Here is a 72,089-nt window from a genome sequence, read left to right as displayed (position 1 = left end):
CCAATCAGAGAGCACTACAGAGGGAGCATCTTGCAGGAGCATCTTGCAGGAGCATCTTGCAGGAGCATCTTGCAGGAGCAGCTTGCGGAAGCATCTTGCAGGAGCAGCTTGCAGGAGCATCTTGCGGGAGCAGCTTGCAGGAGCAGCTTGCAGGAGCAGCTTGCAGGAGCAGCTTGCAGGAGCATCTTGCAGGAGCATCTTGCAGGAGCATCTTGCAGAAGCAGCTTGCAGGAGCATCTTGCAGGAGCATCTTGCAGGAGCAGCTTGCAGGAGAGACGAAGGCTGAAGGAGGGAGTGACTTTGCACCCAAGTCTGGATCTAACCTCGTCGATGTAGGATCCTCTACCTCTTGTACCTCCTACGTCTAGTCGATGTAGGATCCTCTGACCTTGTCCCCTGGGCTCAGCTACTGCATAGATATGTGTCTTAGGATGTGACCACTGCTTCTGTGACAGGAAGGCACAGACACCAGTCTGTTTAGTTGATGTAAGATCCTCTACCTCTTGTAAACACCTATGTCTAGTCGATGTAGGATCCTCTACCTCTTGTAACCTCCTATGTCTAGTCGATGTAGGATCCTCTACCTCTTGTAAACACCTATGTCTAGTTGACATAGGATCCTCTATCTCTTGTAACCTCCTATGTCTAGTCGATGTAGGATCATCTACCTCTTGTAAACACCTATGTCTAGTCGATGTAGGATCCTCTACCTCTTGTAACCTCCTATGCCTAGTCGATGTAGGATCCCTCTACCTCTTGTAACCTCCTACGTCTAGTTGACGTAGGATCCTCTGCCCTTGTCCCCTGGGCTCAGCTACTGCATAGATATGTGTCTCAGGATGTGACCACTGCTTCTGTGACAGGAAGGCACAGACACCAGTATGAGCACTCGTCTGTATGTCCACTATCTATTTAGCCATGTATTTAACCATTCTCCCATACCGGTAACAGATCACCCATCTGTTTTAACGTGGGTGCTGCTTCTATGGTGGGCTTAAGCTATGTGGCAGTTGAGAGAAGTTTGCCAAGTGACTCAACAGCAAGACAGAAACACCAACATAAATACATTTGATTATCTTTAAAAAAATGTGTATTAAAGGTAAGCGAATGGCATAGCACACTATTCAAAATAGTAATGTTTCCATGGTATTGTAAAGAAACAGCAGGGAGCAGGTCTCGAACCCTCGACCTTCGAGCCCGAGGTCCGGCCGCGCTATCGACTTGTGCCGCAAAAAAGCAGCCTCGTGTCCTCCTCAGAGTTGTTAGACTCCAAAACATCCACACAGTATTGTTTTCCCTCTGGAATGGTGTTAAATGCGCATAGTAGGTTTGACTCGTACAATAAATGTGGCTCAATTCACAGTTGTTTCAGAGTCCCGTAATAAGAGCTACGACGCTAATGTTCTCTGGGTGTCACTGAGGAGACTGATACCCCATGTCATTGATCCACAATCCATAGGTAAGGTCGTACAGTCAAATAAGGATGCCCCACAATGCAACTCTAAAGTCTAATACATCCAGTGTGATTTCAACAGATTTGTGAAATAAACAAATTATTGTCATTTGTTGATTTTATACAACATGTCAATCTCGTTTAGCATGATCCATTAAATTATTATTACATTAATTATAATATTTCTATTAATTTGCATCTCTGTCAATTACATACCTTTATTTTGAAGGCTAGACGCAAATTCCACTATTGTGGCTAAGCCTTATTGTGTCTAGCTTCACATAGATGGGTCCCGACCTCCATTAATTAAATAAGAACTGTCTTATAAATTAGGGGTTATTTTAGATGATGACACCTAGCTAGATAGCTGTAGCTACTGAAACAGACTTATCGTTAGCTATGTTTTTGGGTTAGATTAATCGTTGTGACGTATGAAATACGAGTGATAGTTAATTACACATTGATTACACTAAGTTGAAATGTATGAACGCGTTACATTATTATCTGACGTGCAGTCATTTAGGTCCTGATTGGTCAACAAGCTTATTTGAACACTTCAAAATGTGTCATTTTACTTTTCTTTTTTTGACACGCAAAGACCCAAACCGCGTTCATTACCATAATGACAAAGCGAAAACAGGTTTAGATTTTTTGTGTGCAAATGTATAAAATAATAATAATAAACAGAAATACCTTATTTACATAAATATTCAGACCCATTGCTATGAGACTAGAGGTGCATCATGTTTCCATTGATCATCCTTGATGTTTCTACAACTTGATTGGAGTCCACCTGTGGTAAATTCAATTAATTGGACATGATTTGGAAAGGCAAACACCTGTCTATAGAAGGTCCCACAGCTGACAGTGTATGTCAGAGCAAAAACCAAGCCGTGAGGTCAAAGGAATTGTCCGTAGAGCTCAGAGACAGGATTGTGTCGAGGCACAAATCTGGGGAAAGGTACCAAAACATTTCTGCAGTATTGAAGGTCCCCAAGAACACAGTGGCCTCCATCTTTATTAAGTGGAAGAAGTTTGGAACCACCAAGACTCTTAGAGCAGAACCAAACTGAGCACTCGGGGGAGAAGATGATCACTCTGGGCCTTGACCAAGAACCTGATGATCTCTGACAGAGCTCCAGAGTTCCTCTGTGGAGATGGGAGAACCTTCCAGAAGGACAACCATCTCTGCAGCACTCCACCAATCAGGCCTTTATGGTAGAGTGGCCAGACGGAAGCCACTCCTCAGTAAAAGGCACATGACAGCTCGCTTGGAGTTTGCCAAAGGGCACCTGTGTATTTTATTTGTAGTTATTGAATCTGTATTTAACTAGGAAAGTCAGTTAAGAACAAATTCTTATTTACAATGACGGCCTACCAAAAGGCCTCCTGCGGGGACAGAGGCTGGGATAGAAAATAATCAAAATAAAAGATTCTCATACCATGAGAAACAAGATTCTCTGGTCTGATGAAACCAAGATTGAACTTTTTGACCTGAATGCCAACTGTCACATCTGGAGGAATCTTGGTGGTGGCAGCATCATGCTGTGGGGATGTTTTTCAGCGGCAGGGACTGGGAGACTAGTCAGGATTGAGGGATAGATGAACGGAGCAAAGTACAGAGAGATCCTTGAGGAAAACCTGCTCCAGAGCCCTCAGGACCTCAGACTGGGGGTGAATGTTCACCTTCCAACAGGACAACGACCCTAAGCACACACCCAAGACAACGCAGGAGTGGCTTCGGGACAAATCACTGAATGTCCTTGAGTGGCCCACCCAGAGCCCGGACTTCAACCAGATCGACCATCTCCGGAGAGACCTGAAAATAGCGTCGCTCCCCATCCAACCTGACAGAGCTTGAGAGGATCTGCAGAGAAGAATGGGAGAAACTCCCAAAATACAGTTGTGCCAAGCTTGTAGCATCATACCCAAGAAGACTGGAGGCTGTAATCGCTGCCAAAGGTGCTTCAACAAAGTACTGAGTAAAGGGTCTGAATACTTGTGTAAATGTGTTTATTAAATTTTTTCTAATACATTTGCTGAAATGTATAAAAACCTGTTTTTGCTTTGTCATTATGGGGTTTTGTGTGTAGATTGATGAATTAAAACGTTTTTATTTTATTTTAAATAAGGCTGTAACGTAACAAAATGTGGAAAAAGTCAAGGGGTCTGAATATTTTCTAATTGAATACCATTTAGGAATGTGCCACCTGTCCCTCCAGCATGTAGGAGGTGTTACTATCCAGGAGTACCTAGCTGGATACCGTGGTTGAACAGGTACCATCACGCCCGCGGCCTGGTCGGCACAGAGCAGGGTGAGCTGTACCCAGGTCTGCCTCCATGACAGTAACAGATAGGGTCTGGTCGGCACAGAGCAGGGTGAGCTGTACCCAGGTCTGCCTCCATGACAGAAACAGATAGGGCCTGGTCGGCACAGAGCAGGGTGAGCTTTACCCAGGTCTGCCTCCATGACAGAAACAGATAGGGCCTGGTCGGCACAGAGCAGGGTGAGCTGATCAGGTCTGCCATGACAGTAACAGATAGGGCCTGGTCGGCACAGAGCAGGGTGAGCTGTACCCAGGTCTGCCTCCATGACAGAAACAGATAGGGCCTGGTCGGCACAGAGCAGGGTGAGCTGTACCCAGGTCTGCCTCCATGACAGTAACAGATAGGGCCTGGTCGGCACAGAGCAGGGTGAGCTGTACCCAGGTCTGCCTCCATGACAGTAACAGATAGGGCCTGGTCGGCACAGAGCAGGGTGAGCTGTACCCAGGTCTGCCTCCATGACCATGACAGTAACAGATAGGGCCTGGTCGGCACAGAGCAGGGTGAGCTGTACCCAGGTCTGCCTCCATGACAGAAACAGATAGGGCCTGGTCGGCACAGAGCAGGGTGAGCTGTACCCAGGTCTGCCTCCATGACAGAAACAGATAGGGCCTGGTCGGCACAGAGCAGGGTGAGCTGTACCCAGGTCTGCCTCCATGACAGAAACAGATAGGGCCTGGTCGGCACAGAGCAGGGTGAGCTGTACCCAGGTCTGCCTCCATGACAGAAACAGATAGGGCCTGGTCGGCACAGAGCAGGGTGAGCTGTACCCAGGTCTGCCTCCATGACAGAAACAGATAGGGCCTGGTCGGCACAGAGCAGGGTGAGCTGTACCCAGGTCTGCCTCCATGACAGAAACAGATAGGGCCTGGTCGGCACAGAGCAGGGTGAGCTGTCGGCACAGAGCAGGTGAGCTGCCTCCATGACAGAAACAGATAGGGCCTGGTCGGCACAGAGCAGGGTGAGCTGTACCCAGGTCTGCCTCCATGACAGAAACAGATAGGGCCTGGTCGGCACAGAGCAGGGTGAGCTGTACCCAGGTCTGCCTCCATGACAGAAACAGAGGGCCTGGTCGGCACAGAGCAGGGTGAGCTGTACCCAGGTCTGCCTCCATGACAGAAACAGATAGGGCCTGGTCGGCACAGAGCAGGGTGAGCTGTACCCAGGTCTGCCTCCATGACAGAAACAGATAGGGCCTGGTCGGCACAGAGCAGGGTGAGCTGTACCCAGGTCTGCCTCCATGACAGACAGATAGGGCCTGGTCGGCACAGAGCAGGGTGAGCTGTACCCAGGTCTGCCTCCATGACAGAAACAGATAGGGCCTGGTCGGCACAGAGCAGGGTGAGCTGTACCCAGGTCTGCCTCCATGACAGAAACAGATAGGGCCTGGTCGGCACAGAGCAGGGTGAGCTGTACCCAGGTCTGCCTCCATGACAGAAACATATAAAGAGTGCCTTTGTCCTCCTTGGTCGTGGTCCTCCCTCCAGTTTAACAATAAAAGGCTGGAGATAAACTAATAACACATTTAAGATAAGGAATGTCACAGGCAGACAGTAGGGGGGTATTGAATCACAGGCAGACAGTAGGGGGGTATTAAATCACAGGCAGACAGTAGGGGGGTATTGAATCACAGGCAGACAGTAGGGGGTATTGAATCACAGGCAGACAGTAGGGGGGTATTGAATCACAGGCAGACAGTAGGGGGGGTATTGAATCATAGGCAGACAGTAGGGGGGGTATTGAATCACAGGCAGACAGTAGGGGGGTATTGAATCACAGGCAGACAGTAGGGGGGGTATTGAAATATAAAGTACTGCTAGTTTTCTTGTAGAAAACAGAAGGGGAGGGTACAAAATAGTAGATCTTTATAGATAGAAGGTACTCCAAGACGAAGGCCTATGCTGAAGCGCGTCTGAATTAATAAATAAATAATATTTGTTCCATTGAACATACCGTAACAAAAGTCCTTTTAAATATATGAAGAGTGCCTTTGTCCTCCTTGGTCGTGGTCCTCCCTCCCGTTTAACAATAAAAGTCATTTTAAATATATCAAGAGTGCCTTGGTCCGCCCTGTTTTTCTGGTCTATCTGGCCAGCTCCCTCATGGGCGTCTCAGAGCTGAACGTGTCCTGATTGGAGGGGACATATGGAAATCAGCGGTAGGACTGGTTTTGAGTTCCAGATTTGAATTGACCCATAATCCTCCTGCTTATCCAATAACATCAGGAGAAAAACAAAAAGAACCAGAACGAATGAGTCAACCCCTTTTAATTGACATATTAAGTCAAAACAAATGTTCAGTATGCACAAAATTACACACATTAATTGACTAAATTAAACAACTGTTAAAATGTCCTTTATATCAGTAATTTAGTCCCATTAGCACTCAGTGCTGCCTAGCACTGGTACTGAGGAGGTTCATGACCATAAATATTATTCAACAACTGTAGATCAACCATGGCAAAGTCCACACACAGTCATACGGGCTGGAATGAAACCTATCCTGTTTCTCCACCTGTCCAGTACAGCAGATATCCTGTTTCTGCACCTGTCCAGTACAGCAGATGGACCCCTATCCTGTTTCCTCACCTGTCCAGTACAGCAGATATCCTGTTTCTGCACCTGTCCAGTACAGCAGATGGACCCCTATCCTGTTTCCTCACCTGTCCAGTACAGCAGATATCCTGTTTCTCCACCTGTCCAGTACAGCAGATGGACCCCTATCCTAATTAACTAGAACTACAGAGCACTTGGAAAGTATCCAGACCTTTTCCACACTTTTTTATTTATTTACCAAAACATTCTAAAAACCTGTTTTGGCTTTAGTCATTATGGAGTATTGTGTGGAGATGGATGAGGATTTGTTTTTATCTCATCCATTTTTACAAAAAAGGCTGTTATAGATAAGAAGTTATATTATAATTATATTAATTATTACACTGTTATACGTAACAACATGTGGGAAAAGGAAAGGGGTCTGAATACTTTCAGAATACACTGAATGTCCAGCGTGAGTCTGTGTGTGTGTGTGTCTGTGTCCTGTTGTCCTTTCAGTCCTCCCTGCAGTAAGTCCAGTTCTCCCTGCAGTAAGTCCAGTCCTATTTCCCCCTCTGCAGTAAGTCCAGTCCTCCCTGCAGTAAGTCCAGTCCTATTTCCCCCTCTGCAGTAAGTCCAGTCCTCCCTGCAGTAAGTCCAGTCCTATTTCCCCCTCTGCAGTAAGTCCAGTCCTATTTCCCCCCTGCAGTAAGTCCAGTCCTCCCTGCAGTAAGTCCAGTCCTCCCTGCAGTAAGTCCAGTCCTATTTCCCCCTCTGCAGTAAGTCCAGTCCTCCCTGCAGTAAATCCAGTTCTATTTCCCCCTCTGCAGCAAGTCCAGTCCTCCCTGCAGTAAGTCCAGTCCTCCCTGCAGTAAGTCCATTCCTCCCTGCAGTAAGTCAAGTCCTCCCTGCAGTAAGTCAAGTCCTCCCTGCAGTAAGTCCAGTCCTCCCTGCAGTAAGTCCAGTCCTCCTATTTCCCCCTCTGCAGTAAGTCCAGTACTCCCTGCAGTAAGTCCAGTCCTCCCTGCAGTAAGTCCAGTCCTCCCCGCAGTAAGTCCAGTCCTTACCCTGTTTCCCCCTGTAAGGGATTTCTGCCCTCAGTTCATACAAGAGACCACAGAAAACTTCTTTGATCAGAGGTTAGTTTGTTTAATAAGGATTGCAACTCCGGAGTAAACACACTCAGTTTTCAAGATGGCGTCTTCCCTTTTTAACCCCTACCGAGGTTCACCCCGCCCAGGATGATGTCCTTTAACCTGATTACAAAGATGTCTCTGTCTCTGTTGAGCTTTTTGTGTTATTGGCAGTTCGTCTCCCAATCCTTCTTCCCCTTATTGCTATCATGTGCTGGCAGAAGTAAGACTGGACATTGTATCAACAGGAACTGAAAGTAGAGTTTCAACAAAACGGGCATCTTTTGTACCTCTTCGTGCACTTATAAATGTCTCTACCACTGATTCTTAATCTCAAGCTAAAGTAAAACATTAATCATTGTACTTTTGTAAATACAGGTGTTCCCATAATGTACAGATATTATAACATTACTTTCCCCCCTGCAGGAGGTTCTGCCCTCTTCCTATTTACCCCCTGCAGTAAGTCTAGTCCTCCTATTTCCTCCCCTGCAGTAAGTCCAGTCCTCCTATTTCTCCCCTGCAGTAAGTCCAGTCCTCCTATTTCCTCCCCTGCAGTAAGTCTAGTCCTCCTATTTCCTCCCTGCAGTAAGTCCTCCTATTTCCTCCCCTGCAGTAAGTCTAGTCCTCCCATTTCCTCCCCTGCAGTAAGTCCTCCTATTTCCCCCCTGCAGTAAGTCCTCCTATTTCCTCCCCTGCAGTAAGTCCTCCTATTTCCTCCCCTGCAGTAAGTCCTCCTATTTCCTCCCCTGCAGTAAGTCCTCCTATTTCCTCCCCTGCAGTAAGTCCTCCTATTTCCTCCCCTGCAGTAAGTCCTCCTATTTCCTCCCCTGCAGTAAAGTCCCCAGTCCTCCTATTTCCTCCCTGCAGTAAGTCCTCCTATTTCCTCCCCTGCAGTAAGTCCTCCTATTTCCTCCCCTGCAGTAAGTCTAGTCCTCCTATTTCCTCCCTGCAGTAAGTCCTCCTATTTCCTCCCCTGCAGTAAGTCCTCCTATTTCCTCCCCTGCAGTAAGTCCTCCTATTTCCTCCCCTGCAGTAAGTCCTCCTATTTCCTCCCCTGCAGTAAGTCCTCCTATTTCCTCCCCTGCAGTAAGTCCAGTCCTCCTATTTCCTCCCTGCAGTAAGTCCTCCTATTTCCTCCCCTGCAGTAAGTCCTCCTATTTCCTCCCCTGCAGTAAGTCTAGTCCTCCTATTTCCTCCCTGCAGTAAGTCCTCCTATTCCCCCCTCCCTGCAGTAAGTCCAGTCCTTCTATTCCCCCCCTCCCTGCAGTAAGTCCAGTCCTCCTATTTCCTCCCTGCAGTAAGTCCTCCTATTTCCTCCCCTGCAGTAAGTCCAGTCCTCGTATTTCCCCCCCCTGCAGTAAGTCCTCCTATTTCCTCCCCTGCAGTAAGCTCAGTCCTCCTATTTCATCCCCTCCAGTCCAGTCCTCCTATTTCCCCTCTGCAGTAAGTCGTGTCCTCCTATTTCACCCCCTCCAGTCCAGTCCTCCTATTTCCTCCCCTGCAGTAAGTCGAGTCCTCCTATTTCCTCCCCTGCATTAAGCCCAGTCCTCCTATTTCTTACCCCTGCAGTAAGCCCAGTCCTCCTATTTCTTCCCCTGCAGTAAGCCCAGTCCTCCTATTTCTTCCCCTGCAGTAAGCCCAGTCCTCCTATTTCCTCCCCTGCAGTAAGCCCAGTCTTCCTATTTCCTCTCCTGCAGTAAGTCCAGTCCTCTTCCTATTTCCCCTCTGCAGTAAGTCCAGTCCTTCTATTTCATCCCCTCCAGCCCAGTCCTCCTATTTCTTCCCCTGCAGTAAGTCCAGTCCTCCTATTTCCTCCCCTGCAGTAAGTCCAGTCCTCCTATTTCACCCCCTCCAGTCCTCCTCCTATTTCCCCCCCTGCAGTAAGTCCTCCTATTTCCTCCCCTGCAGTAAGCTTAGTCCTCCTATTTCCTCCCCTGCAGTAAGTCCAGTCCTCCTATTTCCTCCCCTGCAGTAAGCCCAGTCCTCCTATTTCCTCCTCTGCAGTAAGCCCAGTCCTCCTATTTCCTCTCCTGCAGTAAGTCTAGTCCTCTTCCTATTTCCTCTCCTGCAGTAAGCCCAGTCCTCCTATTTCCTCCCCTGCAGTAAGCCCAGTCCTCCTATTTCCTCCCCTGCAGTAAGCCCAGTCCTCCTATTTCCTCTCCTGCAGTAAGTCCAGTCCTCCTATTTCCCCCTCTGCAGTAAGCCCAGTCCTCCTATTTCCTCTCCTGCAGTAAGTCTAGTCCTCTTCCTATTTCCCCTCTGCAGTAAGTCCAGTCCTCCTATTTCCCCCCCTGCAGTAAGTCCAGTCTGTACTCTATCAGGGTAAAGTTGGTGATTTTGGCGATGGGCTCAGGGATGACGAACTCTCTGACCCGTGTGTAGCCCACGTTCTCATACAGCCTCTGTGCATCAGTCTGCACTACAGACGTGTAGAGGATGACCGCAGGGAAGCCCCTCTCCCTGCTGAAGTCTTCCACTGTCCTGCTGAGGGCCTTGGCGATGCCCATCCCCCGGTGTGTACGACGTACAGACAACCTCTTCAGCTCCATGCAGCCTGGTTCCCTCTCCGCGGGCAGGCAGGCCACCATTGCCACCACCCGGCCGTCGCTCTCAGCCACCCAGAAACACGAGTCCTTGTTCTCCAGGTAGGTCTCCTGGATGTGGTCGAGGTCCTTCCTCAGGGAGGTGTCGATGTAGCTGTTGAAGAGGTAGCCCACCAGCTGCTTGGCCCCGGCCAGGAGGAGAGTGACCCCTACTACAGGCAGCAGGACGGACTTGGAGCTGGCCAGCAGGGCGCAGAACGTGACCATCAGGATCATCTGGGTCAGGGGCTGTTTGAGGAGGTGCATGAAGGAGGAGGGGACGTGCTCGCTCATCCCCATGGTGAAGATCTCCTTCACGGTCTCCTTGTCATCTTCCTCAAATCTTCGGATAGTGATGCCAGCCATGGCACTGGTGGGTGGCACTGCTCTGTCCTTTAATAGAGAGGACACAGTGAGAGCTGACAGTCTACTCAGTACAACCTACCTACCAGTCCAACGCTGACAGTCTACCTGGAGCGTCCTGGCTGTTTTTGCTGCCAGAGCCAGTCTACATGGAGCATCTGGCTGTTTTTGCTGCCAGAGCCAGTCTACATGGAGCATCTGGCTGTTTTTGCTGCCAGAGCCAGTCTACCTGGAGCGTCCTGGCTGTTTTTGCTGCCAGAGCCAGTCTACCTGGGGCGTCCTGGCTGTTTTTGCTGCCAGGGAAAGTCTACCTCTGGAACTAACATAAAAAGGTACGAAATACATCATTACGGTGATGATTTTTGAATTTTGAAAGTTACGTTACATATGTTGAAAACTTGATTGCTGACAAGCAAAACATTCTGGGACTACAATGATCTAATAGTGGTCTAATGAAACAAATACCAAAATATAGTTTTTGGGTGGAATTTTCCATTAAGGAGAAAAGTTAAGGTTAGACTCTTTAAGAGTCCATCTTGGCCTACGACAAACAGTACCAATCCTGGAACTCCCAGTAATGGATACCAAAAATCTTTGGTTAAAATCACATTATTTGGTGTAAAAATCTGAAGCTAGATTTGGCAGCCGTTTTCAACCCATTCTGGAACTTTGAGGGTTTATGACAATAGCTAGCCCCTCTACTAATTTAATAGGATCTCCATGGTCTCGCGAGAAGTGAGAAAACAGAGTGAAGTGAGAAAACAGAGAAGTGAGAAAACAGAGAAGTGAGAAAACAGAGTGAAGAAAACAGAGTGAAGTGAGAAAACAGAGTGAAGGAAACAGAGTGAAGAAAACAGAGTGAAGGAAACAGAGTGAAGGAAACAGAGTGAAGAAAACAGAGTGAAGTGAGAAAACAGAGTGAAGAAAACAGAGTGAAGAAAACAGAGTGAAGTGAGAAAACAGAGAAGTGAGAAAACAGAGTGAAGTGAGAAAACAGAGAAGTGAGAAAACAGAGTGAAGTGAGAAAACAGAGAAGTGAGAAAACAGAGAAGTGAGAAAACAGAGAAGTGAGAAAACAGAGAAGTGAGAAAACAGAGAAGTGAGAAAACAGAAGTGAGAAAACAGAGTGAAGTGAGAAAACAGAGTGAGAAAACAGAGAAGTGAGAAAACAGAGTGAAGTGAAAACAGAGAAGTGAGAGAGAAGTGAGAAAACAGAGAAGTGAGAAAACAGAGTGAAGAAAACAGAGTGAGAAGTGAAGAGTGAGAAAACAGAGAAGTGAGAAAACAGAAGTGAGAAAACAGAGAAGTGAGAAAACAGAAGTGAGAGTGAGGAAAAGAGTGAAGAAGTGAGAAAACAGAGTGTGAGAAAACAGAGTGAAGTGAGAAAACAGAGAAGTGAGAAAACAGAGAAGTGAGAAAACAGAGTGAAGTGAGAAAACAGAGAAGTGAGAAAACAGAGAAGTGAGAAAACAGAGTGAAGTGAGAAAACAGAGAAGTGAGAAAACAGAGTGAAGTGAGAAAACAGAGAAGTGAGAAAACAGAGTGAAGGAAACAGAGTGAAGTGAGAAAACAGAGTGAAGGCCTCTAATAAAAAGAGGAGGATCCCATCGGCTTTCTATAGGCTAGGTCTACTATATTAATTTCTCAACTTTCCTAATATTATGCAAATATTAAGCACATTGTTTATCTTTACATAATGTGAACAGTTCTTCCAATAGCTTCAATATGCACCTCGGAATTGGATGAGGATGGGCACAGTTGCGTCCCCGATATGTCCGTCTTCACTTGTAGCCTGTGAGAAAGACCCGATCACGTGATGGAGAGCCGTGTGAGTGAGACGAGAGGTTCTTCGGAGCAGGCAGCACTCAGGGAGAAGGGCTGCAAAAAGGTATGGATATTTTAGGGTGCATCGTGGTCACACAAACGGGATCCCGCAGGGAAATCCGAGGCATTATCAAGTGCTTCTCACAAAAAAAAACAATGCAGAGCTCATTCATTTCAAGCGACTTTTTTTCCAAATCGTCATTAGTGTCCCATCATGCAGCCTTACAATGTATTAAACACCAAAACATACAGGCCAATGTTTGTAGAACAACTAAAGTTACATTAACGACTCTGAATTAAGCATCTAGGAGGACCTGTTTCTTTGTTGACCTATCAACACAGAATAGCAGTATGTGCGTTTTACAGCTTTGTTCAATTCTATTCTCCATACTATAAATTAATATCAAATAATGCCACTGAATTCTAAGCAGATCTTGTCTGCTAAATGAACTAGTGTAGCCCACAGCCATTTGGCACAGCCAGATCAGGACCTAACATAAGGACAGGACCTAACAAACAGACAACTAAATGAACTAGTGTAGCCCACAGCCATTTGGCACAGCCAGATCAGGACCTAACATAAGGACAGGACCTAACATGAGGACAGGACCTAACATAAGGACAGGACCTAACATAAGGACAGGACCTAACATAAGGACAGGACCTAACATAAGGACAGGACCTAACATAAGGACAGGACCTAACATAAGGACAGGACCCTAACATAAGGACAGGACCTAATATAAGGACAGGACCTAACAGGACCTAACATAAGGACAGGACCTAACATGAGGACAGGACCTAACATAAGGACAGGACCTAACATGAGGACAGGACCTAACATAAGGACAGGACCTAACATGAGGACAGGACCCTAACATGAGGACAGGACCTAACATGAGGACAGGACCTAACATAAGGACAGGGCCTAACATAAGGACAGGACCTAACATGAGGACAGGACCTAACATAAGGACAGGGCCTAACATAAGGACAGGACCTAACATAAGGACAGGACCTAACATAAGGACAGGACCTGACAGGACCTAACATAAGGACAGGACCTAACATGAGGACAGGACCTAACAGGACCTAACATAAGGACAAGTCAGAGTATGTTATTCTGTTGTTCTGAAATACACTACATTTTCTTCATATCATGTTTCTTTAGACCTGTCTAAAATAATGGATTTATTGTGAAGGTGTAGACTATATTACATGGATTTATTGTGATGGTGTAGGATATATTACATGGATTTATTGTGATGGTGTAGGTAGACTATATTACATGGATTTATTGTGATGGTGTAGGATATATTACATGGATTTATTGTGATGGTGTAGGTAGACTATATTACATGGATTTATTGTGATGGTGTAGGTAGACTATATTACATGGATTTATTGTGATGGTGTAGGTAGACTATATTACATGGATTTATTGTGAAGGTGTAGGTAGACTATATTACATGGATTTATTGTGATGGTGTAGGTAGACTATATTACATGGATTTATTGTGATGGTGTAGGTAGACTATATTACATGGATTTATTGTGATGGTGTAGGATATATTACATGGATTTATTGTGATGGTGTAGGATATATTACATGGATTTATTGTGATGGTGTAGACTATATTACATGGTTTTATTGTGAAGGTGTAGACTATATTACATGGTTTTATTGTGATGGTGTAGACTATATTACATGGATTTATTGTGAAGGTGTAGACTATATTACATGGATTTATTGTGAAGGTGTAGACTATATTACATGGATTTATTGTGATGGTGTAGACTATATTACATGGATTTATTGTGATGGTGTAGACTATATTACATGGATTTATTGTGAAGGTGTAGACTATATTACATGGATTTATTGTGAAGGTGTAGACTATATTACATGGATTTATTGTGAAGGTGTAGACTATATTACATGGTTTTATTGTGATGGTGTAGACTATATTACATGGATTTATTGTGAGGTGGTGTAGGATATATTACATGGATTTATTGTGATGGTGTAGGTAGACTATATTACATGGATTTATTGTGATGGTGTAGACTATATTACATGGATTTATTGTGATGGATTTATTGTGAAGGTGTAGACTATATTACATGGATTTATTGTGAAGGTGTAGACTATATTACATGGATTTATTGTGAAGGTGTAGACTATATTACATGGATTTATTGTGAAGGTGTAGACTATATTACATGGATTTATTGTGATGGTGTAGGACTATATTACATGGATTTATTGTGATGGTGTAGACTATATTACATGGATTTATTGTGATGGTGTAGGTAGACTATATTACATGGATTTATTGTGATGGTGTAGACTATATTACATGGATTTATTGTGATGGTGTAGACTATATTACATGGATTTATTGTGATGGTGTAGACTATATTACATGGATTTATTGTGAAGGTGTAGACTATATTACATGGATTTATTGTGAAGGTGTAGACTATATTACATGGTTTTATTGTGAAGGTGTAGGATATATTACATGGATTTATTGTGAAGGTGTAGGATATATTACATGGTTTTATTGTGAAGGTGTAGGATATATTACATGGATTTATTGTGAAGGTGTAGACTATATTACATGGATTTATTAAGACTTATCAAATGTAGATGTTTCAAAAGGTCTGCTCAGTGGCTTGTAGGCTGTGTGGAAGCCAGGAGGTGCTAAATGTGTTCATGTTAATTAACAGTCAATTACCGTGAGACCGGGCACTTATTTGCTTGACAATCACCGGCTAACGAAATTTCGTGACCCCCACAGCCCATCTGGCCTCACCTGAATGTCACCTGACTGCATTGCCTGGAAACCCAACTCAGGCGGAAATTAGGATTTGAATTGTATTGTTTATTTCACCTCTATTTAACCAGGGAGGCCAGTTGAGAACAAGTTCTCATTTACAACTGCGACCTGGCCAAGATAAAGAAAAGCAGTGCGACACAAACAACAACACAGAGTTACACATGGAATAAACAAACACACAGTCAATAACACAATAGAGAAATATATATACAGTGTGTGCAAATGAAGTAAGGAGGTAAGGCAATAAATAGGTCAATAGTGGCGAAATATTTATAATTGAGCAATTAACACTGGAGTGATAGATGTACAAGTAGAAATACTTGATCAGGAAGTTTCCTCTCATGACCTCTACAGGCCGCCAGATTTTTTTATAGAATTATATTTTAACTTTCTTTACCGGTTGTCCATGTGGTTGGTCCTTTTGGCAGTAGAAATGTGAGACAATATATCCACAGGAATATATAATTATGTCCAATTTTTCAAAGCGCTGGAAGAGCATTCAGATGTCTACATGAAGCATGTACACAACCGTGTAAACACGTGCACGCATAACGTTACTTACCGAGCTGCTGTGTTTTCATCTTCGGCTCGAGCTAATGTGATATACATCTGAACGATGCACCAGCGCTGTGAAAAACTGATGCAATTATACTTTCCTGTGGATATATTTATTGTCTCACATTCCTACCGCCAAAAAAAAGGACCAACCGTATTGGAAAACTGGTCAAGTACGTTAAAATATATAATTGTATTCAACATTTTGGCTTATAGAGAAAACTGTCCTTATTCAAACGCTCATCTCTGCCTGACAAGAGTTCAGTGCAATTCAATGTCGGGTCCCAGACAACTGACCACAGTGGCAATGCCCTGTATTTCAGTAATCCAATTAATACGAAATCAAACCTGATCTTCCCTAGCTATTTGATACCTAGTTATATTAGTTAGTCGTTTCTATCGACTAGCAAATAGCACGTAACTCTACTCTACTAACTAAACCTAGCTATTTACTCTGAATGGTTACCTAGCTAGATTGCAAGTTATCTTTTTATCCAACCATTATTTAACTACGCCGATAGTCAGATCATATATATTTTGCATTCCATCAAAAAACGTGTATGATTCATCTTTCAGCTGTAATGGAAACGATTTTGTAAGATTTAAAAAAAAACCCACCTGATTTCGATACGTCTCTGAGAAATATAAATCCTGCTGGGGAGGAACAAGTATCGGTTCGGTTGATTGTGGTTCTGATGTCCGCATTCACGGACATAGGAAGGGTTTAGGATATGTCTTGTTTCCCATTGGCTGACAGGAACATCCATCCATCCATTCATTCATTCGCTCCATCCTACTCTTCATTCTGCCGTTTATTGGCACCATTATAAAAAGGATGAAGAAACGCTGTTGTAGAAAGAGATGGCCAGTTTATGTGGAAAGATCAAGCAAGGCGGCAGCTAAACAAGTGAAATATATTGCTATCTTGTTATCTTGCTATGCTATATTCATAGGATTCCGTGTGGCTCAGATGGTATAGCATTGAGGTTTACAAAGCAAGGGTTGTGGTTTCGGGACCAGCACTAGAATGTCTGCATTGTGTCCCGCAAACCCCTCTTTTTACACTGCTGCTACTCTCTGGTCATTATATATGCATAGTCACTTTAACCAGATCTACATGTACATACTACCTCAATCAGCATGACTAACCGGTGTCTGTATGTAGCCTTGCTACTGTATAAAGCCTCTCTACTGTATATAGCCTCTCTACTGTATGTAGCCTCTCTACTGTATATAGCCTCTCTACTGTATATAGCCTCTCTACTGTCTATAGCCTCTCTACTGTATATAGCCTCTCTACTGTATATAGCCTCTCTACTGTATATAGCCTCTCTACTGTATATAGCCTCTCTACTGTATATAGCCTCTCTACTGTATATAGCCTCTCTACTGTATATAGTCTCTCTACTGTATATAGCCTCTACTGTATATAGCCTCTACTGTATGTAGCCTCTCTACTGTATGTAGCCTCTCTACTATATATAGCCTCTCTACTGTATATAACCTCTCTACTGTATACAGCCCCTCTACTGTATATAGCCTCTACTGTATATAGCCTCTCTACTGTATGTAGCCTCTCTACTGTATATAGCCTCTGTACTGTATATTGCCTCTCTACTGTTATAGCCTCTCTACTGTATAGAGCCTCTCTACTGTATATAGCCTCTCTACCATATATAGCCTCTCTACTGTATATAGCCTCTCTACTGTATATAGCCTCTCTACTGTATGTAGCCTCTCTACTGTATATAGCCTCTCTACTGTATATAGCCTCTCTACTGTATGTAGCCTCTCTACTGTATATAGCCTCTCTACTGTATATAGCCTCTCTACTGTATATAACCTCTCTACTGTATATAGTCTCTCTACTGTATATAGCCTCTCTACTGTATGTAGCCTCTCTACTATATATAGCCTCTCTACTGTATATAACCTCTCTACTGTATACAGCCCCTCTACTGTATATAGCCTCTCTACTGTATAAAGCCTCTCTACTGTATGTAGCCTCTCTACTGTATATATAGCCTCTACTGTATGTAGCCTCTCTACTATATATAGCCTCTCTACTGTATATAACCTCTCTACTGTATACAGCCCCTCTACTGTATATAGCCTCTCTACTGTATAAAGCCTCTCTACTGTATGTAGCCCCTCTACTGTATATAGCCTCTTCTGTATATAGCCTCTCTACTGTATGTAGCCTCTCTACTATATATAGCCTCTCTACTGTATATAACCTCTCTACTGTATACAGCCCCTCTACTGTATATAGCCTCTCTACTGTATAAAGCCTCTCTACTGTATGTAGCCTCTCTACTGTATATAGCCTCTTCTGTATATAGCCTCTCTACTGTATAAAGCCTCTCTACTGTATATAGCCTCTCTACTGTATATAGCCTCTCTACTGTATATAGTCTCTCTACTGTATATAGCCTCTACTGTATATAGCCTCTACTGTATGTAGCCTCTCTACTGTATGTAGCCTCTCTACTATATATAGCCTCTCTACTGTATATAACCTCTCTACTGTATACAGCCCCTCTACTGTATATAGCCTCTACTGTATATAGCCTCTCTACTGTATGTAGCCTCTCTACTGTATATAGCCTCTCTACTGTATATTGCCTCTCTACTGTTATAGCCTCTCTACTGTATAGAGCCTCTCTACTGTATATAGCCTCTCTACCATATATAGCCTCTCTACTGTATATAGCCTCTCTACTGTATATAGCCTCTCTACTGTATATAGCCTTTACTGTATAGAGCCTCTCTACTGTATATAACCTCTCTACTGTATATAGCCTCTCTACTGTATATAGCCTCTCTACTGTATATAGACTCTCTACTGTATATAGTCTCTCTACTGTATATAGACTCTCTACTGTATATAGTCTCTCTACTGTATATAGCCTCTCTACTGTATATAGTCTCTCTACTGTATATAGTCTCTCTACTGTATATAGCCTCTCTAATGTATATAGCCTCTCTACTGTATATAGACTCTCTACTGTATATAGTCTCTCTACTGTATATAGACTCTCTACTGTATATAGTCTCTCTACTGTATATAGCCTCTCTACTGTATATAGTCTCTCTACTGTATATAGTCTCTCTACTGTATATAGCCTCTCTACTGTATGTAGCCTCTCTACTGTATATAGCCTCTCTACTGTATATAGCCTCTCTACTGTATATAACCTCTACTGTATATAGTATCTCTAGTGTATATAGCCTCTACTGTATATAGTCTCTCTACTGTATGTAGCCTCTCTACTGTATATAGCCTCTCTACTGTATATAACCTCTCTACTGTATATAGCCTCTCTACTGTATATAACCTCTACTGTATATAGTATCTCTACTGTATATAGCCTCTACTGTATATAGTATCTCTACTGTATATAGCCTCTACTGTATATAGTCTCTCTACTGTATATAGCCTCTCTACTGTATATAGCCTCTCTACTGTATGGGGTTATATCCTTCCTGTTTGGCCCTGTCCGGGGGTGTCCTCGGATGGGGCCACAGTGTCTCCTGACCCCTCCTGTCTCAGCCTCCAGTATTTATGCTGCAGTAGTTTATGTGTCGGGGGGCTAGGGTCAGTTTGTTATATCTGGAGTACTTCTCCTGTCCTATTCGGTGTCCTGTGTGAATCTAAGTGTGCGTTCTCTAATTCTCTCCTTCTCTCTTTCTTTCTCTCTCTCGGAGGACCTGAGCCCTAGGACCATGCCCCAGGACTACCTGACATGATGACTCCTTGCTGTCCCCAGTCCACCTGGCCGTGCTGCTGCTCCAGTTTCAACTGTTCTGCCTTATTATTATTCGACCATGCTGGTCATTTATGAACATTTATTTCAATTAACAGATTTCCTGATATGAACTGTAACTCAGTAAAATCGTTGATATTGCTGCATGTTGAGTTAATATTTTTTGTTCAATAAATATCACCTGTCAAACTCATTCCACGGAGGACCAAGTGTCTGCAGGTTTTCGCTCCTCCCTTGTACTTGATTGGTGAATTAATGTAACTAATTAGTAAAGACCTCCCCTCACCTGGTTGTCTAGGACTTAACTGACCAATACAATTTGATTCGAAAGGAAAAACCTGCAAACACGAGGCCCTCCTTGGTATGAGTTTAGTACCCTTATTGTATGTAAACCCTGAACTACTGATGCTACACTATGTATTGGCCATAGAGCCCCACAGTATGAGTCATAATACCCATAAAACCTAGCAGTCAAACAGGGAAATGGTTCCAATCGGTTTTTTTCCACCCTTCATTGTTCCCCCCATGAAAATGCTAATTAGCATCAAAGTAGACATCGTTGAAGACTACAAAATCATGATTTAAAACTACAAATCCCTGCAAGCTCCTGCACATCATCTCTAGCTGACACCTTTGCTAACAACATTTAAATCTTACACAAGACAGTATACAGAATTGTCCATTTAATTATTTTTTTTCTCAATTTATTCATTACTAAATTTAGCCTCGGTGTACATATCACTGACAAACTGAAATTGTCCACACAGACAGTGTGCTGAAGGCGCCACAGTGCCTCTTCAACCTTAAGAGGCTGAAGAAATTTAGCTTGTCACCAAAAACGCTCACAAACTTCTACAGATGCACAATTGAGAGCATTCTGTTGGGCTGTATCACCGCCTGGTACGGCAACTGCTCTGCCCACAACATCAGGGCTCTCCAGAGGGTGGTGCTGTCTGCACAACTCATCACTGGGGACAAACTACGTGCCCTCCAGGACACCTACAGCACCCAATGTTACAGGAAGGCCAAAAATATCAAGGACAACAACCACCCGAGCCACTGCCTGTTAAACCCGCTACGATCCAGAAGGCGAGGTCAGTACAGGTGCATCACAGCCTGGACCGAAAGACTGAAAAACAGCTTCTATCTCAAGGCCATCAGACTGTTAAACAGCCGTCACTAACACAGAGAGGCTGCGGCCAACATACTGACTCAACTCCAGCCACTTTAATAATGGAAACATTGGATGTAATAAATGTTTGGGTCTGCAGCCTATAGACAGACTAGGAATCACTGGCCACTTTAAGGAATGGAACACTAGTCACTTTTAATAATGGCACTTTAATAATGGCACTTTAATAATGGCACTTTAATAATGGCACTTTAATAATGGCACTTTAATAATGGCACTTTAATAATGGCACTTTAATAATGGCACTTTAATAATGGCACTTTAATAATGTCACTTTAATAATGGCACTTTTATAATGTCACTTTAATAATGTTTACACATCTGGCATTACTCATCTCATATGTATATACTTACTATAATGGCATCTCATATGTATATACTGTATTCTATACTATTCTACTGTATCTTAGTCTATGTATTACTCATCTAATGTATATACTGTATTCTATACTATTTACTGTATCTTAATGTATTACTCATCTCATATGTATATACAGTATTCTATACTACTGTATCTTAATGCATTACTCATCTCATATGTATATACTGTATTCTATACTATTCTACTGTATCTTAGTCTATGCATTACTCATCTCATATGTACTGTATTTATATATTCTACTGTATCTTAGTCTATGCATTACTCACTCTATATGTATATACTGTATTCTATACTATTCTACTGTATCTTAGTCTATGCATTACTCATCTCATATGTACTGTATTCTATACTATTCTACTGTATCTTAGTCTATGCATTACTCATCTCATATGTATGTACTGTATTCTATACTATTCTACTGTATCTTAGTCTATGCATTACTCATCTCATATGTACTGTATTCTATACTATTCTACTGTATCTTAGTCTATGCATTACTCATCTCATATGTATATACTGTATTCTATACTATTCTACTGTATCTTAGTCTATGCATTACTCATCTCATATGTATATACTGTATTCTATACTATTCTACTGTATCTTAGTCTATGTATTACTCATCTCATATGTATATACAGTATTCTATACTACTGTATCTTAGTCTATGCATTACTCATCTCATATGTATATACTGTATTCTATACTATTCTACTGTATCTTAGTCTATGCATTACTCATCTCATATGTATATACTGTATTCTATACTATTCTACTGTATCTTAGTCTATGCATTACTCATCTCATATGTACTGTATTCTATACTATTCTACTGTATCTTAGTCTATGTAGATACTGTATTCTATACTATTCTACTGTATCTTAGTCTATGTAGATCTCTATTCTACTGTATCTTAGTCTATGTAGATACTGTATTCTATACTATTCTACTGTATCTTAGTCTATGCATTACTCATCTCATATGTATATACTGTATTCTATACTATTCTACTGTATCTTAGTCTATGCATTACTCATCTCATATGTATATACTGTATTCTATACTATTCTACTGTATCTTAGTCTATGTATTACTCATCTCATATGTATATACTGTATTCTATACTATTCTACTGTATCTTAGTCTATGTAGATACTGTATTCTATACTATTCTACTGTATCTTAGTCTATGTAGATACTGTATTCTATACTATTCTACTGTATCTTAGTCTATGCATTACTCATCTCATATGTATATACTGTATTCTATACTATTCTACTGTATCTTAGTCTATGCATTACTCATCTCATATGTATATACTGTATTCTATACTATTCTACTGTATCTTAGTCTATGTATTACTCATCTCATATGTATATACAGTATTCTATACTACTGTATCTTAGTCTATGCATTTCTCATCTCATATGTATATACTGTATTCTATACTATTCTACTGTATCTTAGTCTATGCATTACTCATCTCATATGTATATACTGTATTCTATACCATCTACTGTATCTTAGTCTATGCATTACTCATCTCATATGTATCTACTGTATTCTATTCTACTGTATCTTAGTCTATGCATTACTCATCTCATATGTACTGTATTCTATACTATTCTACTGTATCTTAGTCTATGCATTACTCATCTCATATGTATATACTGTATTCTATACTATTCTACTGTATCTTAGTCTATGTAGATACTGTATTCTATACTATTCTACTGTATCTTAGTCTATGTAGATACTGTATTCTATACTATTCTACTGTATCTTAGTCTATGCATTACTCATCTCATATGTATCTACTGTATTCTATACTATTCTACTGTATCTTAGTCTATGCATTACTCATCTCATATGTATATACTGTATTCTATACTATTGCATCTTAGTCAATGCCGCTCTGACATTGCTCGTCCATATAATTATATATTCTTAATTCCATTACTTAGATTTATGTGTATTAGGTATTTCTTGTGACATTGTTATTATTATTACTTGAAATAAAATGTTTGTTTTTTTATTAGTTATGTTTAGCTCACATAATATCATTTAAAAGTATGAATGAAGGTGACTTACAGTCTGTGCATACAATATGGGTGGTCCCGGGGATCGAACCCACTACCCTGGAGTTACAAGCGCCATGCTCTACCAACTGAGCTACAGAAGGACCAGTATGAATGAAGGTGTCTGTAATAGAAGAAATGTGGCAAAGAAGAATGTAGACATTCATAAATGGATTTCTATAGATTCCGAAATACTTGTTACTATGGTGGGGGAGTTCCAAGATGGCGGCACGGTGATTCAACAGCGCCCCCTACCAGTCATCTAGTGTATATATAAATCATTGGTGGAGACAACAGATCCAGTCAATCAGTTCAAGTAAAAGCAAGACAAGTTCACAAGAACATTGTAAAGACTGAAAAAATAATTTATTGAAAACGTTTGTTTTAAATACATTGTTTCTTCATTTCATTTACACTAGTTACGTGATTGTTCCCTCTATTTAAATATAACGATAGTCAGAAGAAAAAACAAAACAAAAGGACAAGGTTTCCGTTTCCCAGTAAACAATTAGTGTAAGACAAGACGTGGGCCGATGTGAGTGGAATGAAAGCTGCTCTGTTCATTCACGTTTTGTTCTTTGAAATGATATATTTCTCTCATTGTTCCTCTCATTCTCGTTTTTCTCTCCCTCCCTTGTTCTTCTCTTCCCTCTCACCCAGCTCTACCCAATGATGTGTAGAAACACTAGATTGCCCGATGCTATATATTGGTCAATGACAGGCTCTGAAGCCACCGTCCACCATATTGGTACTCCTCAGAAGGAGCAGTCCTCCATAGGAATGAAATGAAGTCTACGGTATTTCATTTTTTTTTTTTTTTAAAGATGGTGGCGCAGTGGCTTCAAAACAACCCCCCTGTCAATCATCTAGCGTTTCTATAGCGACAGCATCGGCTCTAACCCAGGTTGATCTCACCAACGAACATGGTGATGAGCAGGATGATAGCGAACCCGGTGAGCAGCCCGGCGTTCTGGATCAGGAAGAAGATAACATTGGTCACCGTCGACCCGTCCTGTTCATTCATGATGGCGTTCATCTCCGGGAACTGAAATCAGAACCAACAGTTAAATATCGCATTCTGTTTCTTCCCAAGATATCAGAATAATTTCAGTCTCTCTCCCTCTCCCTCGCTCTTTCACTCCCGCTCTCTCCCTCGTTCTACTGTCCTCCCTCTCTCTATCTCTCCATTGTAGCTGTCACGATGTTCGTAATAATGATGGTCGTGCCAAGGCGTAGAGTTCCACATATTTTAATGAAAGAAGTGAAACTTAAGCAAAACACAAAACAATAAACAATAAATGAACCGTGACGACAATGCAGAGCGAACAGGCAACTAAACATAAACAATATCCCATAACTCACAGGTGGGGAAAATGCTACTTAGGTATGATCCCCAATTAGAGACAATGATACCCACATAGAAAATATAAACTAGAACAATCCCCCAGTCACACCCTGACCTTTTCTACCATAGAAAATAAAAGCTTTCTATGGTCAGGATGTGACAGCAGCTATCATCAGGTCACACTGTTTTACAGTCAATAAAGCTCCCTCCCTCCCTCCCTCTCTCCCTCAGTCTCTCCCTCAGTCTCTCCCTCCCTCAGTCTCTCCCTCCCTCCCATACCTCCTTCCTTCCCTCCCTCAATCTCTCCCTCCCTCAGTCCCTCCCTCCCTCAGTCCCTCCCTCCCTCAGTCCTTTCCTCCCTCCCTCCCTCTCCCTCCCTCCCTCCCTCCCTCCCTTCCTCCCTCTCTCCCTCCCTCCTGGGGGGGGGGATAGAAGCAGCTCTGCAGCTGTGATAACACGTACAGTATGGTATGATGAGAAACTGACTGTCGACTGGGTCATTCAGTGGTTGGGTCCTTAAAAAATATAATGGCCCGTCTGCTCTCCCTGCAAGACCAGAGAACCTTCATACTAAACTCAATATAGATATACTACTGAGCTATTGAAATGTTAGGTCCCGATTCTCTACTACATGTACGCCCCGCTTGGCAGCTGAAGGTTGATGAATGGTAGAACACAGCACATACAAGTTAAAAACTCAAGTAAATTCAGTAAGTCAGTCAGCTGTGGATCTAAAGGATAAGCGTTGTAATCTGGGAGTTGAAGCAGATCAGGTGGCATTGAGGGTGGGGGAAGCATCATGGGAGAATCTCAATTGCATTTCCTTGATTCCTAGCATCCTCTCTCCTCACCTCAAGACCCCCCCCCCCCCGCCCCTCTGCGAGAAATGCAAGGAATCAAGGAAATGCAATTGAGATTCTCCCATGTCACTCACCATATCTACCGGGAACATTCTACTCACCATGTCTGCCAGGAACATTCTACTCACCATGTCTACCAGGAACATTCTACTCACCATGTCTACCAGGAACATTCTACTCACCATGTCTACCAGGAACATTCTACTCACCATGTCTACCAGGAACATTCTACTCACCATGTCTACCAGGAACATTCTACTCACCATGTCTACCAGGAACATTCTACTCACCATGTCTACCAGGAACATTCTACTCACCATGTCTACCAGGAACATTCTACTCACCATGTCTACCAGGAACATTCTACTCACCATGTCTACCAGGAACATTCTACTCACCATGTCTGCCAGGAACATTCTACTCACCATGTCTGCCAGTGCTATGTCGAGGAACATTCTACTCACCATGTCTACCAGGAACATTCTACTCACCATGTCTACCAGGAACATTCTACTCACCATGTCTGCCAGGAACATTCTACTCACCATATCTACCAGGAACATTCTACTCACCATGTCTACCAGGAACATTCTACTCACCATGTCTACCAGGAACATTCTACTCAACATATCTACCAGGAACATTCTACTCACCATGTCTACCAGGAACATTCTACTCAACATGTCTACCAGGAACATTCTACTCACCATGTCTGCCAGGAACATTCTACTCACCATATCTACCAGGAACATTCTACTCACCATGTCTGCCAGTGCTATGTAGAGGAACATTCCCCCAGCGATGGCGAAGATGGCGTTGGGGGCGAAGTTGCTCCCCAGCAGGATGCCGAAGGCCAGGCCGATGTAGCAGGACATGGCTGACAGCAGGTTGAAGAAGACGGCCTGGGGGATACTCATCCCAGCATTCAGAAGAATCACAAAGTCCCCTGAAGGAAGGGCCGGAGAGACAGCGACAGGTTCAGGAACACAGTGGACACATCGAGGAACCAGCACGGCTTTTAGTTATGTTTATTAACAACAACAAAAAAATAGCCATGTGATTTATTTTTTTTATCGTTTTTTCAGATGAAGGTCGGTTTAGTTCAGCCAAAGTTGCTTACTGTTGTTACTGTACAATCACTTAATGACAACTGCTTATAAAAAAAAACAAAGGCAATTCTAGATTTATTTATTTATTTTTTTACCCTTTATTTAACTAGGCAAGTCAGTTAAGAACAAATTCTTATTTTCAATGACGGCCTAGGAACAGTGGGTTAACTGCCTGTTCAGGGGCAGAACGACAGATTTGTACCTTGTCAGCTCGGGGATTTGAACTTGCAACCTTTAGGTTACTAGTCCAACACTCTAACCACTAGGCTACCCTGCCACCTCTACACTCTAACCACTAGGCTACCTACCTCCTCTACACTCTAACCACTAGACTACCTACCTCCCCTACACTCTAACCACTAGACTACCTGCCACCTCTACACTCTAACCACTAGACTACCTACCTCCTCTACACTCTAACCACTAGACTACCTGCCTCCTCTACACTCTAACCACTAGGCTACCCTGCCTCCTCTACACTCTAACCACTAGGCTACCTGCCTCCTCTACAATCTAACCACTAGGCTACCTACCTCCTCTACACTCTAACCACTAGACTACCTGCCTCCTCTACACTCTAACCACTAGGCTACCCTGCCTCCACTACACTCTAACCACTAGGCTACCTACCTCCTCTACACTCTAACCACTAGACTACCTGCCTCCTCTACACTCTAACCACTAGGCTACCCTGCCTCCTCTACACTCTAACCACTAGGCTACCTGCCTCCTCTACACTCTAACCACTAGGCTACCTGCCACCTCTACACTCTAACCACTAGGCTACCTGCCTCCTCTACACTCTAACCACGAGGCTACCTGCCTCCTCTACACTCTAACCACTAGACTACCCTACCTCCTCTACACTCTAACCACGAGGCTACCTGCCTCCTCTACACTCTAACCACTAGACTACCCTACCTCCTCTACACTCTAACCACTAGGCTACCTACCTCCTCTACACTCTAACCACTAGGCTACATATGATTGGTTGATCTCTCACCACTAGGCTACGTATGATTGGTTGATCTCTAACCACTAGTCTACATGTGATTGGTTGATCTCTCACCGAGCTCGTGGGGGAACTCCTCACAGACGATGGCGATGGAGGTACTGAAACCAGCGACGACAGACACGGTAAAAGAGGCTCCGATCGCCAGGCCGTCGATGAAGTTGTGCAGAGCGTCACTCAGTGTGACCATCCAGGCCACCGTCTTTATGTTAGCGACGCGCTGACCCCGCAGCCAGTGGCACATCACATTATTGACATGGACTTCCTGCTGGGACAGGAAGTCACGGAGGAAGGAGGCAGAGTAAAGGGGAGTAGAACTGGATTGTACATGAGAGTAATATCACAGTCTAGATAATATAACATATATTTACTATATAATATGTAATATCCTAATTAATATAACATATATTTACTATATAATATGTAATATCCTAATTAATATAACATATTTTTACTGTATGTTATAGCCTAGTAAATATATATATTTACTATATAATATGTCATACCCTAAATAATACAATATATTTACTATATAACACGTTTACTATGTAACAGAATTCTGTTTGTTTTTTTCACTTCAATCTGAAAAGAAACACAACAACAGTCTGATGCAGTATGTAAACAACAATCTGATGCAGTATGTAAACAACAATCTGATGCAGTATGTAAATAACAATCGGATGCAGTATGTAAACAACAATCTGATGCAGTATGTAAACAACAATCTGATGCAGTATGTAAACAACAATCTGATGCAGTATGTAAATAACAATCTGATGCAGAATGTAAACAACACGGTCGGTCGGTAGCTTCTCTACTGCTGTGACAAACCAACTCCTTATTGGCCCAGGCCAGAACAAGCCGTCTTTGTGTACAAGCGAGACAATTCTTGCTTTTATCAAGAGTCTAGGATACGCAGGCCTGTGATCAGTCCCAATGCCGCTGTCACACAGGGCTAAGGGAAATGGGACTCTGTTCATAGTCTCCTGTGTGACGGCGGCTGTCTCGTCCATTTTGCTCAGTATCTGTGATGTGCAACAAGGCCAGACTCCTCCACTTGAGCCAGAGAACTAATGGTTATACATTAATAATTAACATGATTTCCCCAGTCAATAACGTCACAGATAACAGCTCAATAAATAACTAAGCGTAATACTCAGCGCTGCTGTAAATGTCGTTCTAGGTCAGGATGCTCCAACTGGCATCCCACAGGCCCCAGTGTGTCCCGCGGGTGGTTTGATATCAATACACTGATATGACAATACACTCAATACATCACCTGCAACAGGTGATCCCTGTTGCAGGCCATCTATGTGTTTGTCATATTTCTGTTATGTTATTACTGTGTTACTACTGTGTTACTACTGTGTTATTACTGTGTTACTACTGTGTTATTACTGTGTTATTACTGTTATTACTGTGTTATTACTGTGTTATTACTGTGTTACTACTGTGTTATTACTGTGTTACTACTGTGTTATTACTGTGTTATTACTGTGTTACTACTGTGTTACTACTGTTACGTTACTACGGCGTTATTACTGTGTTATTACTGTGTTATTACTGTGTTACTGCGGCGTTACTACTGTGTTATTACTGTGTTACTACTGTGTTATTACTGTTATTACTGTGTTATTACTGTGTTATTACTGTTATTACTGTGTTACTACTGTGTTATTACTGTGTTACTACTGTGTTATTACTGTGTTACTACTGTGTTATTACTGTGTTATTACTGTGTTATTACTGTTATTACGGTGTTACTACTGTGTTATTACTGTGTTATTACTGTGTTATTACTGTGTTACTACTGTGTTATTACTGTGTTATTACTGCGTTATTACTGTTACTACTGTGTTACTACTGTGTTACTACTGTGTTATTACTGTTATTACTGTGTTATTACTGTGTTATTACTGTTATTACTGTGTTACTACTGTGTTATTACTGTGTTACTACTGTGTTATTACTGTGTTACTACTGTGTTATTACTGTGTTATTACTGCGTTATTACTGTTACTACTGTGTTATTACTGTGTTATTACTGTGTTACTACTGTGTTATTACGGTGTTATTACGGCGTTACTACTGTGTTATTACTGTTATTACTGTGTTATTACTGTGTTACTACTGTGTTATTACTGTGTTATTACTGTGTTACTACTGTGTTATTACTGCGTTATTACTGTGTTATTACTGCGTTATTACTGTTACTACTGTGGTATTACTGTGTTACTACTGTGTTACTACTGTGTTATTACTGTTATTACTGTGTTACTACTGTGTTATTACTGTTATTACGGTGTTATTACTGTGTTACTACTGTGTTATTACTGTGTTATTACTGTGTTACTACTGTGTTACTACGGCGTTACTACGGCGTTACTACGGCGTTATTACTGTGTTATTACTGTGTTATTACTGTGTTACTACTGTGTTACTACTGTGTTATTACTGTGTTATTACTGTGTTACTACTGTGTTACTACGGCGTTACTACTGTGTTACTACTGTGTTATTACTGTGTTACTACTGTGTTACTGTGTTATTACTGCGTTATTACTGTTACTACTGTGTTACTACTGTGTTATTACTGTGTTATTACTGTGTTACTACTGTGTTACTACGGCGTTACTACTGTGTTACTACGGCGTTACTACGGCGTTACTACTGCGTTATTACTGTGTTACTACTGTGTTACTACTGTGTTACTACTGTGTTATTACGGTGTTACTACGGTGTTACTACTGTGTTACTACTGTGTTACTACTGTGTTACTACTGTGTTACTACTGTGAGTATTGACCTCTCTCATTGAACCCCGTCTAACCCCTCTGTCTTTGGTGAGAAAGCCACAGACAGGTTACAGACAGGCTACAGACAGGATATAGACAGGCTACAGACAGGATACAGACAGGTTACAGACAGGCTATAGACAGGTTACAGACAGGCTACAGACAGGATATAGACAGGCTACAGACAGGATACAGACAGGATACAGACAGGCTACAGACAGGATACAGACAGGCTACAGACAGGATATAGACAGGCTACAGACAGGATACAGACAGCCACCGGCAGGCTACAGACGGGCTACAGACAGCCACAAACAGAATACAGACAGCCATAGACAGCTACAGACAGCCACAGACAGCCACAGACAGGCTACAGACAGCCACCGACAGGCTGCAGATACGCCACAGACAGCCACAGACAGCCACAGACAGGCTACAGACAGCCACAGACAGGCTACAGACAGCCACAGACAGCTACAGACAGCCACAGACAGCCATAGACAGGTAACAGACAGCCACAGACAGGCTACAGATAGCCATAGACAGCTACAGACAGCCACAGACAGGCTACAGACAGCCACAGACAGCTACAGACAGCCACAGACAGCCACAGACAGCCACAGACAGGCTACAGACAGCTACAGACAGCCACAGACAAGCTACAAACAGGCTACAGACACGCTACAGACAGGCTACAGACAAGCTACAGACAAGCTACAGACAGGCTACAGACAAGCTACAGACAGGCTACAGACAGGCTACAGACAAGCTACAGACATGCTACAGACAAGCCACAGACAGGCTATAGACAGCCACAGACAGCTACAGACAGCCACAGACAGCCATAGACAGGCTACAGACAGCCACAGACAGGCTACAGATAGCCATAGACAGCTACAGACAGCCACAGACAGGCTACAGACAGCCACAGACAGCCACAGACAGCCACAGACAGGCTACAGACAGGCTACAGACAAGCTACAGACAGGCTACAGACAGGCTACAGACAAGCTACAGACATGCTACAGACAAGCCACAGACAGGCTACAGACAGCCACAGACAGCTACAGACAGCCACAGACAGCCATAGACAGGCTACAGACAGCCACAGACAGGCTACAGATAGCCATAGACAGCTACAGACAGCCACAGACAGGCTACAGACAGCCACAGACAGCTACAGACAGCCACAGACAGCCACAGACAGCCACAGACAGGCTACAGACAGCTACAGACAGCCACAGACAAGCTACAAACAGGCTACAGACACGCTACAGACAGGCTACAGACAAGCTACAGACAAGCTACAGACAGGCTACAGACAAGCTACAGACAGGCTACAGACAGGCTACAGACAAGCTACAGACATGCTACAGACAAGCCACAGACAGGCTATAGACAGCCACAGACAGGCTACAGACAGCCACCGACAGGCTACAGATAGCCATAGACAGCTATGACTGTTCAAGGTCAGTTGAGCACAGACTCACACCTGGGTCGTGTTCAGAGCAACAGACAGGCTACAGATAGCCATAGACAGGCTACAGATACGCTACAGACAGCCACAGACAGGCTACAGACAGCCACAGACAGGCTACAAACAGGCTACAGACACGCTACAGACAGGCTACAGACAAGCTACAGACAAGCTACAGACAGGCTACAGACAAGCTACAGACAGGCTACAGACAGGCTACAGACAAGCTACAGACATGCTACAGACAAGCCACAGACAGGCTATAGACAGCCACAGACAGGCTACAGACAGCCACAGACAGGCTACAGATAGCCATAGACAGCTATGACTGTTCAAGGTCAGTTGAGCACAGACTCACACCTGGGTCGTGTTCAGAGCAACAGACAGGCTACAGATAGCCATAGACAGGCTACAGATACGCTACAGACAGCCACAGACAGGCTACAGACAGCCACAGACAGGCTACAGACAGCCACAGACAAGCTACAGGCAGGCTACAGACAGGCTACAGACAGGCTACAGACAGTGTGACTCACACCTGGGTCGTGTTCAGAGCCACAGACAGGCTACAGACAGCCACAGACAGGCTATAGACAGCCACAGACAGGCACAGACAAGCTACAGACAGCCACAGACAGGCTACAGACAGCCACAGACAGGCTACAGACAGCCACAGAAGGCTACAGACAGGCTACAGAAAGCTGCAGTCAGTGTGACTCACACCTGGGTCGTGTTCAGAGCCACAGACAGGCTACAGATAGCCATAGACAGGCTACAGACAGGCTACAGACAGCCACACACAGCCACAGACAGGCTACAGACAGGCTACAGACAGCTACAGACAGTGTGACTCACACCTGGGTCGTGTTCAGAGCCACAAACAGGCTACAGATAGCTATAGACAGGCTACAGACAGGCTACAGACAGCTACAGACAGGCTACAGACAGCCACAGACAGGCTACAGACAGGCTATAGACAGCCACAGACAGGCTACAGACAGCCACAGACAGGCTACAGACAGGCTACAGACAGCAACAGACAGCCACATACAGGCTACAGACAGGCTAAAGACAGCCACAGACAACCACAGACAAGCTACAGACAGTGTGACTCACACCTGGGTCGTGTTCAGAGCCACAGACAGGCTACAGACAGCTACAGACAGGCTACAGACAGCTACAGACAGCCACAGACAAGCTACAGACAGCTACAGACAACCACAGACAGGCTACAGGCAGCTACAGACACTGTGACTCACACCTGGGTCGTGTTCAGAGCCGCAGACAGGCTACAGATAGCCATAGACAGGCTACAGACAGGCCACAGACAGCCACAGACAGGCTACAGACAGGCTACAGACAGGCTACAGACAGCTACAGACAGTGTGACTCACACCTGGGTCGTGTTCAGAGCCACAGACAGGCTACAGATAGCCATAGACAGGCTACAGACAGCCACAGACAGGCTACAGACAGGCTACAGACAGGCTACAGACAGCTACAGACAGTGTGACTCACACCTGGGTCGTGTTCAGAGCCACAGACAGGCTACAGATAGCCATAGACAGGCTACAGACAGACTACAGACAGCCACAGACAGGCTACAGACAGCCACAGACAGGCTACAGACAGCCACAGACAGGCAACAGACAGCTACAGACAGCTACAGACAGTGTGACTCACACCTGGGTCGTGTTCAGAGCCACAGACAGGCTACACATAGCCATAGACAGGCTACAGACAGGCTACAGACAGCCACAGACAGGCTACAGACAGGCTACAGACAGGCTACAGACAGTGTGACTCACACCTGGGTCGTGTTCAGAGCCACAGACAGGGTACATATAGCCATAGACAGGCTACACACAGGCTACAGACAGCTACAGACAGGCTACAGACAGCCACAGACAGGCTACAGACAGGCTACAGACAGCCACAGACAGGCTACATACATGCTACAGACAGCCACAGACAGGCTACAGACAGGCTACAGATAGCCACAGACAGCCACAGACAGGCTACAGACAGTGTGACTCACACCTGGGTCGTGTTCAGAGCCACAGACAGGCTACAGACAGCCACATTCAGGCTACAGACAGCCACAGACAGGCTACAGACAGCTACAGGCAGCCACAGACAAGCTACAGACAGCCACAGACAGGCTACAGACAGCCACAGAAGGCTACAGACAGGCTACAGACAGATACAGACAGGCTACAGACAGGCTACAGACAGGCTACAGACAGGCTACAGACAGCCACAGACAGGCTACAGATAGCCACAGACAGCCACAGACAGGCTACAGACAGGCTAAAGACAGCCACAGACAGCCACAGACAGGCTACAGACAGTGTGACTCACACCTGGGTCGTGTTCAGAGCCACAGACAGGCTACAGACAGCCACAGACAGGCTACAAACAGCTACAGACAGCCACAGACAAGATACAGACAGCTACAGACAGCAACAGACAGGCTACAGACAACCACAGACAGGCTACAGACAGCCACAGACAGGCTACAGACAGGCTACAGACAGGCTACAGACAGCTACAGACAGTGTGACTCACACCTGGGTCGTGTTCAGAGCCGCAGACAGGCTACCGATAGCCATAGACAGGCTACAGACAGGCTACAGACAGCCACAGACAGGCTACAGACAGGCTACAGACAGCTACAGACAGGCTACAGACAGGCTACAGACAACTACAGACAGTGTGACTCACACCTGGGTCGTGTTCAGAGCCACCGACAGGCTACAGATAGCCATAGACAGGCTACAGACAGGCTACAGACAGCCACAGACAGGCTACAGACAGGCTACAGACAGGCTACAGACAGCCACCGACAGGCTACAGACAGCCACAGACAGGCTACAGACAGGCTACAGATAGCCACAGACAGCCACAGACAGCCACAGACAGGCTACAGACAGTGTGACTGACACCTGGGTCGTGTTCAGAGCCCAAAGTAGCAAACATTTTTACGGACACTAAACAAATTAGTTCTTGTTCGACAAATACACAGAAGTACTTCCTCCCTTTCAAAATGTTGTCTCCTGTTTTCTGTCTAGTGAACAGAATACTGCTTGATAGCCGGTGAAGGATGAAGTTGCCACTATTTGGGGTCAGGTTTGTATTCTTTGTAGTTTAGGTTAGGATTAGGGGAAGCTGACCTGATGTCAGTACCTATAGGAAACGTCAGAGCTGGTACCTGAGGTGGTGGTACCTGAGGTGGTGGTACCTGAGGTGGTGGTACCTGAGGTGGTGGTACCTGAGGTGGTGGTACCTGAGGTGGTGGTACCTGAGGTGGTGGTACCTGAGGTGGTGGTTCCGTGGATGACACTGGAGCGTCTGGGCTGGTGTTGTCTGTACCGATGCTGCTGATGGTACACGTCGTCATGGTGATAGACTCTTTCTTCTCAGACACATCTCCATTCTGGAGAGAGTTCTGCCTCAGTTGACCTGGAGGAGAGAAGTGACTGTGGCCATGCTGCAGAGGCAGGACAAAGAAGAGGGTTAAAAAGAGAGCATTTGTGTATTCCAGATGGCGCACCCTGTTCCTATTGGCTGCGGTCAAAAGAAGTGTACTACATTTGGAATAGGGTGTAATTTGGGATGCAGCCTTAAGGTTACTGCTGGAGAGACAGGACAAAGATGTTAAATATACAGAGACAGGACAAAGATGTTAAATATACAGAGACAGGACAAAGATGTTAAATATACAGAGACAGGACAAAGATGTTAAATATACAGAGACAGGACAAAGATGTTAAATATACAGAGACAGGACAAAGATGTTAAATATACAGAGACAGGACAAAGATGTTAAATATACAGAGACAGGACAAAGATGTTAAATATACAGAGACAGGACAAAGATGTTAAATATACAGAGACAGGACAAAGATGTTAAATATACAGAGACAGGACAAAGATGTTAAATATACAGAGACAGGACAAAGATGTTAAATATACAGAGAGAGGACAAAGATGTTAAATATACAGAGACAAGACAAAGATGTTAAATATACAGAGACAAGACAAAGATGTTAAATATACAGAGACAAGACAAAGATGTTAAATATACAGAGACAGGACAAAGATGTTAAATATACAGAGACAGGACAAAGATGTTAAATATACAGAGACAGGACAAAGATGTTAAATATACAGAGACAGGACAAAGATGTTAAATATACAGAGACAGGACAAAGATGTTAAATATACAGAGACAGGACAAAGATGTTAAATATACAGAGACAAGACAAAGATGTTAAATATACAGAGACAGGACAAAGATGTTAAACATACAGAGACAGGACAAAGATGTTAAATATACAGAGACAGGACAAAGATGTTAAATATACAGAGAGAGGACAAAGATGTTAAATATACAGAAACAGGACAAAGATGTTAAATATACAGAGACAGGACAAAGATGTTAAATATACAGAGACAGGACAAAGATGTTAAATATACAGAGACAGGACAAAGATGTTAAATATACAGAGAGAGGACAAAGAAGTTAAACATACAGAGACAGGACAAAGATGTTAAATATACAGAGAGAGGACAAAGATGTTAAATATACAGAGACAGGACAAAGATGTTAAATATACAGAGAGAGGACAAAGATGTTAAATATACAGAGACAGGACAAAGATGTTAAATATACAGAGACAGGACAAAGATGTTAAATATACAGAGACAGGACAAAGATGTTAAATATACAGAGACAGGACAAAGATGTTAAATATACAGAGACAGGACAAAGATGTTAAATATACAGAGACAGGACAAAGATGTTAAACATACTAGAGACAGGACAAAGATGTTAAATATACAGAGAGAGGACACAGATGTTAAATATACAGAGAGAGGACAAAGATGTTAAATATACAGAGACAGGACAAAGATGTTAAATATACAGAGACAGGACAAAGATGTTAAATATACAGAGACAGGACAAAGATGTTAAATATACAGAGACAGGACAAAGATGTTAAATATACAGAGACAGGACAAAGATGTTAAATATACAGAGACAAGACAAAGATGTTAAATATACAGAGACAGGACAAATATGTTAAATATACTAGATACAGGACAAAGATGTTAAATATACAGAGACAGGACAAAGATGTTAAATATACAGAGACAAGACAAAGATGTTAAATATACAGAGACAAGACAAAGATGTTAAATATACAGAGACAGGACAAAGATGTTAAATATACAGAGACAGGACAAAGATGTTAAATATACAGAGACAGGACATACAGAGACAGGACAAAGATGTTAAATATGCAGAGACAGGACAAAGATTTTAAACATAGTTTGACAAAGATGTTAAATATACAGAGACAAACAAAGATGTTAAATATACAGATGTCAGGACAAAGATGTTAAACATACAGAGACAGGACAAAGATGTTAAATATACAGAGGACAAAGATGTTAAATATACAGAGACAGGACAAAGATGATACAGAGACAGGACAAAGATGTTAAATATACAGAGACAGGACAAAGATGTTAAATATAGATGACCAGACAAAGATGTTAAATATACAGAAACAGGACAAAGATGTTAAATATACAGAGACAGGACAAAGATGTTAAATATGGCAGAGACAGGACAAAGATGTTAAATATACAGAGACAGGACAAAGATGTTAAATATACAGAGAGAGGACAAAGAAGTTAAACATACAGAGACAGGACAAAGATGTTAAATATACAGAGAGAGGACAAAGATGTTAAATATACAGAGACAGGACAAAGATGTTAAATATACAGAGAGAGGACAAAGATGTTAAATATACAGAGACAGGACAAAGATGTTAAATATACAGAGACAGGACAAAGATGTTAAATATACAGAGACAGGACAAAGATGTTAAATATACAGAGACAGGACAAAGATGTTAAATATACAGAGACAGGACAAAGATGTTAAACATACTAGAGACAGGACAAAGATGTTAAACATACTAGAGACAGGACAAATATGTTAAATATACTAGATACAGGACAAAGATGATAGATGTACAGAGAGACAATAAACGAAGCCTGGTCAAATCGACACAGTACAGGCACAGAACAGCTGTGGCCATGCTGCAAAGACATAATTTTTTATACATAGTTTGTGATTAAAAAATGAGAACATGGGTATGTCTCAAAGGGTACCCTACAGTACTCCCTGTACGAGCTCTGACCAGGGCCCTATGGTAAACATACAGAGACGCTGGCTAGATGACCAGAGATGTACAGACAGGAAATGATGCTGGCTAGATGACCAGATATGTACAGACAGGAAATGACGCTGGCTAGATGACCAGAGATGTACAGACAGGAAATGACATTGGCTAGATGACCAGAGATGTACAGACAGGAAATGACGCTGGCTAGATGACCAGAGATGTACAGACAGGAAATCATTTAGATGACCAGAGATGTACAGACAGGAAATTTGGCTAGATGACCAGAGATGTACAGACAGGAAATGACGCTGGCTAGATGACCAGAGATGTACAGACAGGAAATGACATTGGCTAGATGACCAGAGATGTACAGACAGGAAATGACATTGGCTAGATGCCCAGAGATGTATATGTATATATGTATATAAATATATGTATATATATGCTGTTTAAATGGTTTAAAGCAGACAATACCTCATGCTCTGTTCTTAGTGCCATCTTCAGTACTTTCTCTGTGAAGAACAGCAGGTAAAATCCACCAAATATTCCAACGGCTTTGAGAATGTAGTCATCCGCTCTGGGATCAAATCCCAGGGCCTGTTGGAAAAAACATGCATGTGGTAACAGTAGTGTACCAACAATTCCTGGGTGGAAGATTCCTGGAATTATGAGGGGAAATCCAGGGAACGTGGGGAAAGTTACAGTCATTTACAACCCTAGGTAGCAGTCATTTACAACCCTAGGTAGCAGTCATTTTACAACCCTAGGTAGCAGTCATTTACAACCCTAGGTAGCAGTCATTTGACAACCCTAGGTAGCAGTCATTTACAACCCTAGGTAGCAGTCATTTACAACCCTAGGTAGCAGTAATTTTACAACCCTAGGTAGCAGTCATTTTACAACCCTAGGTAGCAGTCATTTTACAACCCTAGGTAGCAGTTATTTTACAACCCTAGGTAGCAGTTATTTTACAACCCTAGGTAGCAGTAATTTTACAACCCTAGGTAGCAGTCATTTTACAACCCTAGGTAGCAGTCATTTTACAACCCTAGGTAGCAGTCATTTACAACCCTAGGTAGCAGTCATTTATAACCCTAGGTAGCAGTAATGTACAACCCTAGGTAGCAGTCATTTTACAACCCTAGGAAGCAGTCATTTACAACCCTAGGTAGCAGTAATGTACAACCCTAGGTAGCAGTCATTTTACAACCCTAGGTAGCAGTCATTTTACAACCCTAGGTAGCAGTAACGCAGTCATTTTACAACCCAAGGTTTCAGTCGATTTACAACCCTAGGTAGCAGTAACACAGTCATTTTACAACCCTAGGTAGCAGTCATTTTACAACCCTAGGTAGCAGTCATTTTACAACCCTAGGTAGCAGTAATTTTACAACCCTAGGTAGCAGTAATTTTACAACCCTAGGTAGCAGTCATTTTACAACCCTAGGTAGCAGTCATTTACAACCCTAGGTAGCAGTCATTTACAACCCTAGGTAGCAGTCATTTACAACCCTAGGTAGCAGTAACTAGGAACAGTCATTTTACAACCCTAGGTAGCAGTAATGTACAACCCTAGGTAGCAGTCATTTTACAACCCTAGGTAGCAGTCATTTTACAACCCTAGGTAGCAGTAACGCAGTCATTTTACAACCCAAGGTTTCAGTCGTTTTACAACCCTAGGTAGCAGTAACACAGTCATTTTACAACCCTAGGTAGCAGTCATTTTACAACCCTAGGTAGCAGTAATTTTACAACCCTAGGTAGCAGTAATTTTACAACCCTAGGTAGCAGTAATTTTACAACCCTAGGTAACAGTAATTTTACAACCCTAGGTAGCAGTAATTTTACAACCCTAGGTAGCAGTAATTTTACAACCCTATGTAGCAGTAATTTTACAACCCTAGGTAGCAGTCATTTTACAACCCTAGGTAGCAGTAATTTTACAACCCTAGGTAGCAGTAATTTTACAACCCTAGGTAGCAGTCATTTTACAACCCTAGGTAGCAGTCATTTTACAACCCTAGGTAGAGTAACACAGTAAATTAAGCATGAATAGAGTTGAAAGATTAAAACAGTAAAATAGATCCATTATTTAACACATTTTGAAACCATGGCCATCTCTTCTCCCTCCATTTGACCACTAAGACTCAGTCTCCAGATTCAATCAACGCCGCTGACACTTAATAACAACTTTGATGAAAAAGCTCAAAGATCAACTATTATGAGACCTTTATAATGTATTATTTTCTAGGGTAGCACCGACTGAAAGGACATTTTGGCTCCTACTGTACTTTTGTCACTTAATATTAGAAGGTTTTCATCAAGGATCTCTACTTTGCTCCGTTCATCTTTCTCTCGATCCTGACTAGTCTCCCAGTCCCTGCCGCTGAAAAACATCCCCACAGCGTGATGCTGCAACCACCAGGCTTCACCGTACGGATGGTGCCTGGCTTCCTCAAGACGTCACACTTGGCATTCAGGCCAAAGAGTTCCATCTTGGTTTCATCAAACCAGAGAATGTTGTTTCTCATGATCTGAGAGTCCTTTAGGTGCCTTTTGGAAAACTCCAAGCGGGCTGTAATGTGCCTTTTACTGAGGAGTGGCTTCCGTCTGGCCACTCTACCATAAAGAGCTGATTGGTGAAGTGCTGCAGAGATTATACTTATTTTCCACCATAATTTGCAAATAAATTCATTAAAAATCCTACAATGTGATTTTCTGGTTTTTCATTTTGTCTGTCATAGTTGAAGTGTACCTATGATGAAAATTACAGGCCTCTCTCATCTTTTTAAGTGGGAGAACTTGCACAATTGGTGGCTGACTAAATACTTTTTTGCCCCACTGTACATACAAATATATACACATTCCCATACATACACACATAAAAGACACAGACAATACCATCCAGATTGAATTTCTACTATGTTTAACTGTGTTGTTTTACAAGTTCTGAACCTTTCTATTCTCTAAGTTTCTACAGATTGTAAATTAAAGATTTAAAAAACAATTTTTTTTTTTGCTAAAATAATTATTATATTACTGATAAGATTGACTTTTCAGATCACCCAGACTTAGCTCCAGGTAAATGTTGTAATTCTTCAGCCATTCCTGGACCTGTGACCAAAAACGAGTTACATATGGACAGTACCAAAACAAATGACCTAATGACTCTGTCTCTTCACAGCCAAATCTGCAGAGCTGAGAAGGTTGTATCCCCCCATATATATATATATATAATATAACAATAATTTAAATGGAAAAATTATGTTTTGAATATGTTTTAAACCATGAGCCGTGGAATCGGTACATCCAAAATCTCCAACTATTTTCTCATCTATATGGCATCGCTAAACATCGTTCGGTCCTTAAATTAAACGGGTATATATTTTTTATTCATCGCAATTTTCGTGAACCAGTTTTGGTCTCTTAATGCAGAGTCGACAAGACAAGTTCTTTACTTTGTCCCTCTTCCACTTGCTTCTTCCATTTTTGCGGTAAAATGCTGCAATTAGTTGGTTGTTATTTTGGGTAGAGCAGAGACATTTCCACATCTATCTGTTAGCTGTCACCGATCACATTTATGATATCACGGTATTAAACAGCATTAGAGAGATCCTACCTCTGGTATTAAACAGCATTAGAGAGATCCTACCTCTGGTATTAAACAGCATTAGAGAGATCCTACCTCTGGTATTAAACAGCATTAGAGAGATCCTACCTCTGGTATTAAACAGCATTAGAGAGATCCTACCTCTGGTATTAACAGCATTAGAGAGATCCTACCTCTGGTATTAAACAGCATTAGAGAGATCCTACCTCTGGTATTAAACAGCATTAGAGAGATCCTACCTCTGGTATTAAACAGCATTAGAGAGATCCTACCTCTGGTATTAACAGCATTAGAGAGATCCTACCTCTGGTATTAACAGCATTAGAGAGATCCTACCTCTGGTATTAAACAGCATTAGAGAGATCCTACCTCTGGTATTAAACAGCATTAGAGAGATCCTACCTCTGGCATTAACAGCATTAGAGAGATCCTACCTCTGGTATTAACAGCATTAGAGAGATCCTACCTCTGGTATTAAACAGCATTAGAGAGATCCTACCTCTGGTATTAAACAGCATTAGAGAGATCCTACCTCTGGTATTAACAGCATTAGAGAGATCCTACCTCTGGTATTAAACAGCATTAGAGAGATCCTACCTCTGGTATTAAACAGCATTAGAGAGATCCTACCTCTGGTATTAACAGCGTTAGAGAGATCCTACCTCTGGTATTAAACAGCATTAGAGAGATCCTACCTCTGGTATTAACAGCGTTAGAGAGATCCTACCTCTGGTATTAACAGCATTAGAGAGATCCTACCTCTGGTATTAACTACAGGACAGCATTAGAGAGATCCTACCTCTGGTATTAAACAGCATTAGAGAGATCCTACCTCTGGCATTAACAGCATTAGAGAGATCCTACCTCTGGTATTAACAGCATTAGAGAGATCCTACCTCTGGTATTAACTACAGGACAGCATTAGAGAGATCCTACCTCTGGTATTAAACAGCATTAGAGAGATCCTACCTCTGGCATTAACAGCATTAGAGAGATCCTACCTCTGGTATTAAACAGCATTAGAGAGATCCTACCTCTGGCATTAACAGCATTAGAGAGATCCTACCTCTGGTATTAAACAGCATTAGAGAGATCCTACCTCTGGCATTAACAGCATTAGAGAGATCCTACCTCTGGTATTAAACAGCATTAGAGAGATCCTACCTCTGGTATTAAACTGCATTAGAGAGATCCTACCTCTGGTATTAAACAGCATTAGAGAGATCCTACCTCTGGTATTAAACAGCATTAGAGAGATCCTACCTCTGGTATTAAACTGCATTAGAGAGATCCTACCTCTGGTATTAACAGCATTAGAGAGATCCTACCTCTGGTATTAAACAGCATTAGAGAGATCCTACCTCTGGTATTAAACAGCATTAGAGAGATCCTACCTCTGGTATTAAACAGCATTAGAGAGATCCTACCTCTGGTATTAACAGCATTAGAGAGATCCTACCTCTGGTATTAACAGACAGCATTAGAGAGATCCTACCTCTGGTATTAAACAGCATTAGAGAGATCCTACCTCTGGTATTAACAGCATTAGAGAGATCCTACCTCTGGTATTAACAGCATTAGAGAGATCCTACCTCTGGTATTAACTACAGGACAGCATTAGAGAGATCCTACCTCTGGTATTAAACAGCATTAGAGAGATCCTACCTCTGGCATTAACAGCATTAGAGAGATCCTACCTCTGGTATTAACAGCATTAGAGAGATCCTACCTCTGGTATTAACTACAGGACAGCATTAGAGAGATCCTACCTCTGGTATTAAACAGCATTAGAGAGATCCTACCTCTGGCATTAACAGCATTAGAGAGATCCTACCTCTGGTATTAAACAGCATTAGAGAGATCCTACCTCTGGTATTAAACTGCATTAGAGAGATCCTACCTCTGGTATTAAACAGCATTAGAGAGATCCTACCTCTGGTATTAAACAGCATTAGAGAGATCCTACCTCTGGTATTAAACAGCATTAGAGAGATCCTACCTCTGGTATTAACAGCATTAGAGAGATCCTACCTCTGGTATTAAACAGCATTAGAGAGATCCTACCTCTGGTATTAAACAGCATTAGAGAGATCCTACCTCTGGTATTAAACAGCATTAGAGAGATCCTACCTCTGGTATTAAACAGCATTAGAGAGATCCTACCTCTGGTATTAAACAGCATTAGAGAGATCCTACCTCTGGTATTAAACAGCATTAGAGAGATCCTACCTCTGGCATTAAACAGCATTAGAGAGATCCTACCTCTGGTATTAACAGCATTAGAGAGATCCTACCTCTGGTATTAAACAGCATTAGAGAGATCCTACCTCTGGTATTAAACAGCATTAGAGAGATCCTACCTCTGGTATTAAACAGCATTAGAGAGATCCTACCTCTGGTATTAAACTGCATTAGAGAGATCCTACCTCTGGTATTAAACAGCATTAGAGAGATCCTACCTCTGGTATTAAACAGCATTAGAGAGATCCTACCTCTGGTATTAACAGCATTAGAGAGATCCTACCTCTGGCATTAAACAGCATTAGAGAGATCCTACCTCTGGTATTAAACTGCATTAGAGAGATCCTACCTCTGGTATTAAACAGCATTAGAGAGATCCTACCTCTGGTATTAAACAGCATTAGAGAGATCCTACCTCTGGCATTAAACAGCATTAGAGAGATCCTACCTCTGGTATTAAACAGCATTAGAGAGATCCTACCTCTGGCATTAAACAGCATTAGAGAGATCCTACCTCTGCTATTAAACAGCATTAGAGAGATCCTACCTCTGGTATTAAACAGCATTAGAGAGATCCTACCTCTGGCATTAAACAGCATTAGAGAGATCCTACCTCTGGTATTAAACAGCATTAGAGAGATCCTACCTCTGGTATTAAACAGCATTAGAGAGATCCTACCTCTGGCATTAAACAGCATTAGAGAGATCCTACCTCTGGTATTAAACAGCATTAGAGAGATCCTACCTCTGGTATTAAACAGCATTAGAGAGATCCTACCTCTGGCATTAAACAGCATTAGAGAGATCCTACCTCTGGTATTAACAGCATTAGAGAGATCCTACCTCTGGTATTAAACAGCATTAGAGAGATCCTACCTCTGGTATTAAACAGCATTAGAGAGATCCTACCTCTGGTATTAAACAGCATTAGAGAGATCCTACCTCTGGTATTAAACAGCATTAGAGAGATCCTACCTCTGGCATTAACAGCATTAGAGAGATCCTACCTCTGGTATTAAACTGCATTAGAGAGATCCTACCTCTGGTATTAAACTGCATTAGAGAGATCCTACCTCTGGTATTAAACTGCATTAGAGAGATCCTACCTCTGGTATTAAACAGCATTAGAGAGATCCTACCTCTGGTATTAAACAGCATTAGAGAGATCCTACCTCTGGTATTAAACAGCATTAGAGAGATCCTACCTCTGGTATTAACAGCATTAGAGAGATCCTACCTCTGGTATTAAACAGCATTAGAGAGATCCTACCTCTGGTATTAAACAGCATTAGAGAGATCCTACCTCTGGTATTAAACAGCATTAGAGAGATCCTACCTCTGGTATTAAACAGCATTAGAGAGATCCTACCTCTGGTATTAAACTGCATTAGAGAGATCCTACCTCTGGTATTAAACAGCATTAGAGAGATCCTACCTCTGGTATTAAACAGCATTAGAGAGATCCTACCTCTGGTATTAAACAGCATTAGAGAGATCCTACCTCTGGTATTAAACAGCATTAGAGAGATCCTACCTCTGGTATTAACAGCATTAGAGAGATCCTACCTCTGGTATTAACAGCATTAGAGAGATCCTACCTCTGGTATTAAACAGCATTAGAGAGATCCTACCTCTGGTATTAACAGCATTAGAGAGATCCTACCTCTGGTATTAACAGCATTAGAGAGATCCTACCTCTGGTATTAACTACAGGACAGCATTAGAGAGATCCTACCTCTGGTATTAAACAGCATTAGAGAGATCCTACCTCTGGCATTAACAGCATTAGAGAGATCCTACCTCTGGTATTAACAGCATTAGAGAGATCCTACCTCTGGTATTAACTACAGGACAGCATTAGAGAGATCCTACCTCTGGTATTAAACAGCATTAGAGAGATCCTACCTCTGGCATTAACAGCATTAGAGAGATCCTACCTCTGGTATTAAACAGCATTAGAGAGATCCTACCTCTGGTATTAAACTGCATTAGAGAGATCCTACCTCTGGTATTAAACAGCATTAGAGAGATCCTACCTCTGGTATTAAACAGCATTAGAGAGATCCTACCTCTGGTATTAAACTGCATTAGAGAGATCCTACCTCTGGTATTAACAGCATTAGAGAGATCCTACCTCTGGTATTAAACAGCATTAGAGAGATCCTACCTCTGGTATTAAACAGCATTAGAGAGATCCTACCTCTGGTATTAAACAGCATTAGAGAGATCCTACCTCTGGTATTAAACAGCATTAGAGAGATCCTACCTCTGGTATTAAACAGCATTAGAGAGATCCTACCTCTGGTATTAACAGCATTAGAGAGATCCTACCTCTGGCATTAAACAGCATTAGAGAGATCCTACCTCTGGTATTAACAGCATTAGAGAGATCCTACCTCTGGTATTAAACAGCATTAGAGAGATCCTACCTCTGGTATTAAACAGCATTAGAGAGATCCTACCTCTGGCATTAACAGCATTAGAGAGATCCTACCTCTGGTATTAAACTGCATTAGAGAGATCCTACCTCTGGTATTAAACTGCATTAGAGAGATCCTACCTCTGGTATTAAACTGCATTAGAGAGATCCTACCTCTGGTATTAACAGCATTAGAGAGATCCTACCTCTGGTATTAAACAGCATTAGAGAGATCCTACCTCTGGTATTAAACAGCATTAGAGAGATCCTACCTCTGGTATTAACAGCGTTAGAGAGATCCTACCTCTGGTATTAAACAGCATTAGAGAGATCCTACCTCTGGTATTAACAGCGTTAGAGAGATCCTACCTCTGGTATTAACAGCATTAGAGAGATCCTACCTCTGGTATTAACTACAGGACAGCATTAGAGAGATCCTACCTCTGGTATTAAACAGCATTAGAGAGATCCTACCTCTGGCATTAACAGCATTAGAGAGATCCTACCTCTGGTATTAACAGCATTAGAGAGATCCTACCTCTGGTATTAACTACAGGACAGCATTAGAGAGATCCTACCTCTGGTATTAAACAGCATTAGAGAGATCCTACCTCTGGCATTAACAGCATTAGAGAGATCCTACCTCTGGTATTAAACAGCATTAGAGAGATCCTACCTCTGGCATTAACAGCATTAGAGAGATCCTACCTCTGGTATTAAACAGCATTAGAGAGATCCTACCTCTGGCATTAACAGCATTAGAGAGATCCTACCTCTGGTATTAAACAGCATTAGAGAGATCCTACCTCTGGTATTAAACTGCATTAGAGAGATCCTACCTCTGGTATTAAACAGCATTAGAGAGATCCTACCTCTGGTATTAAACAGCATTAGAGAGATCCTACCTCTGGTATTAAACTGCATTAGAGAGATCCTACCTCTGGTATTAACAGCATTAGAGAGATCCTACCTCTGGTATTAAACAGCATTAGAGAGATCCTACCTCTGGTATTAAACAGCATTAGAGAGATCCTACCTCTGGTATTAAACAGCATTAGAGAGATCCTACCTCTGGTATTAACAGCATTAGAGAGATCCTACCTCTGGTATTAACAGCGTTAGAGAGATCCTACCTCTGGTATTAAACAGCATTAGAGAGATCCTACCTCTGGTATTAACAGCGTTAGAGAGATCCTACCTCTGGTATTAACAGCATTAGAGAGATCCTACCTCTGGTATTAACTACAGGACAGCATTAGAGAGATCCTACCTCTGGTATTAAACAGCATTAGAGAGATCCTACCTCTGGCATTAACAGCATTAGAGAGATCCTACCTCTGGTATTAACAGCATTAGAGAGATCCTACCTCTGGTATTAACTACAGGACAGCATTAGAGAGATCCTACCTCTGGTATTAAACAGCATTAGAGAGATCCTACCTCTGGCATTAACAGCATTAGAGAGATCCTACCTCTGGTATTAAACAGCATTAGAGAGATCCTACCTCTGGTATTAAACTGCATTAGAGAGATCCTACCTCTGGTATTAAACAGCATTAGAGAGATCCTACCTCTGGTATTAACTACAGGACAGCATTAGAGAGATCCTACCTCTGGTATTAAACAGCATTAGAGAGATCCTACCTCTGGCATTAACAGCATTAGAGAGATCCTACCTCTGGTATTAAACAGCATTAGAGAGATCCTACCTCTGGTATTAAACAGCATTAGAGAGATCCTACCTCTGGTATTAAACAGCATTAGAGAGATCCTACCTCTGGTATTAAACAGCATTAGAGAGATCCTACCTCTGGTATTAAACAGCATTAGAGAGATCCTACCTCTGGTATTAAACAGCATTAGAGAGATCCTACCTCTGGTATTAACAGCATTAGAGAGATCCTACCTCTGGCATTAAACAGCATTAGAGAGATCCTACCTCTGGTATTAACAGCATTAGAGATCCTACCTCTGGTATTAAACAGCATTAGAGAGATCCTACCTCTGGTATTAAACAGCATTAGAGAGATCCTACCTCTGGCATTAACAGCATTAGAGAGATCCTACCTCTGGTATTAAACTGCATTAGAGAGATCCTACCTCTGGTATTAAACTGCATTAGAGAGATCCTACCTCTGGTATTAAACTGCATTAGAGAGATCCTACCTCTGGTATTAACAGCATTAGAGAGATCCTACCTCTGGCATTAAACTGCATTAGAGAGATCCTACCTCTGGTATTAAACTGCATTAGAGAGATCCTACCTCTGGTATTAAACTGCATTAGAGAGATCCTACCTCTGGTATTAAACAGCATTAGAGAGATCCTATCTCTGGTATTAAACAGCATTAGAGAGATCCTACCTCTGGTATTAAACAGCATTAGAGAGATCCTACCTCTGGTATTAAACTGCATTAGAGAGATCCTACCTCTGGTATTAAACAGCATTAGAGAGATCCTACCTCTGGTATTAAACAGCATTAGAGAGATCCTACCTCTGGTATTAAACTGCATTAGAGAGATCCTACCTCTGGTATTAACAGCATTAGAGAGATCCTACCTCTGGTATTAAACAGCATTAGAGAGATCCTACCTCTGGTATTAAACAGCATTAGAGAGATCCTACCTCTGGTATTAAACAGCATTAGAGAGATCCTACCTCTGGTATTAAACAGCATTAGAGAGATCCTACCTCTGGTATTAACAGCATTAGAGAGATCCTACCTCTGGCATTAAACAGCATTAGAGAGATCCTACCTCTGGTATTAACAGCATTAGAGAGATCCTACCTCTGGTATTAAACAGCATTAGAGAGATCCTACCTCTGGTATTAAACAGCATTAGAGAGATCCTACCTCTGGCATTAACAGCATTAGAGAGATCCTACCTCTGGTATTAAACTGCATTAGAGAGATCCTACCTCTGGTATTAAACTGCATTAGAGAGATCCTACCTCTGGTATTAAACTGCATTAGAGAGATCCTACCTCTGGTATTAACAGCATTAGAGAGATCCTACCTCTGGCATTAAACTGCATTAGAGAGATCCTACCTCTGGTATTAAACTGCATTAGAGAGATCCTACCTCTGGTATTAAACTGCATTAGAGAGATCCTACCTCTGGTATTAAACAGCATTAGAGAGATCCTATCTCTGGTATTAAACAGCATTAGAGAGATCCTACCTCTGGCATTAAACAGCATTAGAGAGATCCTACCTCTGGTATTAAACAGCATTAGAGAGATCCTACCTCTGGCATTAAACAGCATTAGAGAGATCCTACCTCTGCTATTAAACAGCATTAGAGAGATCCTACCTCTGGTATTAAACAGCATTAGAGAGATCCTACCTCTGGCATTAAACAGCATTAGAGAGATCCTACCTCTGGTATTAAACAGCATTAGAGAGATCCTACCTCTGGTATTAAACAGCATTAGAGAGATCCTACCTCTGGCATTAAACAGCATTAGAGAGATCCTACCTCTGGTATTAAACAGCATTAGAGAGATCCTACCTCTGGTATTAAACAGCATTAGAGAGATCCTACCTCTGGCATTAAACAGCATTAGAGAGATCCTACCTCTGGTATTAACAGCATTAGAGAGATCCTACCTCTGGCATTAAACAGCATTAGAGAGATCCTACCTCTGGTATTAACAGCATTAGAGAGATCCTACCTCTGGTATTAAACAGCATTAGAGAGATCCTACCTCTGGTATTAAACAGCATTAGAGAGATCCTACCTCTGGCATTAACAGCATTAGAGAGATCCTACCTCTGGTATTAAACTGCATTAGAGAGATCCTACCTCTGGTATTAAACTGCATTAGAGAGATCCTACCTCTGGTATTAAACTGCATTAGAGAGATCCTACCTCTGGTATTAAACAGCATTAGAGAGATCCTACCTCTGGTATTAAACAGCATTAGAGAGATCCTACCTCTGGTATTAAACAGCATTAGAGAGATCCTACCTCTGGTATTAACAGCATTAGAGAGATCCTACCTCTGGTATTAAACAGCATTAGAGAGATCCTACCTCTGGTATTAAACTGCATTAGAGAGATCCTACCTCTGGTATTAAACAGCATTAGAGAGATCCTACCTCTGGTATTAAACAGCATTAGAGAGATCCTACCTCTGGTATTAAACTGCATTAGAGAGATCCTACCTCTGGTATTAACAGCATTAGAGAGATCCTACCTCTGGTATTAAACAGCATTAGAGAGATCCTACCTCTGGTATTAAACAGCATTAGAGAGATCCTACCTCTGGTATTAAACAGCATTAGAGAGATCCTACCTCTGGTATTAACAGCATTAGAGAGATCCTACCTCTGGTATTAACAGCGTTAGAGAGATCCTACCTCTGGTATTAAACAGCATTAGAGAGATCCTACCTCTGGTATTAACAGCGTTAGAGAGATCCTACCTCTGGTATTAACAGCATTAGAGAGATCCTACCTCTGGTATTAACTACAGGACAGCATTAGAGAGATCCTACCTCTGGTATTAAACAGCATTAGAGAGATCCTACCTCTGGCATTAACAGCATTAGAGAGATCCTACCTCTGGTATTAACAGCATTAGAGAGATCCTACCTCTGGTATTAACTACAGGACAGCATTAGAGAGATCCTACCTCTGGTATTAAACAGCATTAGAGAGATCCTACCTCTGGCATTAACAGCATTAGAGAGATCCTACCTCTGGTATTAAACAGCATTAGAGAGATCCTACCTCTGGTATTAAACTGCATTAGAGAGATCCTACCTCTGGTATTAAACAGCATTAGAGAGATCCTACCTCTGGTATTAAACAGCATTAGAGAGATCCTACCTCTGGTATTAAACTGCATTAGAGAGATCCTACCTCTGGTATTAACAGCATTAGAGAGATCCTACCTCTGGTATTAAACAGCATTAGAGAGATCCTACCTCTGGTATTAAACAGCATTAGAGAGATCCTACCTCTGGTATTAAACAGCATTAGAGAGATCCTACCTCTGGTATTAAACAGCATTAGAGAGATCCTACCTCTGGTATTAAACAGCATTAGAGAGATCCTACCTCTGGTATTAACAGCATTAGAGAGATCCTACCTCTGGCATTAAACAGCATTAGAGAGATCCTACCTCTGGTATTAACAGCATTAGAGAGATCCTACCTCTGGTATTAAACAGCATTAGAGAGATCCTACCTCTGGTATTAAACAGCATTAGAGAGATCCTACCTCTGGCATTAACAGCATTAGAGAGATCCTACCTCTGGTATTAAACTGCATTAGAGAGATCCTACCTCTGGTATTAAACTGCATTAGAGAGATCCTACCTCTGGTATTAAACTGCATTAGAGAGATCCTACCTCTGGTATTAACAGCATTAGAGAGATCCTACCTCTGGCATTAAACTGCATTAGAGAGATCCTACCTCTGGTATTAAACTGCATTAGAGAGATCCTACCTCTGGTATTAAACTGCATTAGAGAGATCCTACCTCTGGTATTAAACAGCATTAGAGAGATCCTATCTCTGGTATTAAACAGCATTAGAGAGATCCTACCTCTGGCATTAAACAGCATTAGAGAGATCCTACCTCTGGTATTAAACAGCATTAGAGAGATCCTACCTCTGGCATTAAACAGCATTAGAGAGATCCTACCTCTGCTATTAAACAGCATTAGAGAGATCCTACCTCTGGTATTAAACAGCATTAGAGAGATCCTACCTCTGGCATTAAACAGCATTAGAGAGATCCTACCTCTGGTATTAAACAGCATTAGAGAGATCCTACCTCTGGTATTAAACAGCATTAGAGAGATCCTACCTCTGGCATTAAACAGCATTAGAGAGATCCTACCTCTGGTATTAAACAGCATTAGAGAGATCCTACCTCTGGTATTAAACAGCATTAGAGAGATCCTACCTCTGGCATTAAACAGCATTAGAGAGATCCTACCTCTGGTATTAACAGCATTAGAGAGATCCTACCTCTGGCATTAAACAGCATTAGAGAGATCCTACCTCTGGTATTAACAGCATTAGAGAGATCCTACCTCTGGTATTAAACAGCATTAGAGAGATCCTACCTCTGGTATTAAACAGCATTAGAGAGATCCTACCTCTGGCATTAACAGCATTAGAGAGATCCTACCTCTGGTATTAAACTGCATTAGAGAGATCCTACCTCTGGTATTAAACTGCATTAGAGAGATCCTACCTCTGGTATTAAACTGCATTAGAGAGATCCTACCTCTGGTATTAAACAGCATTAGAGAGATCCTACCTCTGGTATTAAACAGCATTAGAGAGATCCTACCTCTGGTATTAACAGCATTAGAGAGATCCTACCTCTGGTATTAACAGCATTAGAGAGATCCTACCTCTGGCATTAAACAGCATTAGAGAGATCCTACCTCTGGTATTAACAGCATTAGAGAGATCCTACCTCTGGTATTAAACAGCATTAGAGAGATCCTACCTCTGGTATTAAACAGCATTAGAGAGATCCTACCTCTGGCATTAACAGCATTAGAGAGATCCTACCTCTGGTATTAAACTGCATTAGAGAGATCCTACCTCTGGTATTAAACTGCATTAGAGAGATCCTACCTCTGGTATTAAACTGCATTAGAGAGATCCTACCTCTGGTATTAACAGCATTAGAGAGATCCTACCTCTGGCATTAAACTGCATTAGAGAGATCCTACCTCTGGTATTAAACTGCATTAGAGAGATCCTACCTCTGGTATTAAACTGCATTAGAGAGATCCTACCTCTGGTATTAAACAGCATTAGAGAGATCCTATCTCTGGTATTAAACAGCATTAGAGAGATCCTACCTCTGGTATTAAACAGCATTAGAGAGATCCTACCTCTGGTATTAAACAGCATTAGAGAGATCCTACCTCTGGCATTAAACAGCATTAGAGAGATCCTACCTCTGGTATTAAACAGCATTAGAGAGATCCTACCTCTGGTATTAAACAGCATTAGAGAGATCCTACCTCTGGCATTAAACAGCATTAGAGAGATCCTACCTCTGGTATTAAACAGCATTAGAGAGATCCTACCTCTGGTATTAAACAGCATTAGAGAGATCCTACCTCTGGCATTAAACAGCATTAGAGAGATCCTACCTCTGGTATTAACAGCATTAGAGAGATCCTACCTCTGGCATTAAACAGCATTAGAGAGATCCTACCTCTGGTATTAACAGCATTAGAGAGATCCTACCTCTGGTATTAAACAGCATTAGAGAGATCCTACCTCTGGTATTAAACAGCATTAGAGAGATCCTACCTCTGGCATTAACAGCATTAGAGAGATCCTACCTCTGGTATTAAACTGCATTAGAGAGATCCTACCTCTGGTATTAAACTGCATTAGAGAGATCCTACCTCTGGTATTAAACTGCATTAGAGAGATCCTACCTCTGTATGCACACATGACTGTAAGTCGCTTTGGATAAAAGCGTCTGCTAAATGGCATATATTATTATATTATATTAACAGCATTAGAGAGATCCTACCTCTGGTATTAACAGCATTAGAGAGATCCTACCTCTGGCATTAAACTGCATTAGAGAGATCCTACCTCTGGTATTAAACTGCATTAGAGAGATCCTACCTCTGGTATTAAACTGCATTAGAGAGATCCTACCTCTGGTATTAAACAGCATTAGAGAGATCCTATCTCTGGTATTAAACAGCATTAGAGAGATCCTATCTCTGGTATTAAACAGCATTAGAGAGATCCTACCTCTGGTATTAAACAGCATTAGAGAGATCCTACCTCTGGTATTAAACAGCATTAGAGAGATCCTACCTCTGGTATTAACAGCATTAGAGAGATCCTACCTCTGGTATTAAACAGCATTAGAGAGATCCTACCTCTGGTATTAAACAGCATTAGAGAGATCCTACCTCTGGTATTAACAGCATTAGAGAGATCCTACCTCTGGTATTAAACAGCATTAGAGAGATCCTACCTCTGGTATTAACAGCATTAGAGAGATCCTACCTCTGGTATTAACAGCATTAGAGAGATCCTACCTCTGGTATTAACTACAGGACAGTATTAGAGCGATCCTACCTCTGGTATTAACTACAGGACAGTATTAGAGCGATCCTACCTCTGGTATTAAACAGCATTAGAGAGATCCTACCTCTGGTATTAACAGCATTAGAGAGATTCTACCTCTGGTATTAAACAGCATTAGAGAGATCCTACCTCTGGTATTAACTACAGGACAGCATTAGAGAGATCCTACCTCTGGTATTAACAGCATTAGAGAGATCCTACCTCTGGTATTAACAGCATTAGAGAGATCCTACCTCTGGTATTAACTACAGGACAGCATTAGAGAGATCCTACCTCTGGTATTAACTGCAGGACAGCATTAGAGAGATCCTACCTCTGGTATTAACTGCAGGACAGCATTAGAGAGATCCTACCTCTGGTATTAACTGCAGGACAGCGTTAGAGAGATCCTACCTCTGGTATTAACTGCAGGACAGCATTAGAGAGATCCTACCTCTGGTATTAACTGCAGGACAGCATTAGAGAGATCCTACCTCTGGTATTAACTGCAGGACAGCGTTGGAGAAGAGCGTGCCGATGGCCAGGCCGATGAAGTAGGTGAGCACCTTGGGAAAGTACGTCTTCTTGGTGAAGGGGATGAGTGCCAGGCCCAGGAGAGAGGCCAGGTTAATAATGGTGACAGACAGGAAGCCATAACCCCACACTGGACAGGACAAGAGAAAGAGATACATATTGAGCATGGTTACATGCACAGAATAATACGATTATTGTGGATAGTCAGATTAATACATTCATTTGTTTAAAACTTTTTCATGAAGAATGATTTCCCTAATAATCCTGTTCACGTGGACACATCTGAAAATCAGGCTGTCTGACGGGACTTTTGATAATATGCATTTTAAAAAATCACCAATCAAAATAAACATTATACCACAATGACCATGTCATTTTTTGTAAAGCCTAATTGATTTGTAAGTGAAAACTTTCTGCATATTTTCAGTTTTTCCAAACTCACTTCAGCAGTGAATAAGAGGCTGGTTGTGCTGGCCCAGATCAGATATTTGTGCTGGCCCAGATCAGATATTTGTGCTGGCCCACATCAGATCCACCTCTGGAACCCTGATTAAAACTGGTCACATGTCCTAATCATTTAAAACTGGGCACATGTCCTAATCATTTAAAACTGTCCACATGTCCTAATCATTTAAAACTGTCCACATGTCCTAATAATTTAAAACTGTCCACATGTCCTAATCATTTAAAACTGGTCACATGTCCTAATAATTTAAAACTGGTCACATGTCCTAATCATTTAAAACTGGTCACATGTCCTAATCATTTAAAACTGGGTACATGTCCTAATCATTTAAAACTGTCCACATGTCCTAATCATTTAAAACTGTCCACATGTCCTAATCATTTAAAACTGGTCACATGTCCTAATCATTTAAAACTGGTCACATGTCCTAATCATTTAAAACTGGTCACATGTCCTAATCATTTAAAACTGGGTACATGTCCTAATCATTTAAAAACATGTCCTAATCATTTAAAACCACATGTCCTAATCATTTAAAAACTGTCCTAATCATTTAAAACATGTCCTAATCATTTAAAACTGGTCACATGTCCTAATCATTTAAAACTGGTCACATGTCCTAATCATTTAAAACTGGTCACATGTCCTAATCATTTAAAACTGGGTACATGTCCTAATCATTTAAAACTGGTCACATGTCCTAATCATTTAAAACTGGTCACATGTCCTAATCATTTAAAACTGGGTACATGTCCTAATCATTTAAAACTGGTCACATGCCCTAATCATTTAAAACTGGGTACATGTCCTAATCATTTAAAACTGGGTACATGTCCTAATCATTTAAAACTGGGTACATGTCCTAATCATTTAAAACTGGTCCACATGTCCTAATAATTTAAAACGGGTCACATGTCCTAATCATTTAAAACTGGTCACATGCCCTAATCATTTAAAACTGGGTACATGTCCTAATCATTTAAAACTGGGTACATGTCCTAATCATTTAAAACTGGGTACATGTCCTAATCATTTAAAACTGTCCACATGTCCTAATAATTTAAAACGGGTCACATGTCCTAATCATTTAAAACTGTCCACATGCCCTAATCATTTAAAACTGGGTACATGTCCTAATCATTTAAAACTGGGCACATGTCCTAATAATTTCATAGATTGCTCAGAAAACCAGGGTGTTTTTAATCAGCATATGTCTACTTTGATGTTGACCGTACGCCGATTAAGATAAGGTGGTTACAAGGTTAATGCTATAATTGGTCTATTAACATAGTAGGTTAAATGTTGAATTGTTAGTGTGCATGTAAATACACTCAGTGTTACTGACCCATCCTATAACCACAGTGTTACTGACCCATCCTATAACCACAGTGTTACTGACCCATCCTATAACCACAGTGTTACTGACCCATCCTATAACCACAGTGTTACTGACCCATCCTATAACCACAGCGTTACTGACCCATCCTATAACCACAGTGTTACTGACCCAACACACCAACCATTATCCACCCATAGTGACAGAGGGGAGGGGAGCAGAATCAATACTGATCACAGCATCAATACCGATCACAGCATCAATACTCATCACAGCATCAGTACTGATCACAGCATCAATACTCATCACAGCATCAATACTGATCACAGCATCAATACCCATCACAGCATCAATACCCATCACAGCATCAATAATGATCACAGCATCAATACTGATCACAGCATCAATACCCATCACAGCATCAATACCGATCACAGCATCAATACTGATCACAAAATCAATACTGATTACAGCATCAATACTCATCACAGCATCAATACTGATCACGGCATCAATACACATCAAAGCATCAATACCATCACAGCATCCATATTGATCACAGCATCAATACTGATCACAGCATCAATACCCATCACAACATCAATACTGATCACAGCATCAATACCGATCACAGCATCAATACTGATCACAGCATCAATACAGATCACAGCATCAATACCGATCGCAGCATCAATACCGATCGCAGCATCAATACCGATCGCAGCATCAATACCGATCACAGCATCAATACCGATCACAGCATCAATACCGATCACAGCATCAATACTGATCACAGCATCAATACCCATCACAGCATCAATACTGATCACAGCATCAATACCGATCACAGCATCAATACCGATCACAGCATCAATACCGATCGCAGCATCAAGATGTCCAACATCTACCTAAGATCAGACGGCAGCAGATCAAAGCTCGTATATAACAGTATTAGGTTATGGGTAGGGTAATTTGGGGTAGTAAGGATATCTTATGACATTATTAGGGCACATTGGGTTTTCTTTGATCACACACAGGAATTGCTCCCTGCAGGAATGTACATCTGAAACCTTGCTGCTATCATCAGCTAGCTATCAGTGTGTGTGTGTGTGTGTGTGTGTGTGTGTGTGTGTGTGTGTGTGTGTGTGTGTGTGTGTGTGTGTGTGTGTGTGTGTGTGTGTGTGTGTGTGTGTGTGTGTGTGTGTGTGTGTGTGTGTGTGTGTGTGTGTGTGTGTGTGTGTGTGTGTGTGTGTGTGTGTTCTCAACAGCCCAGATAATCATCTCATTCCTTCATGCTCCCTCTGTCCCCAAGAACAATGAGGTTGATTATAAAGCCGAGTCTCAGGTCCATATGGACCAGAACAGGTGTATCAAGCTTTAACTCGTGGTTTGTATAGCACAGGGGCATCAAGCGTTAATTCAGGTACATTCTCTATTGCTTCTCTCTCTCACCACAGCAATGGCCATGCGTTGGTCTACATAGGCCACAATATTGCGCAAACCATAAACCCGGGCCAGTCCAACATGAATCAATTCTTCAAATTTCAAACCTGGGCCAGTCCAATATGAATCAATTCTTCAAATACCAAACCCGGGCCAGTCCAATATGAATCAATTCTTCAAATATCAAACCTGGGCCAGTCCAATATGAATCAATTCTTCAAATACCAAACCTGGGCCAGTCCAATATGAATCAATTCTTCAAATACCAAACCCATTTTCACATTATGTTTTTTAGGAGGCAGGAGAATTTGAAATGAATTTGAATCAACTCTGATTGTGTTTATTAGAATTTTTACATTGCAAATAGTGACAATTATTTTTCATGCCAGGAGAGGTACCGGATCCTGGTAAATGTGTTCCAGAACGAAACAGTCCAAAACTGAGAGGTGCCAGATCCAGTTCTGGGAAGATCTGGCTCAAATTCAGCACATTGTAGCTAATGGTAGGTAACATGGTAGGTCATGTAGGTAACATGGTAGGTCTGTAGGTAACATGGTAGGTCATGTAGGTAACATGGTGGGTAACATTGCAGGTCATGTAGGTAACATGGTGGGTAACATTCCAGGTCATGTAGGTAACATGGTAGGTCTGTAGGTAACATGGTAGGTCATGTGGGTAACATGGTAGGTCATGTAGGTAACATGGTAGGTCATGTGGGTAACATGGTAGGTCATGTAGGTAACATGGTAGGTCATGTGGATAACATGGTAGGTCATGTAGGTAACATGGTAGGTCATGTGGGTAACATGGTAGGTCATGTAGGTAACATGGTGGGTAACATGGTAGGTCATGTGGGTAACAGGTTTCAGTACTGTGGGTTAATATGGTACTCACCGTGGTACGTAACAGGTTTCAGTACCGAGGGTTAATATGGTACTCACCGTGGTAGGTAACAGGTTTCAGTACCGAGGGTTAATATGGTTCTCACCGTGGTAGGTAACAGGTTTCAGTACCGAGGGTTAATATGGTTCTCACCGTGGTAGGTAACAGGTTTCAGTACCGAGGGTTAATATGGTACTCACCGTGGTAGGTAACAGGTTTCAGTACTGTGGGTTAATATGGTAATCACCGTGGTAGGTAACAGGTTTCAGTACCGAGGGTTAATATGGTACTCACCGTGGTAGGTAACAGGATGCAGGGCCGAGGGTTAATATGGTACTCACTGTGGTAGGTAACAGGTTTCAGTACCGAGGGTTAATATGGTACTCACCGTGGTAGGTAACAGGTTTCAGTACCATGGGTTAATATGGTACTCACCGTGGTAGGTAACAGGTTTCAGTACCGTGGGTTAATATGGTTCTCACCGTGGTAGGTAACAGGTTTCAGTACCGTGGGTTAATATGGTTCTCACCGTGGTAGGTAACAGGTTTCAGTACCGTGGGTTAATATGGTACTCACCGTGGTAGGTAACAGGTTTCAGTACCGAGGGTTAATATGGTACTCACCGTGGTAGGTAACAGGTTTCAGTACCATGGGTTAATATGGTACTCACCGTGGTAGGTAACAGGTTTCAGTACCGTGGGTTAATATGGTTCTCACCGTGGTAGGTAACAGGTTTCAGTCGAGGGTTAATATGGTCACCGTGGTAGGTAACAGGTTTCAGTACCGTGGGTTAATATGGTACTCACCGTGGTAGGTAACAGGTTTCAGTACCGTGGGTTAATATGGTACTCACCGTGGTAGGTAACAGGTTTCAGTACCGTGGGTTAATATGGTTCTCACCGTGGTAGGTAACAGGTTTCAGTACCGTGGGTTAATATGGTACTCACCGTGGTAGGTAACAGGTTTCAGTACCGTGGGTTAATATGGTACTCACCGTGGTAGGTAACAGGTTTCAGTACCGTGGGTTAATATGGTACTCACCGTGGTAGGTAACAGGTTTCAGTACCGTGGGTTAATATGGTACTCACCGTGGTAGGTAACAGGATGGAGGGCCGTGGGGTTTTTATATGGGCAGGAGGGCAGCAGCACCTGAGTCAACACAGCAGGACAGATCCTCTCCAGATGCTCCACTGTCAGCTGACTGGCGTTTGTCAACCCATAGTGGGACAAGATCTGGCCCACAGAGGGACACTGCAGGGGACAGAGAGAAGGGGTTCACATTACTGTCAACATTAGGATATAACACAGCGTGTTGCCATTTAGCCATGTGTTATGTTTATAACTGTGATATAATGGAACAATAAGGGATCATTCAAGATGCAGCAGGGATGGTGATTGAATAAGACATTAATACGATCCAACATATTCATGTAATATATTTATACATATTTATTTATATATTTATATTTATATATTTATATACATTTATATATATTTATACATATTTATTTATATATTTATATACATTTATATATATTTATACATATTTATTTATATATTTATATATATTCATTTATATATTTATATACATTTATATATATTTATATATATTTATTTATATATTTATATATATTCATTTATGTATATTTATTTATATATTTATATATATATATTTATTTATATATATTTATTTATATATATTTATATATATTTATATATATTTATTTATATATATATTTATATATATTTCTTTATATATATTTCTTTATATATATTTATATATATTTATATATATTTATATTTATTTATATATATTTATGTATATATTTATATACATTTATATATATTTATATATATTTATTAATATATATTTATGTATATATATGTATATACATTTATATATATTTATTTATATATTTATATATATTTATTTATATATATTTATATACATTTATATATATATTTATATATATTTATTTATATATATTTATGTATATTTATTTATATATATTTATATATATTTATTTATACATTTATATATATTTATTTATATATATTTATATACATCTATATATATTTATTTATATATATTTATATTTATTTATATATATTTATGTATATATTTATATACATTTATATATATTTATATATATTTATTTATATATATTTATTTATATATATGTATATACATTTATATATATTTATTTATATATTTATATATATTTATTTATATATATTTATATACATTTATATGAGATAGTAATATTTATATGATATTTATTAATGATGATATTTATAGTAAGTCATAATGATGAGACACATTTTTTATTTATTTAATTTATTTATATATAAAATTTATTTATATATCCCATTTATTTATATATTTAAATTACTATTAAAATTTCATGACATATATTTAGCAAATTAAATATTTATCCAACCAACAAGTTATTTAGGCTTTTATATTATATTATTATATATTATTATTTATTATCTATATATTCCAAAACCAAAAGGGAGAAAACATTTACCCTATATACGCAGAAATTAAAATATAAATTTGCCTTACCTTTATATATTTATATATATGTCCCATAAACATCACAAATGGTCCTTTTGTTCGATATCCATATTTATATATATTTATTTGTTTATCCAGAAAAACACCGGTTCCAATTGCTCAACGTGATACAAAATTTGTTACGTGTAAATTTGATTTCAAACTATTTATTTTGTAATACAACTATCAGGTATTGTTTTTTAAAGTAAATAATCTTAGAGTGATTATCTTAATTCAATACAGGAGGAAAAGAAACTTAGCTAGCCAGCTATTTATCAAACAGTACACTACAAGTGACTCCTAGCTCTGAACAACTCTCTTCATTTAACAAAGAATAACCTCAAACAATTTCTAAAGACTGGTGACTTCTGTATAGAACTCAAGCTAGTCCCTTAGAAATCTGGCATTCCAGGTTGTATCTCATTTTCACTTCATTTCATTACAGTACACGGGGTTTTGCTACATAAGTTTGATACTCACAGACATGATTCAAACAGTTTTAGAAACTTCACAGTGTTTTCTATCCAAAACTACTAATAACATCTTATCTTCTGGGGATGAGTAGCAGGCAGTTGAATTTGGACTTGCTTTTCATCAAAAATTCCAAATGCTGCCCCCTATCCTAGAGAAGTTTTAAGAATAAATTCTTATTTCCTCCGACAGCCTAGGAACAATGGGTTACCTGCCTTGATCAGGGAAGATAATTGTGTAGTCTGAGGATTTTTCTAGGTTACAGGCCAGCCATCTATTGTCGTTCTTTACCGCACCTAAACTCTAACCACGAGGCTACCTACCGCCCCAACACTGCTAAGCTAGCCTGCTAGCCCACGAGGCTACCTAGCCCCAACACTGCAGAAACTATTACACTCAACCCAGTCACACTTGATTAGTTCCAGTAATCCTAGTCACCCACTGCCAGCTGGTCACACCACTACCTTCAGCAGTACTGTATCATTTTAATCATTTTAGTCAATAAGATTCTAGTCACACCACTAGCTAGTCACAACACTACCTAGTCACACCACTTCCATATAATAGTCCCTAGTCACAACCACTACCTAGTCTTCACCAGCCTGTCAACTATGTGTCTGTTTATCCCTGTTCTCTCCTCTCTGCACAGACCATACAAACGCTCCTCACACCACTACCTAGTCACACCACTACCTAGTCACTGGTGGTCCCATATAATACCTAGTCACACCCACCTAGTTCCAGGTCTACCTAGTAGCCTCTGGAACTGCCAATCTACCTAGTCACACAAGTACCAGATTCATCTCAGCCTACCTGCCTCCTACCTCCAGTCACACCACTACCTAGTCACACCACTAGTACCATATAATTTAGTCACACCACTAGTACCAGATAATACCTAGTCACACCACTACCTAGTCACACCACTAGTACCATATAATACTTAGTCACACCACTAGTACCAGATAATACCTAGTCACACACTACCTAGTCGCACCACTACCTTGTCACACCACGTGTTCTACCTAGTCACACCACTAGTACCAGATCATCTCTCCCAAGTGGTCATTCACTCTTTCTCCCTTACCCATCTGTCTAATACCGCCTCCTTTGAATTCCATGCTGTCACAGTTACTAGCCCTACCTTTCAAGCTATCTAACATCCTTATCATTTATCGCCCTCCAGGTTCCCTCGGAGAGTCATCACCATAGTACCTTGATGCCTTGATAAGCTCCTTTCCTAGTAACACCACTACCTAGTCACACCACTAGTACCATATAATACCTAGTCACACCACTACCTAGTCACACCACTACCTAGTCACACCACTAGTACCATATAATACCTAGTCACACCACTACCTAGTCACACCACTACCTAGTCACACCACTAGTACCATATAACTCTTTAGTCACACCCTAGTTCCATATAACTCCCTAGTCACACCACTACCTTCCCCCTACCACAAGCCAATACGCTCGACCTCATCTTTACTAGATGCTGTTCTTCCATATAACCTCACTGCAACTCCCCTCCAAGTCTCCGACCACTGCCTTGTATCCTTTTCCCTACCTCGCACCACTCCAACACCTCCCACACACACCACTAGTACCCCCTAGTCACGGATGGTATAACACCTAGTCGTCCCACTACCTTCACGCTCTCTCACCCCACTACCTAATACCTCTTCCACCCTACCTAGTCACACCACTCCAGATAATACCTAGTCACACCACTACCTCCCACCACTAGTACCAGATAACACCTAGTCACACCACTACCTAGTCACACCACTAGTACCAGATAATACCTAGTCACACCACTAGTCCCTGATTCTGCCTCCTCAACCCTCCTCTCCTCCCTCTCTGCATTCCTTGACTCTCTATGTCCCCACTATCCTCCACCACTCGGTCCACCACTCCCGCTCCGTGGCTCGATGACTCATTGTCGAGCTCACAGAACAGGCTCCGGGCAGCCACTACCTTGTCAAATGGACCAAAACACCTAGTCACACCCTGCGGACCTGGCATCCTTCACACCACTACCTCCTCTCTACATTTTCCTCCTCTGTCTCTGCTGCTAAAGCCACTTTCTACCACGCTAAATTCCAAGCATCTGCCTCTAACCCTAGGAACCACTCTTTGCCACCTTCTCCACCCTACCTGAATACCCTCCACCACCCTCCCCCCTCCTCCCTCTCTGCAGATGACTATCTAGTCAACCATTTTGAAAATAAGTCACACCACATCCGATCCTCGTTTGCTAAGATAAACGTCACACCACTAGTTCTGCTAACACTGCCCTACCCTGTGCTCTGACCTCTTTCTCACCACTATCTCTCCAGATGAAATCTCCTAGTCTTGTACCAGATAATACCTAGTCACACCACAACAACCTGTCACACCACTACTACCATATAATACCTATCACACCACTATTACCAGATCTCTTCACACCACTACCAGACCATTACCTAGTCACACCACTACTACCATATAATACCTAGTCACACCACTAGTACCAGATAATACCTAGTCACACCACTAGACCAGATAATACCTAGTCACACCCTTCCGTCTTCAAGTACCAGATAATACCCAGTCACACCACTTCTGAAAAACCTAGTCGATCCCTCCGATGTCACACCAATAGTACAGACCAGTATACCTAGTCACACCACTAGTTCATATAATACCTCTCCAAAACTCTTGAACCACTAGTACCTATAATACCAGCTCTCCCACTATCTCTCTCAGAATGACACCACTTGATCCAAATCAGTCAGGTTTCAAGACTAGTCATTCAACTGTCACACCACTAGTACCAGATAATACCTAGTCACACCACTAGTACCATATAATACCTAGTCACACCACTAGTACCATATAATACCTAGTCACACCACTAGTACCATATAATACCTAGTCACACCACTAGTACCAGATAATACCTAGTCACACCACTACCTAGTCACACCACTAGTGAACCCAGATCCTCCTCTCCACCCTCTCAGATAGTTGGGCATCTCCGGCGTGGCCCACACTAGTACTATATAATACCTCACACCCTGACAGGTCGCACCACTACCAGATGGCGTGTCACATCTGTCTCCTCACCATACGCTCTCACCACTGGTGTCCCCCAGGGCTCTGTTCTAGGCCCTCTCCTATTCTCGCTATACACCAAGTCACTTGGCTCTGTCATAACCTCACATGGTCTCTCCTATCATTACCAGATAATACCAGTCACACCACTAGTACCAGATAATACCTAGTCACACCACTACCTAGTCACACCACTAGTATCAGATAATACCTCCTTTCCCCCATGACCAGGTCACATCTCTGCATGTCTGGCAGACATACCAGTGTGGATGACGGATCACCACCTCCAGCTGAACCTAGGCAACCACTAGTACCAGATGCTCTTCCTCCCGGGGAAGGACTGCCACTAGTTCCAGATGATCTCGCCATCACGGTTGACAACTCCATTGTGTCCTCCTCCCAGAGCGCTAAGAACACTAGTGGCGTGATCCTGGACAACACCCTGTCGTTCTCACCACTAACATCAGATAACACCGGTGGCCCGTTCCTGTACCAGTTCATACCTAGTCACACCACTACCTAGTCACACCACTAGTACCAGATAACACCTAGTCACACCACTACCTAGTCACACCACTAGTACCAGATAATACCTAGTCACACCACTACCTAGTCACACCACTAGTACCAGATAACACCTAGTCACACCACTACCTAGTCACACCACTAGTACCAGATAATACCTAGTCACACCACTGGCTGGGCACCCTGCCTGTGCCATTAAACCACCCTACAACTCATCCAGAACGCCTAGTCAGCCCGTCTGGTGTTCAACCTTCCCCAGTTTCTCACACGCACACCCTAGCTCCTCCACTCTCTCCACTGGCTTCCAGTCACACCACTAGTACCATATCATCCGCACCACAAGACCATGGTGCTTCACACCACTACGGAGCTGTGAGGGAACGGCACCTCAGTACCTCCAGGCTCTGTACCAGGCCCTAGTCACACCAACCTAGGACCACTACGTTCATCCACCACTAGTACCAGATAACACCTAGTCACACCACTAGTACCAGATTCCTAGCTCACACCACTAGTACCAGATAAACCTAGTCACACCACTGCCCTGGCTCCCCAATGGTGGAACAAACTCCCTCACGACCCAGGACAGCGGAATCAATCACCACCTTCCGGAGACACCTGAAACCCCACCTCTTTAAGGAATACCTAGGATAGGATAAAGTAATCCTTCTCACTACCTAGTCACACCACTTAAAATATGTAGATGCACTATTGTAAAGTGGCTGTTCCACTGGATGTCATAAGGTGAATGCACCAATTTGTAAGTCGCTCTGGATAAGAGCGTCTGCTAAATGACTTAAATGTAAATGTAAATAATACCTAGTCACACCACTAGTACCAGATAACACCTAGTCACACCACTACCTAGTCACACCACTAGTATCAGATAATACCTAGTCACACCACTACCTAGTCACACCACTAGTACCAGATAATACCTAGTCACACCACTACCTAGTCACACCACTACCTAGTCACACCACTAGTACCAGATAATACCTAGTCACACCACTAGTACCAGATAATACCTAGTCACACCACTAGTACCAGATAATACCTAGTCACACCACTACCTTGTCACACCACTAGTACCAGATAATACCTAGTCACACCACTACCTAGTCACACCACTACCTAGTCACACCACTACCTTGTCACACCACTAGTACCAGATAATACCTAGTCACACCACTACCTAGTCACACCACTAGTACCAGATAATACCTAGTCACACCACTAGTACCAGATAATACCTAGTCACACCACTACCTTGTCACACCACTAGTACCAGATAATACCTAGTCACACCACTACCTAGTCACACCACTACCTAGTCACACCACTACCTTGTCACACCACTAGTACCAGATAATACCTAGTCACACCACTACCTAGTCACACCACTAGTACCAGATAATACCTAGTCACACCACTAGTATCAGATAATACCTAGTCACACCACTATTTCAATGTAATATATATATATAATATATGTGAAATACCAAGGAAAATACTCACAAAATGTAATATGGTAACACATTTTAGTCCCAAAGGTAAGTCCAAGTAAGGACTAGCGTATTACTGGTGGTCCACGTGGTCCTTCTGTAGCTCAGTTGGTAGAGCATGGCGCTTGTAACGCCAGGGTAGTGGGTTCGATCCCCGGGACCACCCATACGTAGAATGTATGCACACATGACTGTAAGTCGCTTTGGATAAAAGCGTCTGCTAAATGGCATATATTATTATTATTATATATTATATTATTATTATTATTATTATATTATTATTATATTATATTATTATTATTATATTATATATTATTATATATTATTATTATTATTATATTATATTATTATTATATATTATTATTTATATTATATATTATTATATTATTATTATTATTATATTATATATTATTATATTATTATTATTATTATATTATTATTATTATTATTATTATTATTATATTATTATTATTGGTAATACAGTCCTGGAAGGCTGTTTCAAAGTAATACCTAAGAAACACCAATGAATATACATGGTCATGTATCATTTATTACCACGTAATTACCCATAACATACCTTGAAGTCATCTTCTCATCTTACCTTCTATATTTGTAGTAATAAGGCTGTAAAATGAGCTGGGTGTTTCCACATTGATAATAGTGTTGTTATTTGTAAGGTTGCACTGGATTGGATGGCTCCTTCTCATAAAGACAACAAAAACATGTTGTTGTTTTTTACTCATAAAAAGCTGTTTATTTTAGTCCATTTAAACAGACCCCATTTCAAAGAAAACAAGCACTCAGATCAGGTGTTAGCCAACACACCTGAACACACTTAACAAGATAGAAGATCGTTTTTTTTTAAGCTGAGAAAGGAATGTTCCGTATAAGTTTTTTTTTTAAATAACATTCTTAGAACCTTCTTTGAACGTTATTAAATGTTTTCATGTGTTTTTTTTTAATGGAACGTTTTCTTAATGTTCTGAGAACCTGACCTTAATTAAAACAGAACCAATGAGGAAACCTGTAGGAAATGTTCTGCGGAAGTATTTAAATTCCTACAGAATCAAGTTGTTTCTTAACATGCTCAAATTTGAAAACATTCCCAATGTCAAACCAGTTGGAGAACATTCCTAGAACGTTACCCAACTTTAAATTAAATGTAACTTTTAGGAAACGTTCTGTTAAAGTAATGAATTATCATGAAAATAACATTTTTTTTGTTGCCAAGTTCCTTAAATGTGGTGAGAATGCTCCAAAGCCAAGCAACTATCCTGCATCATTCCCAGAACGTTGTGGGAAGGTTGTATGCAGAACAACCATAGGACAACCACGCTCTGAGAAACACAGGGTTCTCAGAATGCATACTATGACATGCATCAGCATGCTATTGCAATCTGGTGCCCGACTGCACAGTCGATGATGTGGCACGCAACCTTTGGTTGATGCATGCAACGTCCGAGCAGTAGAACGCAACCAATATCTGTGGTGCTGCTCCTTGCAATGTCATCTCGCTGAGTCTACCTTTAAATTAAAGTCAATCTCATTGGGAACCGCAGATTCTGAAACTTGAAAACCCCATTAGAAAAAAAACCTTGAAAACCCCATAAATGTTTCATCCACTATTTAGAGAGAAACTAATTGAACATAATTAATTATGTTTCTATTTTTATTTTAGAGTCAAAGATAGTTTATTTTTTCAAACGGGTTTGTTAATTATTTTAGATGACTAAATAGTTTTTTAATGATTCTTTTTAGTTTTAGCTTTAGTGGTTCGAATAGATTAAAATGTTAGCTCCATCTTGGTTGCCCAGTGGATTCATTCCATTGACAGAGAATAGAGGTTTATAGGTTCAAATCTCACTGATGCCGTGTCACAATAAAGAAATGTGTGTTTGCATGATTAATGCCTAAGGTAATGAATTTCCAAGTGTCCCATCTGTGCTTGGAATTATTTTTTTTAAAGTTTGCCCAAAAGAAGCTAGCAGTGTTAATAAAAGTCTAATTGAAACATTCGGTGAAAGTTTTAAAGATAATTTCAGTTTTCATAATTTTAATTTTCCTCCCAGGAACACTTTCAAGGAACCAGAGTAAAACGTTCTCAGAACATCCCTGCAACCTACCAATAAATGTTTCCAGAAAGGCATTTTCGCTTCAGTTCTCAGAACATTGGGGAAAAAAAGTTCAGTTTTACCGGTCAAGAAACTTATGGCTTCGTTCCCAGAACCAATGGGAAACCAAACATTGTACGTTCCAACAACTTCCAAGGAATCAAATGAGCTAGCTGGGTTACTATTGCATAATAAAAACGTGCTATCTCATGATTATGACTTACTTTGTCATTATTATGACTTACTATCTCAATAGGCTTCCATAAAAATAAGACCGTTAATTGCATTACATTGTGCTGAGTAAGTAATTACTGAACATTGTATTTTTCAACAGTGGTCTTAAAAATAAAAAAATTGATAACCTATTTCATTTTTTCTTCTTCCATTGATACCTTCTTGTATTTGCTTATAAGCACCGTAGAAACGCATTAAAATGTAATATCTTTGAATGAGTTATCCACCTTGACATTTTCTGAAACGCAAGGTTTTTATTTTCACGGTTTCCTCATTAACCATAGGAAAGTGACGTCATCGTGAGGACTGCAAGCAGAATAGTAGTGAATAAGAAAATCAATACAATATTCATGGTGGGGGGATGGGGGGGGGCACTGTTTAGGGAGGAAAGTTGTTAAGTGGTCTTAAATATAAGGCGCATTGTACCTCAGAATTGATAAGTGGGTTTTCCTCATCCACAATAAAAGCTGGTCTTCTGGTTGATATTAGCAGCAGAAAGTGTTCAAGGTGTGCTGTTGAAATAGATCCATTTTCACCGTAAAACCGCAATATGTCCTCAAGAAAGCCTTGTCCTTTCTTACTGTCCACTTGTACACAATTCGATAATGAAATAAAAAGAAGCGCGCACGTCACTAAAGATCCGAAGTGATACATTGTATCTGGTAAAGTTTTGATGCGTCGCTTGCTCTAAAGAGAAAACGTGTAAATACTGCATGGAGTTTTCATTGAAATAAATATGCTTTTACAATCCTACAGAAAAAAAACGGAAGGAACGCTTTTCAGCGAGGCAAAGTATTCATCGATCCAAAGCTATTTCCTTTAACTTTCCGTTACATGTCATTATAATAAGGACTGCAATGATAAAGACAGGTCCTGTTGCACATTCGACTCCGTTCGTTCTGGGACGTTCACTGAATGAATCCTAGTAGGGCTATGCTATCAGTAGTTGCAGAGATTAGAAAGCGATCCAGCGGTTCAAAGATCACCTCAGCATGAGCCGGTTGGAAGGAGAATATTGAGGTGACTGTTTCTACGACATTTGGTGGCACAGGGGGGCTGTTTCAATGGGTTCTTTGTGACTTTTTTCACTTGCTTGCCAACGTGTTCACTGAATTACCGTATTACAACATTAAAACGGCGGGTTAAATGGGGATAAATTGAGAGCCCCCTATGAGAAAAACGCACATGTAACAGGGAGTGCCAAATTCCTAATGGTAAAATTGACTGTTGCTTCAATCCGTGTGTTAACATGTGTAGTTTGTGGAGCAGGGACACTGAAACCCTTGTGAAATATAAAGGGAACTTCTTAGATAATGTTCTTACTGCCTCGTTGTGGATAGTGGATATCACTTCACCCAATGACACAGTAACGGTACTAAAAGCCTCACCCAGAACATTGGCATTATATTCTAGTCTGGAATAGACTAATCTAGTCTGAAATATAATAATCTAATCTGAAATAGACTAATCTAGTCTGAAATAGACTAATCTAATCTGAAATAGACTAATCTAATCTGAAATAGACTAATCTAGTCTGAAATAGACTAATCTAATCTGAAATAGACTAATCTAGTCTGAAATAGACTAATCAAGTCTGAAATAGAATAATATAATCTGAAATAGAATCATCTAATCTGAAATAGACTAATCTAGTCTGAAATAGACTGAAATAGACTAATCTAATCTGAAATAGACTAATCTAGTCTGAAATAGACTAATCTAGTCTGAAATAGAATAATCTAATCTGAAATAGACTAATATAGTCTGAAATAGACTAATCTAATCTGAAATAGACTAATCTAACCTGAAATAGACGAATCTAGTCTGAAATAGACTAATCTAATCTGAAATAGACTAATCTAATCTGAAATAGACTAATCTAGTCTGAAATAGACTAATCAAGTCTGAAATAGAATAATATAATCTGAAATAGAATCATCTAATCTGAAATAGACTAATCTAGTCTGAAATAGACTAATCTAATCTGAAATAGACTAATCTAGTCTGAAATAGACTAATCAAGTCTGAAATAGAATAATATAATCTGAAATAGAATCATCTAATCTGAAATAGACTAATCTAGTCTGAAATAGACTGAAATAGACTAATCTAATCTGAAATAGACTAATCTAGTCTGAAATAGACTAATCTAGTCTGAAATAGAATAATCTAATCTGAAATAGAATAATATAGTCTGAAATAGACTAATCTAATCTGAAATAGACTAATCTAACCTGAAATAGACGAATCTAGTCTGAAATAGACTCATCTAGTCTGAAATAGACTAATCTAGTCTGAAATAGACTCATCTAGACTGAAATAGACTAATCTAATCTGAAATAGACTAATCTAGTCTGAAATAGACTAATCTAATCTGAAATAGACTCATCTAGTCTGAAATAGACTGAAATAGACTAATCTAATCTGAAATAGACTAATCTAGTCTGAAATAGACTAATCTAGTCTGAAATAGACTAATCTAATCTGAAATAGACTAATATAGTCTGAAATAGACTAATCTAATCTGAAATAGACTAATCTAACCTGAAATAGACTCATCTAGTCTGAAATAGACTCATCTAGTCTGAAATAGACTAATCTAACCTGAAATAGACTCATCTAGTCTGAAATAGACTAATCTAGTCTGAAATAGACTCATCTAGTCTGAAATAGACTCATCTAGTCTGAAATAGACTAATCTAGTCTGAAATAGACTCATCTAGTCTGAAATAGACTAATC

The 72,089-nt window shown here is 41.2% G+C and overlaps 2 protein-coding genes across 13 annotated transcripts; both read right to left on the bottom strand.

Annotated features, from left to right (window-relative positions):
- Positions 1-9,292: 9,292 nt before the first annotated feature.
- On the bottom strand, positions 9,293-16,374 carry nat8 (N-acetyltransferase 8). Of its 4 annotated transcripts, none has more exons than XM_046367608.1 (3): positions 16,231-16,374; positions 12,122-12,268; positions 9,293-10,420 (listed from the first exon to the last, which is right to left on the bottom strand). In XM_046367608.1, the coding sequence occupies exon 3, from the start codon at positions 10,391-10,393 to the stop codon at positions 9,725-9,727; it is 669 nt and encodes a 222-aa protein (XP_046223564.1). In that variant the 5' UTR covers positions 10,394-10,420; positions 12,122-12,268; positions 16,231-16,374; the 3' UTR covers positions 9,293-9,724. The 4 variants fall into 4 exon arrangements, with proteins under 4 accessions (XP_046223564.1, XP_046223565.1, XP_046223566.1 ...); XM_046367609.1 differs by lacking the exon at positions 16,231-16,374 and adding an exon at positions 15,620-16,222; XM_046367610.1 differs by lacking the exon at positions 16,231-16,374 and adding an exon at positions 15,455-15,611.
- Positions 16,375-23,377: 7,003 nt separating this feature from the next.
- slc39a8 (solute carrier family 39 member 8) lies at positions 23,378-70,284 on the bottom strand. Of its 9 annotated transcripts, none has more exons than XM_046367596.1 (8): positions 69,776-70,284; positions 59,927-60,089; positions 54,672-54,841; positions 38,307-38,429; positions 34,871-35,119; positions 27,417-27,624; positions 26,000-26,184; positions 23,378-24,078 (listed from the first exon to the last, which is right to left on the bottom strand). In XM_046367596.1, exons 1-8 carry the CDS (start codon positions 70,001-70,003, stop codon positions 23,929-23,931), a joined length of 1,476 nt encoding a protein of 491 aa, XP_046223552.1. In that variant the 5' UTR covers positions 70,004-70,284; the 3' UTR covers positions 23,378-23,928. The 9 variants fall into 9 exon arrangements, with proteins under 9 accessions (XP_046223552.1, XP_046223553.1, XP_046223554.1 ...); XM_046367597.1 differs by having other exon boundaries at positions 27,417-27,627; positions 34,901-35,119; XM_046367598.1 differs by having other exon boundaries at positions 34,901-35,119.
- Positions 70,285-72,089: the final 1,805 nt, after the last annotated feature.

This window comes from Oncorhynchus gorbuscha, linkage group LG10 (genome assembly GCF_021184085.1).
Source record: "Oncorhynchus gorbuscha isolate QuinsamMale2020 ecotype Even-year linkage group LG10, OgorEven_v1.0, whole genome shotgun sequence".
In the NCBI taxonomy this organism is placed as follows: domain Eukaryota; kingdom Metazoa; phylum Chordata; class Actinopteri; order Salmoniformes; family Salmonidae; genus Oncorhynchus; species Oncorhynchus gorbuscha.
This window is presented reverse-complemented; position numbering and strand designations above follow the sequence as displayed.

Bases quoted from the DNA above. Each gene is read 5' to 3' on its own strand.
- slc39a8 (XM_046367596.1), bottom strand. From the start codon at position 70,003: ATGTATCACTTCGGATCTTTAGTGACGTGCGCGCTTCTTTTTATTTCA. The intron at 35,120-38,306 runs GTATTGTCTGCT...CTGCCTCTGCAG, and splicing joins CACTAAGAACAGAGCATGAG to CATGGCCACAGTCACTTCTC. The intron at 24,079-25,999 runs GTGAGTAGAATG...TTCTGATTTCAG, and splicing joins ACATAGCACTGGCAGACATG to TTCCCGGAGATGAACGCCAT.
- nat8 (XM_046367608.1), bottom strand. From the start codon at position 10,393: ATGGCTGGCATCACTATCCGAAGATTTGAGGAAGATGACAAGGAGACC.